This window comes from Pomacea canaliculata, linkage group LG8, assembly GCF_003073045.1.
Source record: "Pomacea canaliculata isolate SZHN2017 linkage group LG8, ASM307304v1, whole genome shotgun sequence".
Lineage (NCBI taxonomy): Eukaryota > Metazoa > Mollusca > Gastropoda > Architaenioglossa > Ampullariidae > Pomacea > Pomacea canaliculata.
Genome location: NC_037597.1, coordinates 13,771,092 through 13,843,180, shown reverse-complemented (window position 1 = coordinate 13,843,180; position 72,089 = coordinate 13,771,092). Strand labels below are relative to the sequence as shown.

The 72,089-nt window shown below is 41.3% G+C and overlaps 3 protein-coding genes across 3 annotated transcripts; 1 reads left to right on the top strand and 2 right to left on the bottom strand.

The window, feature by feature from the left end:
* The first annotated feature begins 27,840 nt into the window (after window positions 1–27,840).
* LOC112570846 lies at window positions 27,841–29,234 on the top strand. The gene is made up of 2 exons (XM_025249497.1): window positions 27,841–28,242; window positions 28,490–29,234. The coding sequence occupies exons 1-2, from the start codon at window positions 27,924–27,926 to the stop codon at window positions 28,648–28,650; spliced, it is 480 nt and encodes a 159-aa protein (XP_025105282.1). The 5' UTR covers window positions 27,841–27,923; the 3' UTR covers window positions 28,651–29,234.
* A 326-nt stretch (window positions 29,235–29,560) lies between these two features.
* On the bottom strand, window positions 29,561–32,899 carry LOC112570844. Its single transcript, XM_025249496.1, has 2 exons — window positions 31,429–32,899; window positions 29,561–30,090 (listed from the first exon to the last, which is right to left on the bottom strand). Exons 1-2 carry the CDS (start codon window positions 31,585–31,587, stop codon window positions 29,665–29,667), a joined length of 585 nt encoding a protein of 194 aa, XP_025105281.1. The 5' UTR covers window positions 31,588–32,899; the 3' UTR covers window positions 29,561–29,664.
* Window positions 32,900–45,305: 12,406 nt separating this feature from the next.
* Window positions 45,306–70,911, bottom strand: LOC112570915 (homeobox protein SIX6-like). The gene is made up of 2 exons (XM_025249632.1): window positions 69,719–70,911; window positions 45,306–46,986 (listed from the first exon to the last, which is right to left on the bottom strand). Exons 1-2 carry the CDS (start codon window positions 70,519–70,521, stop codon window positions 46,731–46,733), a joined length of 1,059 nt encoding a protein of 352 aa, XP_025105417.1. The 5' UTR covers window positions 70,522–70,911; the 3' UTR covers window positions 45,306–46,730.
* Between the last annotated feature and the right edge of the window lie 1,178 nt (window positions 70,912–72,089).

Here is a 72,089-nt window from a genome sequence, read left to right as displayed (position 1 = left end):
AATAATATAATTAATAATAATAATGACATGAGATTAAGTGCGTTAAACTTGTGCGCGCTCTCTAAACAAATTATTTAGTTTTAAAGCTCTCGTCTTGTCTCCTATGGCTTCTTATTAATTATGCATCAACGACATTGAATCATTCTGCAAAAATCGCCGAGAAGAGATTAATTCTTTAAAAAAAAAAAACCCCACTGAGTCACAAGAAGACTATGATTCAGCAGAGACTGCAGCCAATCCCAAATAATGATGTTCATCTCTTGAGGTCCAGTTACTTACCTCAGAACATGATATTCGTCTTGAGCCACCATCCAGTCTTTTGCTTTCCTTTGGCTTCTTTCTTTGTAGGTGCATTAGAATGGATCTTCTAGTTTATTGAAAGAACCAGTGGACTCTTCATTAAATACAATTCAAGAATAAAATGCATTTACACGAAGCTTTATCCGTCCGATGAGTCTAATGGACAGTTTGCTTGCTTATTATTTCTGGCTGCTCTACTCTTCTATCTATCTATGTGTGTATGTGTGTAAGAGAGGTGCTCGTTCTGTTCTCCTCCTTCATTTGCAGTATATCTTTAGTCTTCCGCTCTTCTCCAGAGTATTTATTTCTTTTCAGTTTCCTTAAACGGAAGCTGGAATCTGCCTGACCAGAATTTCCAAACAGACATAAGCCAAACATGGACACTCAATCTTAACAATCCTTGCCGGGTATCCATCCACCTTCGCGCCTTCACCCTGACAAAATATTTGTTTACTGTTTAGAGTAGGAGCTGCACCCTAGTGCCCATAGGTAAAACAGGAACCGTTTGCCAGAAGTGTCAAAGATGACAGTAGGTTGATGGGATAGAGTCGTTAACAGCTGTCAGAAGGTGTCACCTACCAGACTTATAGCCAGGAGACATCTAACACCCCATCCGGATGTTTGCCTTGTTCGCCTTCCTGCGTGCCGGTGACAAGAAGCATTGAGAAGCCATCTTTCTCCTGCTCACTCAAGCGCAGGAGCTTGAAGTCGAGATTATAAAGAAGTCTGCACTATGCTGAGATGTTTTGAAAGTGTGGCGTATTTGGTGTCATTTCTCCTTCTTCAACACCCCACATTACATTCAGTTTCAGGTTTCCTACCCTCACATCCCACTTTCACTTCCAAACGTGAAAAGGAAAATTATCCCCACTCTGGAGAAAAAAAAAAAACACATAAAAAGAGAAACCTACAGATTAGGTTTGGGCCTTCACTGCCTCTCACTTCTGACTAAGAAAGTGAGCTGAAAAAAAAAACAGCTGAAAAAGGAGATTTTTTTCTTTGGAAAGGATTTCGAGAGACAAATCACTCTACAGCTTTTGATATAAAAATTATAAAAAAAACTATATGATTTTAACTCATTAGTTTAATCAATCATAAAGAGAATGATTCAAGATTAATCGCTCTTCTTTAAATTAAAGTTGTAGAAACAAAAATTTAAACGATAAATTTTAGTTCGTGATTTATTTTTTATAAAGTGTTTTAAACTTCTAAAATTTATGCTTAATCTTGTTTTCAATCCAGTAAATTTCTTTGAATCCAGTAAATGTAAAGTATAACTGGCGTATTTTCTAGGTCTTTACACATGATAGCATGTGTGTGGGAGGAGGGGAAAGAATGAGAAAAAACACTTGCATATTGCTGCTTGTTATAAACATCTTATCAGACGATTTACAAATATTTACTACATTTCACAACAGACTGCCAAATATGTATATAATGTTGTTTGCGTATATGTATGCCGCTTAAAATTTGAATTATTCTAGTAATGTACATGTACGCATCGTTGAATAAAAATGCAAAATACCCCCAAAAATAAAAAAAAACACAAACACGTTTTGTTTGAGAACATAGAGAAATGAGGAAATGGTTCAACAGATGAATCACTCCTCTTCTGAGTAGATGAGTATTGTTGCAGTTGGTATTTTTTGATTTATAACATTTATTAATTGTCATTAGTATATATATATATTGACGTTCATTATGGTTTTTACATGGAAATGTAGACACTCGTTTGTTAGTTCAACAGCAAAACTGAGCAGACCATGAGACGGACCTGGAGGTCGGTGATGAAGTGACTGCGAGCAGGAGGCAATGTAGTCATCGTTGCCCTACAGACACGTAACACCCCGGCATCCAACCTTCAGTGCGACTCATTCAACTGTAATTTTCTTGAAGAGGCCCCGAAAAGGCGGAACAACTCTCCAGTCGTGTTGGTCTGGCTTCTGTCCCCTAAGGGCGTTTCTCTGGTCTTCACGGAAAATATCTCGCAAAGACCGATACAACATGGACAACACCAAATGAACATGAGCACGCGTTCAGCCGCTCTAAGGCAATAAAAAAAAACTTGAACATAGCAGACTTTTAGCATTTAGTAAGTTTCTTACCCAAAGAAACATTCTGTATATGCAGTTTGTCATGAGTTTGCAGCAAATGTCTCATGTGCTCACTGGAGATGGTTTAAAAAATAAAGTAAAACTGCAGAATCTCAAATAAATTCCCCAGTAATGACCTCAATAAGCTGGCTTTGATAACAGTTCACGCCTGTTAACTCTTTCCTTTATTACAACACAGGAGAGTATGACAAAATAACTCCAATACGAGCGTAATGAAAACTACTTCACCGCTGAGAAAAAAAAATTAAAAAAATTATTTATTTATTGAAAGTGCTTCGGATATAAACTATTTAAGCTGTCATTACAAGCAACAGATCGCTGAAATTCCTCCATGTTTATTTTTCAGGCCCAATACCTGCGATCATCTGAAATGCTTCTCATGAAGTGCACACAGATTGTGCGCATCCACCTTACCTTTGACTCCCCAGGTAAACATGGCGTGCGTTATCGACAACAACAACAGCAACATCACTGTTGTCACAGCTTACAGGCATGCAGTTGTCTGCTGATCGCTTTTCTCTGTCAAAATGTTTGCCTCGCCATTTATCCGCCCGAGGTCAGAAACCTCTCAGGACGAATGGACGTGTTGATGAGAACATGCTCGGCGAGCAGGCGGGGGCGGTGGCCACGCTCCATCGAGCACGTGCTCATCACAGACACACGCTCTCAAGGCGAACACACACACACAAACACACGCACACACACATATTTGCATTTGAAAGACGCCTTACCTATTTTACAGAAAACAAAAATATAGAGTTTAATAAATAAACACGTTTGTTTATTCAAAGGCGTGACTTTTTTTAACATCTATACAGATGTGAGTACATACAAGTCTTTTAAATGAATACACTTTGGACGTTACATATGTACATACAAGTAGAACAGAAAAAGTCTAGCTTATTCTCCCTGTCACATATAAAGCACACACGCACGCACGTACAAACACACGCAGAGAGAGTGAGAGCGGCGCGGAAGGCGGGAGATGTTTGCTAAACTCAAAACATTTCTCGCCAAGTGCCCGGGACGAGGAGTTCCAAACAAGGAGATGCCCTCCAAGAGCCTGCTCTTCAGCGAGACCCAAACACCGCGGCCTCCCCACAGCTGGAGGGCAGTGCGTGGCCGGGTGGTGTTTATACAGAAACCTCTCAGCGCCGGCACCACTAGCGCCGCCTGACTCGCAAGGACCAGAGTTCTCAAGAGCGAGCCTCATCACACCCACCACCACCACCGTCACCACCACCACCACCACCACCACCACCACCACCACCACCACCACCACCACCACCACCCAAAATCACCGCGACAACCCATGAAAACTGTCTCCCAACTTTTGAATAAAAATTCTTACCGACGTGTGGGAGGCGGTCATTTGGTCGTATGTTCGGCCGTTATGTTTGTCCATTATTATTTTTTTTTTTACTTGTGTTAGTATGGTGGTCAATCAGCCGTAAATATTTTTATAAAGGTTCGCTACTATGTGACTTAGTCATGAAATATGTATCGCATTTTCATTCGCTCCTATTTGATTTCTATTGCTGCTTTTAGCATTGTGCAGCTTCCATTGTTTGTGAAGCATCAGCACAGAATTGTTTAGCGAGTTTTCACTGGGTCGTTTTCTTTAGTCATTTATTCTCGAAATGAAAAGAAATAGTTTTATTGACAAAATATTTACCTTTCAACTTATTTTTTGATGGTTTCCTTCGGTATTCTTCTTCCTTGCACTTAACATTTTAGCTCTTATCTATTATCTATGATCTTTAATTTTCAAATTATTTCTCAGGCAGACCTGAAGTAGTCTCGCCTGCCGTTTGCTGGCAGTTCGTTTCTGATTTTTTTTTTTTTTTTTTTTTTTTGAAAAGCGTTCATGCAAAGTATTACTGATTTAGAGTTCGTGTGAACTGGGACCGATTTAGCACGCATGAAAAAAGACGGCCTCCTTAGGTTTGTAATAAAAAGTGTATTGTCTGTCCTGGCGTAGAAGCGAACCAGTAACACCAGGACCCCGTACACAGCTTCTTAAGTCTCTGACAAAAAAAGTGATATGTACCAACAGACATATTTCATGTCATGACATAGTCTTGATCGTCGAAGTATGCAGGTACCCGCCATCGTCAAAGCTTCAGATCCTCTTCGAAGCCACCCGAAAGTCTTCTGTGTTTTCCTTCTCCTTCTTGACCATCTCTCCATCGTCATTCCTACTGTACTAGAAATTTGTTGTCAAAGCCAAGGTCGGCACTGGTGAAATGTTGTCAAGGTCCCATAAGATGATTCACTAGTTATTTGTGAGCCGCCGGGTGCTGGACTTGACCTCTTTGCATAAACTCTGCTTGACTGGGGCTCGTGGGAACGGTGCCACGGCTCGGAAGGTTAACTCAATGGCAGAGAGTGTCGAGGGGGCGCTGCGATCCGATTAGACCGTCAGGGGACTAAGCTGTCGCTAGACCTTGTCCGTCACATGACATTTCGCGCCTGGCAATCATCAAATGAAGCACGACTACCTATCATGGAAGTTTACAGAGGAGTCCTGGCTACCCCCGCATTATCTCTCAAACTTTTATCGTCTGCGATATAACGAGTCTCATTTAGTACCCAGCACTTTGAGTGGTCATGGTGAAACGATAAAGCACTCATTCCGCCCACCTTTGTTATGTAATGAATGCTGGTGGGGGGTATACTGATGGTGGGGTCAGGGGGAACAATATTACAAAGATCTGGTATTTGTGGTTTGTGTTTGAGTACAATCATATTCGCTTGTGTGTATAAGTGTGTTTGAGTGTGTGTGCATTTGTCCTTGGGTTTTATATATATACCAATAATGATTTTATGTGTGTGGTGGTTAGAGTGGTGGTGGTGGTGTGTGTGTGTGGTAGGGGGATGCATTAATATCTTGTCAATACCTGTCTTCTGCCATTTGTAAAATACTATTTTTAAAAAGTGCGCTTTTGACTTTTTCTAACTTGCTCCCAAAGAGCCAGCAGACTTTTTCGAAAATTCCTATCAAGCTGGCGCACTAATCTGAACTGTCTTCTTCTCTCCACCGCGCTTAGCCAAGGGCTCTCCCTGGGTCGCTCGGAAGGGGAGAAAACTCAATCTTACGCTGGAGGCAACATTCCGCGGCGAATTATCGGCTTCAGCAAATAATATTTCGCCGCATTCATGAGAGATATGGATATAAAATGAATGATAATATGACAAGGAATGATTCGAGTTGACATATCCCTCTCCGGACACGCTAATTCGTTTTATCCAGTAAAGCCATTAGGTATATCAAGCAAATTGCCGGTCCGCCGGTAGTCACATCTCTCCAACCCGGGTGTCAAGCGTCTCAAGACAGTCCGGGGGTCTTCAGTAAAAATCTTTCCCCGGTAGGCTGATGTTCGCATCTTGCGGTTTGTCAACAATAAATAAAGGAGTTGAGCATACAAAGCGTGTGCCATTGAACTGTGGCAAGGGGTGAGATGGAAAAGCGTGTTCCGGTTGAGTTTTGACAGTTCAATGGTCGCCACGGTTGCTGTGTGGTGATGTCAGACACGTATGATGTCACGAGCTATATTTAACTGCATCAACTATGATGTCAGAATTTATATTTAATTGTAAACGCAATGACCGCACGATCTATGCCTAAATATAGGAGCTGTGACGTAAGAGCTATATTTAGTTTAAGAACGATGATGTAAGACCTATATTTACAGAGAATAGCTATAGGACTCCAAACTTAAGTTGATTCGCCTACCTGTAGTCTGTAAAATGTTCCTTTAGTCCTAAGTAAAGCGTTAAAGGGACTGTAATCTGGTAGTTCTGGTTTAAACCTTTAATCCCTTCGTCCTTCTTCATTCCTTCCCTCGCGTCTTCCATTTGTGCTATTATTATTTGTTCTTTTAGTATTTAATGGATGACTATTGTGACCATCTGTGTCTGAGAAATTAAAGAATTTCATTCATTCAATTATTTATTTGTTAATTCATATGTTTGTGTTTGTGTGCATGTCTCTGTATATGTACTTGTGTGTGTATGATGATGACGACGACGACGACGTCGACGATGATGATGATGATTAAGTTTTTGGCCTATATTAACATCACATGCTGCTGGTTACATGCGCGTGTACAGTGTACAGTGGGTGGCTGTGCATGAAAAATATTTTAGTTATGTTTGTGGTTTCAACTTAATAGTAAACAATTGACTGGCATTCAATACTTAGCGAGTATATGTCGTTGTGTCCTCATTTTCAGGCATTCTGTAATGTAGAGGGTAACATTAATAGCTACTTGTGTGTGTGAGAGAGAGAGAGCGCCTGTGTGTTAGTGCGTCCGTGTTCATTTCCGTTGTTCCTACAAGCATATTGTATTCAAATACGTGCTTGAGACTTGATCGAAAAAAACAACAAAAGATCGAACGAACGAGAAAACATGTGAACAAATGAAGGCATCAAAAAAATGATGAACGTATAAACCACTTTTCCCCATTTTCCGTTACCGCAGTGGATGAATAAAAACTAAAAGTTTAGTTAGAAAGCTGCCCGAGTTGTAGCCACGTCCTCCGCGTGTCTTTCTTGCGGTGTCGTGTATTCGACAAGACTTCCAAAACCGTCTCTGTAAGAGAAAAAGTGAGCATCGCTTGACCTCTAGTCTGCTAAGGCGCCCACAACTATTTAATCAGGTTCTTGTCTTTTACAGGCATGGTCTCACAATTGAGTTTGCTGCCATTGCCTTTCCGCTATTTTTATGTCCTCGTTCTCTCTTTTCTCTTCTCTCTCTCTCTCTTCCGATATATGCATACAATAATTAACATAATATGTAGTTGTTGTTTATTATTGTTTTTGTTTTGTTCAAGTTCTTTACTCTCACAACACGTCAACGTAGAAAACCACAAATACAGAGAGTAAGGTGAGGCGAAGGGCCATCGCTAATTGGTCAGAATGGACAAATAAATTAACCAAAAGCAAACACTAAAAAACAGAAATTCTCCATGAAAATGTTGAGTGGCGCGATGATGTTCTTTGTCTTCATCAGCAAGTGGAAACAATGTCTTCGATGAGAACGACGACAATACACAAACAGATGTAAGCCCGTCAAGTGATAGGTGTTTGCTGATGACTGGACCAAACTACACGTGTGGTAGAAGTACTATGAGCCAAGAATCACTGCTTAAATCTGAAAAGCTCCTAACTGGTAACTCATCTAGAACCTCTTTTAGATAAAAACAGTTTTAATTACCTAATCCTCAAGCGTTTATTTCCCAATCCACAACAACAATTCAGGAAAGAAAAATGCTGTAAAGGTCTTTCCCTGCCCCAAGAAGATGTTAGTGATGACAACGACATCGACAGGTGCTACACCATAGCAATGCTCCCCCTTGTGTGTTTTTCACAGAGTTAGAAAGGAAAAGCATTTAATTTCACCTCCAAACATCCAGACCAATTGTCTTCCCAACTTTCAATGACAGTCTTGTCATCTCGCCAGCTCGTCTTCTCGTCACACTTTGTGGCAGAACAAATCTCGCCCAGAGTTGTCCCTCGTTAAGTTCTCACTCTCGTATTTTGCTTATGGTGTTAAACAGATTCTGGAGAGATAACGAATGGATACCTCGACCCACAATGAACGTCCACATGACGACTATACCTGGAGATCCATCAATACACATACATATATATATATAACTAGGTGGATTTCCGGTCTATCAATTTTGCTGTTCACATGACAACTGTCTTGCTGAACGTGAACTCCACTTCCGAATCAAGGGTATGTGCCATCCTTGTGAGGGGGATGGAGAAAATGTTTATGCCTGTACGGGGTTAAACTCGACTCTAATATCCTATGCAAGTGTTGAAGTGACTGTAAGAAAACACACCTTTCCCTGAGCAAACCCCAACTATCATCATGTCATTAGAATGCTAAGTTCCGAGTCAGATGTACACAGCTCAGTACGACCTCAAGGGGAAAATAATCAAACTAAACCACAGAATGAGAGAGAACCATGCAATGTCACAAACCGAGCATCATTGCAGGTTATCTGTAAGCGGCACAGTCTGCGATGCAAGCAGCAAGATCCTCACCCAGCTGTGGTCACGCATGAAGTAGCCACACCCACCATCCTCCTAAACCTGCACGCAACATTTTCCGAAATCCATGCGTGCATTTGGGAAGTATCCATTCGTGATTATACTAACTCCTGCAAATAATCCTTCAGGCTCACTAAGCTACTTTTATTATTATTATTATTATTATTATTATTATTATTATTATTATTATTTACATTAAAAGTGCGGATCCAGCAGTGCGTCAGAACACACACACAGAGCACTCTTTTGTAAGTGCGAACTTAAACGGTCAATATCGTGACACGAGACAGGTTGGCGGCCATATTGATTCCGTACAGTGTCAGTTGAGGGCTTCGATGCTCGCACGGATAGCCCCCACACAAATTACTGGCTTCTTTCTCCTCGGTCAATACCCATTTCAACAGCCAATCGGTTCAGAAACCATACACGAGAATTATACACACATACCCACATAAAAGCTTGCGAGAAGCTGCTTGTCATCAAGTGCAAATAAACAAAGGGCGAATGTTATAGATCTGTACTCACCGACATGTGCGGGCCTGCTCTGTGATTGGCTGACGCTCTGTGGCTGGCAACGGTTACGTTTTTCAAAATGGAAGATTTTTCGAATTATTCAAATATGTCCACTTGGTCATTCGAAGTGCAGAAACACACAAAACCTTTCAATAATACTTACTTCTGTCGAAATCATAGTCCAGAAGCGACTGACATCACAGGTAAAAGAGAGGAAGAAAAGACAAGAAAAAAATACACACAGCTGCCTATCACTGGAGCGAAAAAGACCAGCCAACGGACACAAAGTTTTCGTACAGATAGGAATAACAAGAAGAAAGAAAAAAAAAACCCCGCGTCACCTAGTTCACAAATAACGATGAAAAATGGGAAGTTGTATCAAAGGGGAGTAGAAGAATCATGGCAGAGGGTGAGGTTGGGGGTGGGCGCTGAATAAGGTCTGAAAGACGGTGTTGTGTCGAGGGGTAATTTTGAGGGAAACATTTATATAGACACAATACGTGGAACGAGTAATGACCCTTGACGTCGGTAATTATCCGCACCGCAGTCGGAGCCAAGGAGGAGAAGCAGAGTCTCCCGTTCGCAGACTGCCTGCAACTCTTCCAAGCCTCGCTTTCGACTCAGAAATCAATTTCGTGCCAAGTACTCTGTAATGCGAGCGTGTCCTTGTGACTGCAATTCATTGTCACTAAAAGGAAGACTCTTTTGCAAAACTGTCAGCTTTTAAAAAAAAATAGACCTTTCCTTTCGTTTTGACTTCATAGCAGATGCGTCACTTGAATTCAGAGTGTGTCATCATCAGACGGAACAGACCTCAAATTTACAAAGTTTGTTTGTCCATGAATTTAAAAGCCACATATAAATACAGATTAAGGATTTTAGTTTTATAAAGTAAAAAGGTCGTTGCTTTGTTTGTTTGTTTTTTGTTTATTTACAAAAATGACAAATTAAGAGGATAATACTTGGTAAAGAAGTCAGACGAAGAACTCGTTAGCTATTGAAATGGATTCATCGAGTACCACTGCCGCCATCCTCTTCACGGCCAGTCACATTTTTTCTCATTACCACCCTTTTCTGGAATAGCTAAGACATTATAGCTGGCATGGGACACCATTTTCGAGTTAGGAAAATATAAGATAACTAGCAACCAACCATGGGAGTTGTACTTATTAATCTAATTTACATATAAAATGGACCGACTGACTGTGGAATCCGTTCTTTCTCAATGATTGTTATGCTGTCAGTAAAATAAGCTGAGCTGAGAATGTCTTAATAATCATTATTAAAAGATTTGAAAGATGTGAAATTCGTCAGTGCTAGTCGTAATTTCGAGGACTCAATGGTAGAATTAAGTAACACTTGGGTAAAGAAACACCGTTTAGGAAAAAAAGTGTCCGCAGTTATCAAAGAAACCTCTTCAACAAGTTGAGGAAAAAATTAAAAACATGCACGTTTTAGCATGTTCCTGTTTCCATAGCGATGACCAGAAAGTTAACTTACCTAACACATTGACAGTCTTAAAATCACATTTTCGCTTTTCACCTCGTGAAGTAGCTGATGTCAACGCGATTTTCGTCGCTCCGTGTTCGCAGTGCTCTCTCCCACTGCCGCGATCGTTCATTCCATTACCTTATTCTCTCCCAGGTTTTTTTTTCTCGACAGGAAAATATATATTAACCTGTGCCAAAGGCATAATACAGTTAGGTTAGTCGTTTAGGGTGTTTTTTAAGTTCCACATCTCGCCTCATCTATTTCTTTTTGTTCTTGTTGATCTTATTGTTCGTTTTTCTTGTCCTTATTTTCTTCTTCTGTTGCTGTTGTTACCTTCTTTTTGTCCTTCTTTTCTTCCTTCCACCTCTTCATCCCCCACCTCCCCTGAACCCTTTTCCGACCTGTCCTAGCTATCCAGTGGACTATCACAATCCTCTCCTGTCAGATACTGATTTCCAAGAGCTGCTGTCTAAACTAGGAAACAGAAGCTACAATGTTTTTTCATTCAGTTGTGTGTATGGGAGCACAATGACGACGACAGCAGAGCGTTGCTCGAGAGCTACACAAAGCCTCCGCCTCTTGACGTCACCCAGACGTCATCCTCCTTCAGACAGCCACTGCGCATGCCTGGCTGCCTCGTCCTTAGATCGTGTTCCTGGGGGTTTTTTTTTTTTTGTTGTTTTTTTCTTTTTTAAAGTCTGCCTGTTTCACGAGACTGAGACAAAAGTTTCGCATGACAGAGCACGTGCTTCCAACTACATCACAAGCTCTGCATCAGTAAGGTTTCTGATGTTTTAGAAAACAAAGAAAGAATTATATAAAGAAGCGGAAAAGTTATTCAAGAAACGCTCAGGTCATACTTTAATTCTGCCATTGTTCATCCTTTTGTCTCAAATAAATACAGTTAGTCATGTACATGACTGATTCTCGAGTCCGACTATCAGCCTCTTGTGTCTCTCTGGTGGTCAGTTGTATTGACATACACCTGTGTGACAGTGCCAGAACCTGATGCAGAATATGTAACTCAACCCGAATCACACACACTTTGCATCTTTAATGTTCATCAACCGTATGTGTAATACTTATAAGGTGGTAGCTTCATTCTTTGTTCTTTAAGAAGACAATGTTTAAGAATTCTATGGTAATTTCTACTCACATGTGAGCTGCGCGCTTTTGATTTTTTTTTTTTTTTTTATCGAGCCGAGACTTAAAACAATATTTGTTTTCACAGTTCACTCGCAGTCTTTGAATTCCGAATGCTAGTCGTGCATGGTTTGTATTGCTCAGTGCTGATCACACCTGTAGCCACTCCACTCACCGATCGCTGTCTCCTTGTCACGTGTCTTTCATGACTCTCGCCAAAGGCGCTCGACAATAAACATGATATCGGTAACACAAGCGAATATGTTTGCACAAAACTCGATACTTTTGGCTGCCACATCCTCATTAACGTCATCGGGAACAGCATCACCATCATCGTCGATCATTATTATGACCACAATTATCACTAACATTATCATGACCGTCATTGCTATCATCATCGTCGCGTTTATCATCGGGTGGCTACATCAGTCATCAGGCTGAATTAGGACTGAACAAGAACTCTATGTATTGGCCTCATCTTCAGGCGATTATTTTGCCGATCTATTTCTTATTTTTAGCATAAATCATATTTATTTATTCGTAACTTTACTATTTATTCTCCTAATAATGTGTGGTCTATGCGCTGGCTAAATTATTTACGCTGATTGCATTTATCGTCGGTGTGGTGTACGGTTCCTCCCAAAATTATTCGTCTGCTCGGTGTTTGTTGAGCACACCAAAGCTGGAAAAACCAAAACACGGAGGCGATTTTGAACCAGCAGTTATCTGGTCGCCGTTGAGCTGAAGGTGTTCTCACACATCTTTACGGGGAGAGAATTCGGTTCAACAGATAATAAAATATTTGTAGCTGTCGGCGCTTGAGAGTTAATCTACTGTGGTGCTCTTACATTTCCTGGTGTTCTGGGAGGTGAGATGGCGGAAAAAGAAGAAAAACACAACTTCCACCACGTCTCCCTCTCTGTGGGATGGTGTATGGAATACCGACAGGGGGAGACAATTGTTACAGTTGATTATGCAATAATGAGCATCCATGCGTGTACATACACACAAGTGCACACGCAAGAATGCAAACACACACACACACACAAAGAATGTGATAGACAGATAATCCTTGGTTTACTAGCAGATTTAAAGTTTTTTTTTTTGTATTATAATTTTGTTGTTGTAGTGTGGTTTCTATGTTTGTTTGTTTTGTTTTTTTTTGGTGTGGGTTTTTTGGTTGTTTTTTTTTGCCCTGTCTGACTCCTTAGAGGGTATAGCTTATCTGTTTTTAATAGTTTTTTGCCTCACCTGATTCATAGAGGATTTGGTTTGTATGTTTTCTTGCATTACCTGACTCGCAGAAGGTTTGGTTTTGTATGCTTGTTTTGTTTACATTACCTGACTCAGGTAGGATTTGGTTTTTAAGTTTATGTTTGCCTTACATGACTCATAGAGGCTTTGGTTTGTATATTTGTTTTGTTTGCCTTACCTGGCTCATAGAAGCTTTGATTTGTATATTGTTTTGTTTCACCCGACTCAGAGAGAGGCTGGGAAGGTAAGAAGAAAAAGTGGGCACACCCCGCACACAAACAAGCTGACCTATTCTCCCCCCACCACTTTCCAAGAAAAAGTATGATCTCTAACTCCAACGACCTGAAAAGAAAAGGTTAGGGGACCTTTAAGTTTATTTTTTGAAGGTAAGTCAGCGGCAAAGACCAGTGGTTTTCTATAATCGACATCGCACTTGAACACAGAGCTGAGGGTCCTTCAATGTTTGTAGTCGATGAATTTCAGAAGTCCTGTTCCGTGACATGACGATATGTAAGCCCCGTGTAGCCGGTTCCTTTCTCGTGAAGTAGGGCAATGGCCATCTCAGGCTCGCTACACCATCACGAGGACACGCTGGACACGTCAAGTGCTGTCCACGACATTCTCACTCCACCCGACAAGAGAAGCCGATCACACCTAGCCATTGTACCCCATCACTCTCCCGTCAGGCCTGCACGTTGCACTCTGCAACTTCGTTATCGAAGGAAAGTAGAGAGAAGAAGAAGAATTAGCGGGCGGAGATGTTGGGGGGTGAGGTGGATGTCGGTAGTGAGGGTAGAGAAGGGTGGGTAGGGGGAAATGTAACTTTATCGTCACTACCCAAGGTAGGACAGACACTATCAATGGCGGCAAGGAAAACACGCAGAGACACGGGCTGCGTGAGTTGATGGCACAGTCGCCTCGGACGGCGCGGGACGAGCACCACTCGAAACTCGAGGCTGGCAGCTCCCTCCCAAAAGCGGCCATTCTCCGGGCTTTGACAGTACAGATGGCGAGGGGACAAAAGGCTCATATTCTGCGCAGCAGGACGCAGGGTGAAATATCAGCCGCCATGACGGTATAATGTAGTTACGGTCCTCCCGTCTCTCTCTCCAGTCCCTCTCTCTCTCCTCCCTCTCTACGGCGCAGAGCTTGCGCGCCAGCTGAGTGCGGCAGTGCGCATGCGTGGAGATTTGAATGCTGGGAATCGGACGATGATTAGAGGGGCGGAGCCGCTGGGAAAAATTAAGTTGTAGCGTTGACAGGCGGCCATCTACAAAACAAACAGCGGAGCCGCTGGGCGCTACCCTCTAGCTCGTGGGGGATGCCTCCGAGCCCGGCCTGTCCCTCCCTTACCCTCCTTCCTTCAAACAGCAGCACCAAGGCGGCGCAAGTCTCCTCCTGGTCACGTGGCTCGCCTGCCTTGTTCTGTCAGCCGTGTCGATAATAGTGTGGCAAGTGGAGGACTTGGGGGGAGAGGCTGTGACCTTTTCTACCTAACTACTGCAAGGCCTGTTGTAACTACCGTTATGACAGTCATCATGACGGTGGACAGTTGTCAGACTGGGCGAGGAATTTAGAGGAATTTCAGAAACCGTCGCATCAGAAGACAAAATTTTTTTTTTGGAAATAGCAATCCAAGAAAATAAGAACAAGCTCTTGAACAAAATCTCGAAGTTTAAGGAAAACAAATAATTTTCCTAAAAAAGATTTTAAAAAGCAAACATTCAAGACTTAAAAGACTGATTTTCTAAATAAATAAATGATAGTTTCATGCACATGTACATGCATTGAAGAGAAAGATGCATTATTTAGATATTCTGCTCTGGGGTAAAAAAAAAATGTGTTTGTTTGTTTACCTGCTATAAAATATGTTTCATCCCAAAGCAAATTTTGTAAAAGATGTTGACGTCGCTGACATCGAAGGGTAGAGAGTAAATCGAAATAAATGATTAACACCAGAGGTTTAACGGGAGTTGTCTAAACCGTCTGAATGAGTCACGTGATGTTGGGGCACTAAGTGTCCTGATGCTTCAACATTATGTAGCTAATCGTTTACACATGTAGTATTGTAAAGTTCTACTTGTCAGCTGTCTTTGTTCCTTTAATAACAACGTCCACTGTGTAGGGTTCGCCATTGTTAAGTAAACTTTGGATCCCCTCTCCTTGCCCCCAGACCGCTCATGCTCAGCCTTTTGTTATTGTTGTAGTTACACATACACAACACGGCCATGACAGAAAAAAATCATAAACAATTTTTGAAAAAATATTCCTTTATGTTACCAGAAAAAACTGTTGAGAACCCAGACAACAATAAAATTCTTGGGAGGGATACGAAGGACGGAAAAGAATCAACAATGCAGACAAATAATAAAAGACAAACATACAAGACACAAAGAGACTATTGGAGACCCCGCCATGAAACTCTTCAAGAAGCGCACGTCACCGACACACCACCAGACGTATGATGTCAACATTGTTCACTCAAGTGAAGCGTCACATCCACAGCTGACAATCACGTCACAGCTGGAACCGTCCACGTGATACACCAATCAATCCCAGCAAAAACACTTTATGATGTGACCTTCATTGAAACAGTTGGTGGATTGATGAAGTTTTGATCAGGTATTTTTCTCCCGAGCAAGTCGGAAAGAATGAGAGACAAGAAGTCAACGTGGAGTGGCCGTCAACATGTGGACATGCGAGTCACTCCAAGTGGCAGGCCTCAATCAGGAGACCCAGTCCTCCCTCACCTGTATCGTCTACTCAAGTCGGAAACTCAAACAACCTCCTTGTCTATGCTGCAGAAGAAGAAGAAAAAAAATCAACCACCCAAAAACATCATTGACTTTTCTAAAACACTCTTGTAAATTTTTGACAGACAAAATGAAAAGCAACAACTCGATTATTTACTGTTTGTAAAACTTATCTTTAATAAGCTAAAAGAATTTATTTAATGTTCTTTGACTTTAACTCTCCTTTCATCAATTTCTTTCTTAATAAATATATCATTAAATCTACAGATTAAATTTATGTTTTACAGTTCATATCGACCATTGAATGATTGAGTAAGGTTTCAAGATTATTATAATTATCATTATTTAGGCCTTCAGTCAACTTCATACTAAGGTTCTTTTAAAAAATTCAGAAGAAGCCCACCTTTTCACTTCGGACAAAGATTTGTTGTTTCACTCTGAAAAGAGGAAAGTGTATAACTATGTTAATAATCTTTTATTAATCTAGTTTGAATTTTTTATTTTTTATTATTATTTTTATTATTATTATTATTATTATTATTAATATTATTATTATTATTATTATTATTATTATTATTATTATTATTATTATTATTATTATTATTATTATTATTATTATTATTCATTACTTCTAACATCAATTCCTTATTTCAATAAATTTTCTTTTTGGCATTGTTTTGGATTTTTCTTATGCAGTATGCTATGCAAAAGTACTTGTGTGCGTGCATATGTGTGTGTGTGTGTGTGCGTCGTGTGCATGCGGGCACGAGCATTGAGACAACCCCTATTGTTGACAAACCTGTTGTGAAGGCGACTTCTGCCACTGAAAATGGCGAGACTTGCCTTGCAGTCGAATTTGTCACCACACAGAACATGCACGGGTGACCCCACCCATATCCACCCGCCCAGCCGCTTGCGACTTTCCGTGGAAGGTGCGTGATACGGAGGATAATGATGGGGGAAGATTGTCGTGATACCGCCAGTGACAGGCAGGAAGGAGCGATTCACCATGCGAAATAGTTCCTTTTCTCTCGGCGATCGAGTAACGACTGGATGTCAAAACCATTGAAAGGCTTCCCCCTCCTTGTTTGATCCGTCCTAAAAGCATGCAGTGTGAGGATGTATTGATGCCAGAGGGAAGTCGGTGCATGTTGGGGGGGAGTTAACAACTCTTTGCAAGACATGCCTTTGCTTTAAGGACAGGAGTGAGCACGTGCGCGCACCCGCAGACACACATGCACGCGCACACAAGGGTCTCCCACCCGTACTGATGCAATCTCACTGATACATGTGCAGCTGTCAAGAAAACGATCAAGGTAGAAGTGATGTGCACACTAAACGGGAGTTAGAAACAACGAGTTCAAATCCCGTGGAAGCAACGAATTTAATTCCTCGCTACCCCGTGTAAGAAACTTTGTTTATTTGTTTGTTCTTGAGTGGTCAATGTATTTCTGATTTCTTGAACTATTGTCTATTGTTCTCTAATGTTTTATCTTCAAACAAACAAACTGAACATTGGATTAGTTGAATTCATACAAAAGTTATTAATGTGTAAGCAATTTCTTTCAAGGGTATTGTTGCACGAGGGTTACTGGTACAAGAATTTCGTTTTTAAATTTTCGAAAAGAGCCATATGCTGTGGAAAACTCCCCTCCTCAGATTCCCCATCCCCACCAAGTGTAGCTGAGGTTGGTCGATGCAGATAACGCACGGCTGTTGGGTAATGAGGGACACTTGCCCGCGAAGGCAATTACACTGCGAGGAAACAACATTCTAAGTCAGGTTTTGTCGTCATCCGGCTTGTCTTCCTTTGTCTTCTTTTCAACTACTTTCACCTCGTCGCCTTGCATTCTCTGATTAAAACGTAGACGGTGGATTTCAATGGCCGCGCGGCTATGGCCGCGGCAGGTAATCGGTCTTCGTGACAGGCCGGTTAAAAGGAAGAGCTTTGGATGGACGGATGAAAACTGTTCACTGCCTTCAAAACACCGGACGTTGCGTGTCATGCGACATCTTCAACCCGAAAGAGATGAAGCAAATCTCGCTTTCCACAAAGTTTGCTGAAGCCTTTAGCTTTAATATCAGGCGATTTTTTTCTCCGGTCTGTCGATGAAGGTCTGCATTGTGTACAGTAATGCCAAGTGTGCGGGGGTTGGGGTAGGGGAGAGATGTGGGTGTGGTAGTGGGAATGATTAGGTCATGGGTGAGGATAAAAATTGCAATTTTTTTTTATTTTTAAATGTAGTTAATTACCCGTTTTTCGCAATTTGTATTTTATTGTAGTGGCTACGGCATAGGACTTAGTTCGTGAGTGGACAAACACAGAGACATCTCGTTTTCATCGTGCTCCTCAAGAATAATAATAATAAAGTAGCTGGTGATATCATAAATGTCCGTTTCCAAGGTAAGCACTAATTTTTTTTTTTTATTACCGATGAAGTTGGCTTTGCGGCTGATTTGATCTGCAAAATGTTTGTGGTGGGCTGGGAGGACGGCTGGACAAGAGCTTCATTTGCTCCGGTTCCTTGCTGTCCACTGCTGGACTGTTTATTGACCTCGTCAAGCATGGTGCACAAACTTTTGAATCTCTCCATACACAAAATGGAAACAAATGGTGGCAGCGCGGCCTTATCACGCGCCTGATTACCTCCCCTCTCTCAACATGGCGAAATATTTTCTGCTCCGCGACGCAGAAACACAAACAAATTGTTTAAAAAACAACTCGTCACCACTGGGTCAGTCCCCTCCCCTACTCCCCCCAACCAATGCTAGCAGGACCTCTTCTTTTTTTGAATGGGCTCTGCGGAGCACACAATAACGTTTAGCTTCCTAGCGCGCCTGAGTTCCTAGGGGCTCGCTCCATCGAGGAGAGATAATGCCCAGTAACGAAATTTGCTCAGCTAAGAAGTAGTCCTTCGTCGAGGCTGGTTGACGGCAACTGAATGAGAGAAGGGTTTTGGAGCCAGATTCACCCAGAGATGGTGGGAGAAAATGACCGGGTCTGGGAAAGATGCGGAGAAAGAGAGTCGAGTCGACTTGGGGGGGTTGGTTGGATGGGTGGGGAAGGGGTGAAGGTTGAAGCTGAGGCTGAAACGCGGAAGATACAGAGCTCAAAGCTCTGTCTGAGATGGAAGAAGGAGGGAGGGGTCTTGGGAGGGAGATGGGAGGCAGTTGAGATGCAGGGGGTGGAGCTAAACGGGAAGGGGGGAGGAAGCACTCTCGCGGAAGACACGTTATTCCCTCCAGCTCTCTGCTCTTCTGTGTCAGGCCATCTGCTGAGGAAATTGCAAGGAAGGACTTTCTCTGTAACACCAATCTGTAACGTAGCTAGTTTGCGATACCCGGCCATTCCTGCAGAGATTGGAGAGGTGCTCCACCGACAATGACTGCGCCGTTTCCCTTTTGCTTTTGATCTCCTGAACTCACGATGTGGTAAATTCGCTTGTGTTCCTCCCTTTAACACCACGCTTCTCCACACCCCTGATCTGATAGCCAAAAGTCCTTCACGATGGTCGACCACGAAGACTAAAGATAATTTGGCCAATAAAATATCCGGCTGCGGCTAAGGATTGTTGTCATTGTGTAGATGGAGCAGATCGGGTGCTTCTGTCAATACGGGTGCATGAATCACAGAGAGGGTGTATGTTTGACACGATTAGTCAAAGCCAGGAGCCCTTTAGAAAGTTTTGTAAAGGGTAAAAGCGATATAGCAAAAGATGATTGGATAGCTGGTCTGTGATGCTGACGGCGTCCTTAATAAGAGAGAAGGGAAAAGGTTGAGATAATTGCCGGGAAAGACAAATTCCTTTACGAGGCATCGTTGCAAAAAGCAAATAATATTTAATGCTAAATTTAATGTTTGCGTATTTGTATATGACAGCTTCTTCAAACAGTTGCCTATTCCTTTTATATAGCGAACATCTTTTCATTTCTTGCTATTATGTTTCATGAAGGACAGACGTTTATCTTATTTCTTATTGAATTAATCATGAGAGGAGAAATTCTTCTGAATACAAGATGTTAATATATAAAATATAACATCAGTTTAATTACAGATCCATAAAAAAATTATTTATGTGACTAGCTGCTTTCTTATAAACTAACATTTTAGGTTGATGCTTTACTGCAATTATTTTTATAAATACATTATGTACGGGACACCGGTTCTTTAGCAGTGAAACAGTCAATTAGTTGCTTGAAGACGATGCTGTCGAGCGGTCTGCTACCTATGACGTCATTTCCGGGTCTTTTGTTTTGCTGTCTCGCTCCCTGCTCTTTGTGGGAAGATAAAGAGTGTCTGGCCCCACAGATTAGTGTTGTCTCCCAGACCTGCTTCTCAGACCTCCACTGAGCCTTCGTCGTGGATAGCGGGACACGAAAGCTGTGCTCCCTTTGTGACCAAGTCCTCTTCTTCTTGACGGATTTGCAGGGGCTGTTGTGGGAAATTGGAGGCTACGAACGCTTGTGTAGCCGGAGTCTCGACTCTAGGGCGAGGAACTGGCAGAAGCTTGATTAGAGCAGATTCATATGATAGGGAGGAAGCTGCCCCCTCTCCAGAGTTGGTGTTAGTTATCAACGCTTGCATCGAGAGACCCAAATCTGGTCTGGGTGTTTTAGTTACAAATCCGATACCTCTGAATCAGACTGCTTCTCGAGAGCCGAGCCCTTGCTATAATGATCCCTAATAGGGCAGCAGAGGAGCTCGCGTTTCAATTAAGACCATTGCAAGGCGACGGCTTAGAGGGGTCGCAGGCAGACGCTGAAAAGCAAACTGTTTACAGCTAGGCACTTTGTCGGCCATGTTTGCTGATGTCCTCCTGATGTCGTCCAGCTCCTCTCTCTCGCTTCCTTACCCTCCCTCTTCCCCCACCCCACGCCTTGCTGACTCCCTGGCACCAACTGGTAATTGGTGTATTGAGTCGTCTGCTTCCATTCGAAACCATCAATTTTGGCAGGCGACACCCAACAACCGCGGGGGCCAAACTCAAGGAAGGAACAAGTCAGAGAATTCAAGGGGCTCCGGCTAACAGAGTCCTTTTCGCCTCGAGACAGACGATGGCAAATTTGATTCCAACTTTATATGGCGCATGGAACGCTCAGCAAGGAGGAGGGGGATATTTTGTTTCGGATGAGGTTTCATCGCTAGTCCTGCTTGGTTTTGGAGATCAGGGAGGAAAGGAAAAGCGGTTTTCATGGGATAATCTAACAACTCGTTTTGTCTCAAATTGGACGTAATTTTCTGAGAGCCCACCCAAATTGGGCCCCATTTCCTATGGGCGATTACGGTGAATTTTTGCCCCATTATGTCCAGTCCCCCCTTCTACACACACACACCAACTCCTCGCTCAGCAACGGAGTAATTTGCCGCTTCTGCTCGGTTCCTTCTTTACTAAATCATTGGACAGTCGCAAGATGGCATTGACCAAGTCGCATATCACTTCCGCACACCCAGAAACCCAAACGAATATAATCTTCGGCGGCTAGTGGCAGCGATTAACTTTCAAATCACTGTGGTCAAATCCTTTGTCGGGTTCCGTGTACTTCTGCACTGTGACACTGGACTCCGGATAGCCACCCCCTAAAGAGCACCATGATTTGCCACAGTGTATTTTCTGTGGCCGACAGAGGTCATGATGTCAGAGGGCGTATTCTGAGGTCCATTTTTTATGTCATGACCATGATTTTTGTGTTTGTATGTTTATATGGGTACTTTTATTTTTATTTACATTTTAGTAATATTTATTTTTATGTTTTGTTTATATTTTATTTGTTTTTATTTCACTTAGTAAAAGGGTCTGATTGTCAGAGTGAATGGCCAGAATGTATCTTTCCCTTGAACAGTTTCCTTGGTTCTCTGCCTTGTCCTCATTACTTTGATCTTCCTTCCCTCTTATGTGTTTTCCTCCCCTTCTTCCCTTCCCATGTCATTCACCAGTCTCCTAACCCGCTGTGACCTCCAATACTCCTTGTCTAACCTCTATCTGCAAATGCAACCCATGGGCGATCTTACAGCTTTAAAAAAATGGAAAAAAGGCAAGAAAAAATGTCTCCCGTAAGAAGAGGCCGGTTGGTATTTTAGCGATCCCATCAAATCAGTTTTGGCCTAAACACATCAGATTGATCCTCGCGGCAACTTGCGCCTCCATCTTCTCCCTCCCTTCCCCACCAACCCCAAGCCCCCGCTCTCTTTTCTCCATGACACCGTAACCACGTGTTCGTCCACCCTGTTCCCGCACCCTCCCCAGAACCCTCTTCCAACCCACTTCCCTCCTATATCCGCACCGTTCCGTCCAAGAAATCGTCTCCGATGCAAGTGTCGAGTGGGTTGTTTCCGCTGTATGGGCAGCTAGTCGGAAAGAACAGTTTGCGCGCGGAAAGAGTTAATGAGCAGCGAACAGCACAATGGAGATGGAGACTTTTCGGGAAGCGCCGTGACTGGCCAGGCCTGCCTTTCCGACACCAACCGCCTCGACAATTTACGAAAAAAGAGGAGTGCAAACGAAACCAGTTTCGGTCGTTTTGCTGCACGTGACGACGACCATCGCTTTCATCGTCGTCAGAATATCAAGATTCATTTTCGCGAGTCGAGGATGGGTGAATGAAGAGCTTGGAATAGATAGAGCAATAGCTTCCGACCCTGAAACTGGGAATGGTAGTTGGTTCGATACCCGTGTAACGCAACATACTTTTCACTCTCCAACCCCACCTCCCTACAAACTGACCCAGTTGTGGAATGGGACATGACTCCTAAAAGGGTTGGGGAAGATAATACATAGATGAAGAAAGAGATGGGCACCGTCCTCACCAGAGAAAGCAGGGATCCAACACTTTCCTCCTCTCCAACCGTAGTCACGAGACCACCTTTAATTTTTTATTTCTCTTTTTCAAGCTTTCTCTGAGAACATTTTGAGAAAAAAAAAGAAGCATATAACCTGTTATAGCCTCACATGATGCGGGCTTGTATATGGAATATGTTGGGGGAGACAATTCTTGCGGTTGATTATAACGAGCATCCATGCGTGTACATACAGCTGCACGCGGAAAAATACATGCATACAGTAGATAAGCAATTAGGTAGACAGAGAGATAGATAGACAGACAAATAGACAGACAGAGAGATCACTAAGCAATAATTAGTGTCTGATCATTAACGCAAAGAGAGGGTGGACTAGTTCAAACTGATGTTCTAAATACTGCATCCCTCTCCTCTTCGGTCGCTAGGGCTCCAGAACTTTAACATTTTCTATACAACGGTGTTGTGTGAACAAGAAAAAGAATTCTTCAAAGATTCATTTAGTGCTGTTGTCCATGATTCAGAAGAATTGTTAGTTACTTCACTTCTTCGGAACATTTATTTCAATCGTTGCTCAGAGACCAGAAAGACCGTAGGACAACACAGGGTTAAACTTCTGCGCCCAGCCAAGCATTTTCTTGTTCACAATGAATTGAATATGAGACCAAGAGGTTAAAGTTCTTTGTCTCATGTGTGGCTAACCTGAAATATTAAACAGACCGAGTTCCTTAGACTGAGAACAAAATGTAACATACATCAGGCGCTGCTTGGTCGGTTATAGATCAACGAATAAGTACAGTAGGGTAAAAATATGTGCTGAACTATTGACCTTTCTAGAAACTGGAATCTTTGACATCAGCTTTTAAAGCTGAATTATTAACAGAAAGGTGCTCTCAAGAGTGAGGATGTAGCATAGGTTACTGATAGTAACATGGTTGGCTTTTGTTCCGTGAAAAAGTTCACACACACACACACACACACAGACTACTATTCACTGAAAATGAAAATATCAAATTGTCTGAAGAGACAGTCCATTATTATATAAAACTATCAAGTTGTTGCTGTGTGCTTCTGGGATCAGCGGTTCTCCTTCCCGTTTGTGTATGGCTGTCTGCCTGTCCGCATTTCTACATCTTATTCATTCTTCTCTTCCTGTCTTTATATTTTCCTCGGTTTCGTTACCTCTCGTACATCGCACATCCACTTTTTCGTCTCCTCAGTCAAGAGATATCACATTTACCAGCCGTTCTCACCAAGTTCTCGCCACAAGAGAGTTTATTTGTTTTACGGCGCTGTCGAGTTGAGGCCAGTATCAGTTCCGACACCAAAACCAACCGACCGTTTAAACTGCATCATAGAGCCGGAGAGGAAACCTCCCTCATCCCTTGCTGGAGCTGTTTGCAATGCTTTCCTTTCTCCTCCCATACCCCGATGCTTTTGTAACCAGTGCCAACAATTTTACCCAAATCTTTACAAGACAGAAAAAATTCTTTCAGAAGAAGAAGCAAATAAAGATGCAGAAAAGTAACCAAGCAAAGGCTTTTGATGATAAGTAACCAAACAAAATCTGTTGATGATATTACTTGTTGATGAAAGGTGTGTTTGAGTCTGCGTGAAGACCTGACGACCAGTCATCAAAGTACCCTCCTTGTCAACAGTCCTGTTTGATGAATGTTGATGACTACCAGTCTCTGTGAAAAACAGACAAACTGACAGTCAATAAAATCACAAACACATCGACAAACACATCGTCTCTTCCATTCCATCTTTTACCCGCCTTCCTTCCAGAAAAAAATTATTTAAACGAGAATCCAAACGTTTCACCCACCCGACCTTCTTTCATCCAGTGTGACATTAACTTCCTCGTCTGACAGGCACCGGACAATGTCAGGAAAGCGCAGAGACCGGAACAACGGTTGAAGATGCAAATCCCTTAAGCCTTCTTTTCATTTGATTTCATTTGTAGAAATGTAATAACTTAAATCAGCTTTACCTTCCAAAGGATGTGGAGCGTTCTGGACGCGTAATCTGTGTTTGGCGTGATGCGGCGGGTGGAGTGTTTTCCTTTTCCTCCCAAGGTAAGTCTGGTGCTATGTCTTCGGGATTTTCTGTTCTGTTTTATTTAAGTCAAGCTCGTCACACACATGAGGGGAAATTACCTGACATGTTCGGGTCATCGTCACTAATACAACGAGCGAAATTAAAAATCTTGGTTTGAATTTTCGACTTCTCGGCGAGGCCAGTAAAACAATGCTACTTAGATGGGTTGATCGTGGATTTGGGGATGCTATTTAGTAAGGTATTTGTCTTTCATTTTGTAAAACAAGTTCGTGACTTTGAAAATTGTGTTCTGTCCCTTGATTCAGTAATAATTACCACGGACTTTGCTGCGGAATAACCACTGAAGCAGAAGTTATGAGTCTGACGGTATGGTCTCCAGCCGACCGTGAACTTCAACCACGTGACCAGGGGAATGATCGAGCTTACACTCCTCCGAATGCTGGGAACCTTGAACAAGGCAGACCTTTTTGGAAAAGATGAAAAATTAATCATTATAGTTAATATAATAATTCTTAATTTTCATATTTAATTATTATAGTATGTTACTCAATGCCGTTCTTAGTTCTGGATTTTGTCTAATCACCTCTAGATGGAAGCACTTTCCTGCCAAACCAACAACCAGCCAAAAAAAATAAGGAATAAAAGGCAACTGGTGAAGTTTACTCACTCCAGCGAGATTTCAAGGTTCTGTATTCGTTTAGCCATCCTGTAGGAGAATTGAGAACATAGTAAGAAGTACATAAAGAGTACAGTCGTATATCAAGTATTCATAATCACAATATCTCTCTTTATTTCCTTAATTCCATCTCTCCCAATATGACCATTACTTATCCTTCCTCGCAGTTTCATACCTTATTTCATCTCGCTCTCATAAGTTGTCTCTTTCCATCCCATTTTTCTTCACATTCATTTCCAGCAATGGGTCTCATCATCCACATTCATCATTACTTATCATCTCATGATCAATCCTCTTTCTCTTTTCTTATTTTATTTCATGTCTTTCTTTACCCTTTGTTGTTATCATCAGCATAGGTAATACATATATAGATATATAAAATAAGAAAGGCTTACTTTTATGATATAGTTTAAGTAGAAATGAGAGAGTAGTAGTATTATTTAAGTAGTATTACTTATTTCCTACAATCCAAACAAGGCTTTGGCTGTTCTAAGGTATGGTGTTTTTTTTCTGCGCTAGACTGAATGTTATAAATAAATTTCAATCCTAAGTAACAAAATTCTGACTCTAATTCAGGTATCTTGTCATATACTAAAAAACTGGGTTTGTTCATTTTTCCTCTTGACACTACCACGACATTTGGTTATACCTATATTAATGGACAAGTTTCAATGACTTCAATATGTGTTCAAGGTAAGGCTTTCCGGGAATTAATTAGAGTTTTTCAGTGAATATCAGTATTACCTGCTTCTAATAATAAAGACATTTAAAAGAACACATCATGTTGTACATGTGTGTGTGTTGCGTGCGAACTAAAAAGAAAGAAAATGTGGGAAATTTCTAGCTTGTCTTTTTCAACAGTGCGTTTCAAACGGTCCTGTAGAAACTGGATTAACGGGAAAGATGGGAGTGAATGAGAAAAATTATCAAAAAATAGGAGTGAGAAATATTTTACTCTGGAATAAAGTTGAAAGCATGGGGCACTTTATTAATTCACGACACACACCACTTTATCAAGCTATGACAGACAATGCAATATAAAGCAGTGACACACGACTGGTGCTTTTTCATCTTCAATGCCAAAGTTCCTTCCCATTCTCTCCTCTACCCACTCTAGACTGACACCCTAAATCGTCAAATCTCTGCCGTCTGATACCCCACTTACATTTAAAAGGACTCGGCCTAACTGGAGGATGAGAAGGACAGCAGCGATTGTACCAGTGGCCGGCTGGTGAAGAAGCTAGGAGAGACCCTTCCTTATCGCCTGTCTTTTTTATTCCTCCGCCAGAGAGGGTTTGCTTTCATTTGGTTGGCACTTTACAAGTTTTTTTTTCGCCCCCCCTAGAATGTGTGGGTAATAGCTCCAACACTTACAGAGTGCTTTTTTTTCCTGTCGGGTCCTGGCACTGCCTGACGGGGGGGACAAAAGGATGTGATAGACACGAGGAGCCCAGGCTCCCCGCTAGGTCACGTATCGGTGTCTGAGAGCCTCGTTATGGGCAAGGATAAACTCACCCTCTATCTCATTACGCCCGCACTAGCAGATGGCCCATTTTGGACCTGTCACGTGTCTCCTTCTCTCTTGCAGCATGGGGCGACGTCCAGCGGAGAGTCCGTTGTCTTTTTCTTTGGTTTGTAAGGAGAATCGTCGGCGTTCACAAGAAGGGATGGATGGTTCCCTTGTGTGACGTGTGCATGATGAATCTGATTTTTCATCCTTGCAGAGTAGGTTCTTCTGTCTTTCTCTTTTCTATTTCTTGCTTCCTAATATTGCGTCATTGGGTTTCTCTATCTCGCTTCCTCCTTCTCTTTTTTTTTCTCTGTGTGTATGCTGCTGCTTGTTGTTGTTGTTGTTGTTGTTGTTGTTGTTGTTGTTGTTGTTGTTGTTGTTGTTGTTGTTGTTGTTGCCACTTCACCTTCTTAGTTTTTAGTGTTTACTTTCTCTCACATAATCGAGTCTCCCTCTCACTCACACACACACATACAGACGCACGCACGCACACTGTAGTCAAGGAACGAACTACCAACCACGCTAATCCGCTAATCCAGTTCTTTGTGGCAGTTTTGTGGCCATCAAGAGGACCTCTTGGTCCTTCAGATTGATCCAAATTAATTAAGTGTGTGTTGACCTGTGCACTGTCCAAGGTCTCTCCCTACCCTGTCTGCTGGCGATTGTGGAGACGGTCATTGTCCACTCTGCCGTGACTAGTGGTCTCACGTGGCGACTGGACAGCGTCTGTCCATTGCTGTCCATCGCTGGACAACTGGCATCGCTCTCTCCTAGTCCCCCTCTTTTTAAAGTTAAAAGCCATTTCAACAGCCTGGCGCGATGCCGTCACTGTCACGTGGACAGGCGAGATCTCCCGTGGATTGCCGCCATTAACCTCACCGGAAACACCGTTGTGAGCATCCCTTCTGTGCAAGGGCCACAACTCTGTTCACCGCCCAAAGACGATTGCCGTGCATCAACTGTCACCAGTGACATGTATTACTGCTTCCTCCCCACCCACGAAATCCACCCACACCCACGAAAGAAGTTGCCTACCTCACGTATTGTTGCACGCTTGGGTTTGCTAAAGGGCCGGGCACACGAGAAACAAAATCAGCCCGGCAAACTTGTTGCTCGCGAACAGCGGTATGCCGGGCATGCCCGCCAGCTGTCTCACAATCCGGTTTGTGGGGGACCGCTGGTCACACGGACGAACAATGTTTCAGACACGCTGTGTAAAAGTAGCAAGAGTAGCGTCCCTTGTTCACTACAATGTCGGACACAATGGATTTCGCTATGCTACTATTGTATTGTAAAATAAAGGAAAAGAAACGAAAGGCGAGACAAAGAAAGTGGTGGGTCAGACCTTGGATTGAGCGAAGGATGGAGCATGGTGCTTACCATGCTCTGATGCAGGAGATGGCCGCTGAAGACGGGGGATCATACCGCAATTTTGTGCGGATGGATCGTCATCATTTTGAATTGCTGCTCACACGAATTACACCGCACATCAAAAGGCAGGACAGCAATATGCGTGAATGCATATCGCCTGGAGAAAGGCTTGCTGTGACTTTAAGGTTTTTAGCCACAGGTGAGATATTTTCACCTAATATTTATCTAAAATATAGATTATATATCTGTCAGATGAAGTATTCCTGCATGTTTATATTGAACAGTACAAAGCCCTGACAAAAGATAGTAAGTAAATTTTGTGCTACATAGTGTATAATACATTATAATGAATTGACAACACATTACAAAAATATAGTTATAACACAATTATGTAATATTTTAGATGGAAATGTCCTAATGTTTGTGCTTTACCCACTTCTTTTCAGGAGACAGCTACCATTCCTTATCATTTTTATATCGGCTTGGACGAACAACAGTGGGAAAGATTATCCCTGAAACCTGCAAAGCGATAACTGCTGCTCTTAAAGATCAGTACTTGAAGGTAGGTAATGATTGCAACAGGTTTTTACTGAACAGCAGCAAGTGAACATGTTGATACAAATTTGACAGTTATACTTTCTTTCCTTCAATCTCACAAGTACTAATACTAGTTTTATCTGTAAAAGCAGTCCACAAGGGGCAAAATATAATATTATGCATAGCATGTTTAGGTATATTCTAGTCAGTCACTATTGGATGCTCCAGCAGGGAAAATAAGCCAAGAATATCATCAAGTTACGCTGCACTAGGAACCAGTCTGAATGACAAGCCACCACTTTTTCAAGTAACCACACATGCAGTTGCACCACATTTTGTACTACCTGCATACCTAACACAGAAAATCACTACCCATGTCACACCAATACTTGCATGCACCTGGAAACTTTTTATGCACTTAACACCTACTCTCACACAAATGCATAGAACTGCATACATTTAAACTCGATAGAGTAGGCCTGGTGACAGGAGCAACTCTAGTAATTATAGATTAATTTCACTGTGTGATGTTAGTAGTAAAGTGTATGGATTATAGTAAATAGTAGATTAAAAGAGTGGATAGAAAAAATATCGTCAGACAATATCAAGCGCGATTTAAAAAGTGGTATTGAACTGTTGATTTAGATGGTAGGGCTAAATCAAACTGAGTGTATTGTTAGCATCTACAGACAAAAAGTAACATAAAAAAGAATCTATCATATGTGTTTTATGCATTGAAAATTAGAAACAGTCTTGCTATAGAATTATATATGGTTACCGCATTACTTCTCCTAGTCAGCTAGCATGAGTGTCATTTTTTTTCTTTATATCAGTTTATATAAATAGCGTGAATTGTAATATTGTTGTCCCCTATTCCATAGGGCAATGGCCCTGGAATAAATAAATTGAATCCCATCATACAAACAGCTTTCTTTTGCAATACAACTACTTTTGCACAAAAAGTTTCAACAAGTAAAATGAACATGTAAACATATTAGTTTATTTTAAAATGTCAAGAAAAGTAAACAGAAAATAAAGATTGAAACAGAAAAGAGATCATTTTAGGAAGTCTCCTAGGAAATAATCACATATTGCTGTTGCTCTGGCTCATTAACTGTGCTCTCTGATACTTCTGAAGAAGTTCTTGCATTTCTATTTTAAGCAGCTCTCTTTGTGATTCATTTGATATCTTTGAGATGCCATGTACAAGATGCATTGCCCATACATGATCTGCGTTGTTAAATGACATTACATCTCTGTTGTCTTCTTGCTTTTTCTTTTGGAAATACTGTAGGACACAGTCAGTAAGGTCACCAGATGCATTTCGTTTTCTTTTTTTATTACTTTTTACAAAGTTTTGTTCTGGTGTCTCTGCAGTTTCTGCTATTGCATTTCCATCCTCCCATTCAATGGAAGTGTTCCCCACCCCTTCGGAACTTGTATGAATTTGAGCTTCATTTTGGTCCTCTTCAGTCACCATCTCCCCTTCAGCAACTGGTGTATCTGTATCCTGTAATGTAAACGAAAGGGAAATTAATAAAAGAATAATTACTTTACAAGTGATACACAAAATCATGACTTCACTTATTTAGTAACTGATCTTTTGTAATGTTTTCAGGTTCCCAACACTGAGGAAGAATGGCAAGCGATTGCAGTGGCTTTTGAAGAAAAGTGGAACTTTCCCAACTGCATTGGTGCCATTGATGGGAAACATGTTGCCCTTAAAGCACCACCAAAGAGTGGCTCCACGTTTTACAATTATAAAGACTTTTATTCAATTGTTCTTTTAGCTGTTGTTGATGCCCTATATCGGTTTGTATGGTACGATATAGGAGCTAATGGCCGAAATAATGATGCTGGCATATTTTCATGCTCATCACTGGCAAAAGCATTGGAAAGCAACAGTGTAAATATCCCAGCAGAACGAAACCTTCCCAACACAAATATAAGCCTTCCTTATATGCTTGTTGGTGATGAAGCTTTCCCTTTAAAAAAATATCTTATTAAGCCATACCCTCAAAGGGGACTGAAGGAGCCAGAAAAAGTTTTTAACTATCGGTTAAGCAGGGCGCGTCGTGTATCAGAGAATGCTTTTGGTATATTGGTTCACAGGTTCCGTGTGCTCTCCCACGCAATTAGCCTACAACCTGAAGTGGCATCTTGTGTTGTAGAATGCTGTGTAGCTCTGCACAATTTCCTAAGGTCAGAAAAGGATGTGGCCTATGCACAAGATATCAGACAGAGAGGTGTGAGATGGTGCAGAGATAGCCCCGAAGAAAGACAATCTTTCTTCACAAGTAACAACTCCAGTGTCTTTGCCAGACAGATACGGGATAAGTTATGTGATTACTTTTGTGGCCCAGGTCAAGTTCCCTGGCAATGGGACCAAATATAAAAATTTGATGATATTTGATATTAACTGGTCTCTTAACAGCTTTTTTGGTTAGAAATAGTCCCTATGTGTACCTCACTGTCTATTGGTTGTTATGTTTCTTTTTATTAAATTGTTCTGCGCAGAGTGTGCGATCCATCTTATTTGTGATTCTGCGCATTATAAGTTTGCATTATTATTATTAAATAAATTTGTGTAAAATGTATCATTTTATATACTTCTTTTTATCTGTGTATTGTAGTCGATTATTGTCAAATCTTTTGCCATTAACATAAAAAGTTCAGGGGAAAGTTTCAGTACATATTTTAAACGTTTTTTTCAGTAAATGACAGCAACATTATGTAGTTTCATGCTTCTTCACATGATAAATACAATGTTTAGTTCATTGCTGACCAACAAAAGGACTGGCTGTACTTTTTCTTAAATGCTTAATTATCAGAAGCCTGTTTAACTTACCAAGTTTGTCACTGTGGGTTTTGTGATGGACATTACAGGCAGCAAAAACTGCAGGTGCTGAAAATAGGGCCATGTAGACCGGTACAGATCTTCAGTGCCCGCCCCGCTTATTTTAGTTTGGTTCTTCTTGCGAAGTTCCCTCGCAAACATATTTCGCATACTGGCAAATTTTGCCTGCAGGTGTTCCACTGAAAGATATTGCAATAAAACATTATATCATGGCTGCATAGAAGTGTTGTGTTAAGATTTTAATGGTGGAAGGGTTCGCTACATAAATTGTTCTTTTAATATTTGGCATGAATCAAATAAAATAGACATTAATCATTTACACAAATTATTACTGCAGAATGACAGAGCGAAAGTGCATGTGAAGCTTTTAGTTCCAGATAATATTGTGTACGAAAAGGTAGCTTGCGTTCGAAAAACACTACATAACTATGGGCAAGTCTGTCACATGCAAACCAGTTATCATGGACAAATAATTATTTTACACATTTTGTTAACAAAAAGTATGCATAGGGAAAATTTTAATCTTTCTCAGCTATATGTTGACCATTATGTAGTATCTTGCAATCATATTATATACTGGACCAGCATTAAATTTGTATCATTGACGGTGGTAAAATATTTTTAAACATGATGTTCATAAAATATGTCTAATACATTTAATCTTGTACATATCCTTGCAACAAGTTTACAGCGAGTCTAGTTTTCATAATAATAATGAGTTGTTGACAGTCACTGTATTCTTTACAATGGCTTTTGTTCGCATGTGCATAGTGTAGCCCCAAATGTGCTTCTCTACATATGATCGTTTATACCATTCAAATAAGAATAAAAGCCTGAAAGCTGGGATCTGTTTACAAGACAGAAACTGCATTTAAAAACATGATCGTTTGACATTGATGAAAGGTTTCGACGACTTGAATAATGACATTACTAGTGAGCATTACAAATAAAAAGCCACAATTCCACACAGACGAAAATAGAAAGCACAATCAATGAAAGAAACGCAAAAATATCAACTATACATCATCAAACATTAGTGCAATTTTTTAATGACACGATCAACATCACAATTGGTACATACCTGTGCATTCAATGTTCATACTGGCCTCGAATGATAGCTTCAATGAGGTCCACAGACTGTTTTTAAAATGTTTATTCCTGTATTTTGGAAGTCGAGAGTCCCAAAGCTCGCTGTGCGAGTTCAGCAACTCGATGAGGCATAAAGTTTGTGCCTCATTTAAATTAGCCAGAGGCCCTGTTCCTTTCGCAGCCATGATGAACAGTCGAAACACGCGCTAAATTTTAGGACGGGTTTTAAAGCGGCGAACAGCTCGCGGACTAGAGCCGAACAAGTCTGCCGAACTGTTTGCGGACAGTCTGCAGCGCTGGTCACACGGCGAACAGGAAAAACAAGGCTGTTTGGGAACAGTTTCGCGGGCTTTTGTTTCTCGTGTGTCCGGGCCTTAAGACCAAGCAGGCACGACAGTCTGTGAAGCTGTTTTGTGTAGAGGGCGTGGTAGCTTCTGTTGCGTTTTACGGTCCAGTAACCGTAACTGCTCCAGTTATGTTTCCTAGCATGGTTCAGTAATCATGACAGCGCCTGCTGCCTTGTGTCCAGTAGCAGAACTCAATCTTCCGTTAAAAGTCAATGGCGAGGGCCAAAGACGCCTTCAACCGAGCTTTAGCATCCCCTAGGTATGCCATCTTTTTCGGAGCCCCGTTGGAAAAATAGTTGGAATATATATATATACAAACTTTGCTAAACTTGATCAAATGTTCGCTATATTTATGTGAAGAACGATTTTAATACCTATAAACCCTTTCGTTTAGATAAGGTCGAGTTTGACTAGGATACGCTTTGTTAAATACTGTGTGGCTGGGGAAGCGTTCGCATAATATTAATTTTAATGTTCACATCTCAGAAAATAAGCCTCGATCTGATTAATCCAGCCTGGGATTAGAACAAGGATGAAGATGTTTACTGTTGAAGAAACTTAAAACTTTTAAGATCTCCTTGTTACCTGGAGGTAAGCAATCTCTGACCGCAACACGTGAGTGTGTAAATAAGGAAGCAGTTAAAGAACGGTACTTGAAGACAAGAATAGAGATTTTATTCTGCCATCAGTCGATGGACATTCACTAGCCAAAGATGGAATGATAAATTTTAGACATCAAATTGCATTAAACAAAATTATTTATTTACAATTATTGCAGTAGTCAGAGCTTACACCATGCCTGGTTAATTTCTGAAACACCAATAGGATGATCGCATGCACACACGCACGCACGCGCACAGACGGAGGTTTAAGCTCACAAGGTGACGAAGAAGACCCAGAGGAGGGAAGTACCGTAATGATCTGCTTGGTCTCTGCTAATTGTGGGAGGTGTGAGGCGCTAAATGGGCCTACCCCCAGCGAGGGCCATTATGCGTCAGCGAAATCGCCTCTTCTGGCGAGCAAGCCGAGCGTCCAGCCTCGCTCCATGATGCCTCGCTCCCGATTGTACACGAGGCTGGAGCGAGAGGACTCCCCGAGGCCGGATATGTCAGGGCTATTTTTTTTTTTGTGGGGTAGGGGGATAAGGGGTAGCAGGATGGAGAGACTGTGTGTTGTGATAGGCGTGGGGCACGGGTCTTCGTCTGACATTTCCATGTCGCGCAGAGCGGAGGGCCCGAGGACTGTCAACGCCGTGCTGGCAGCATCATTAGTTTGGAGGACGGCGTGATGAAATGATCCGAGTCGCCGGCTATGGCTATTTAAGCATGGCGTCGTTTACACAAGCGCCTGGTAGGGGTAGCCAGACACACTGGGTCCCACCCATCCCAGCATCCCACCCCCCACACACACCACGTGCTTCACATGTTCAGTTATTGTAAAGGGTTTGAGACCTGAACAAAAGACTAAGTTAACACTGATCAAGTCGATTCTTGTGATACGACCATCAAGGCTGTTTCAGCTCTGCTTATAAAATACATTTCAAAAATAAAGTGCACCGTCATCCATTTTTATTATTACGAGTTCTGCAGCTGTCATGATGAAAGAGCTATTTATGATACTTGAGGTGTCTCGATCTATTGGTCAGTCTTCAAAATTCTACACTGTACAATTAGGGTAGGTAATATAAGATACACTGAACTGAAATTAGGTATTTGTTTTTATTATTGACATTTATGTAAATTGTTTTAAATATGATATATAAAAATTAACACAAATATAATGTGCTTGTATATTTGGAGGTGAATATGATTATACCATAAACTAAATAAACTTGTTTGAGATTCAAACTCAGTTTTGATCATCTTGATGATAGAAACTAGAAAAGCTGTCGAGGGTAGGATATTGTGACTAGGCGCAGTATCTGGATTTTCTCTTAGCTGTCACAGTCTCAGCATCTTGTCAATTGTGAGAGTTCGAAGAGCACGAGGCGAGAAACCTGTCTTGTGATTGGTGAGGACACGGACCCTCACCAGCAATGTCTCGTCTGACATTTCCAGGTTTTGGAGAACTAAGCATCTATGGCTGTCAACTCTAGGTGGCGCGATCGTTAGTTCCGACAGGAGGTGCGCTGGAATGGTTCGACCCTCTTGCAGGCAGGTGGCGCCTCGATCTGTATGACCGAAAGTGCGCGACCGTCTCAACATCTCGGTCCCTTGCTGGCAGCTGCCAGGAACAGGGGTGGGTATGGTGGTGATGAATCGCTACCCATGCTTCGTCAGGTCGATTCTTTGCCTTAATGATGGACCGACTTATCGTTTCAAGCACGCACGCAAACACACACACACACACACACACACGAACACACGCCAGAAAGACTCATTTTTACACAACTCCTGGTGCAAAAGAACTCGTCCTCGTAGGCACCGCCCTCATCTCTTCTCCTTTCTTCTTCATTCATCTCCTCCTCCCACGTCACCCTTCCAAACTTCATCCGGTTATGGGGGCTACTTGTCCACTTTCTATGCACACCCCATACAAGTTTAACTTTCATCCTGTTATTCCATTCTTTGAGCGTTCAGAAAACTTGATTTTGCACCGTTCATTAACCGCCAACGGTCAGCCACGGAAGTATTTTTCTTTTCGAAAGCATAACCCTCAAACCTTCATTTCAGCGACGGATTCAACTGAAGACTACCGTGTTATCTTCGTTTTACATTTTTTTCCCAATCATCATTGACGCTACCTTCAGCATTCACCGTTTTTGTAAGGAGAGGGGTGGGCGAGTGGGAGGCGCGCAGACACGCAGTTAAGCCATAAAGGGAGCTAATTAAGTGTGTCTAAGTTCATCGTCAGGTCACCTTCATGCGCAGGAGTTAGGCAGCTGTCGCTCACAAATCTGCTGTAGCAGAGGGGAGAGAGGGGGAGATGCGAACGGGGGCGACTTTCCGTCGCTTGTTTGCGAAATACCGTTCAGTACGATGAACTAGCTGTTGGAAAGAGACTGAGTGAACACTGATCAGCCAAACTGGAACGCTAAGCTTTTTTAAATTTTAATTTCACGTCCTTTTTTATTTATTTATTTATTTTTATTTTATTTTTTTTAACAAAAACATCTTAGGTGTGGATCAAGCTTAAAAGTTCGTTATAGAAAAAAGAAAATTTCAGAATAGTAGCTGGGGTTTGGGTGAACAATGGTAGTGAAGAAAAATGCTTTCTTGCACATCTCGGAGGTTCGAGCCCGATGCATGAAAGCAATGTTGACGGCGAAAGCGTGCAAACGTTTGGCTTCCGGTTGGCCATGAGCGAGGTTGCTGTAGATGAACTCCGGTCAGGTGAACTCTCGTCCCTTTTGATTGAAGAATTTTTTCGCCGCTTTCACCCGTGAAACAACTAATGTTCTCTAAATGCTGTAGTTGTTTGTTTGTTTGTTTGTTTGTTTGTTTGTTTCTTTCTTTCTTTCTTTCTTTCTTTCTTTGTGTTTAAATGAGTGAAACAACCAAAGCTATATGGATGCTATTGCTTTCTTAGTTTCCTGCATCATTTAGAAGAGTTCGCTTTTGTAGCAAGGTACAACAGACACGGCAGAGGTTCTTTGCTACACTTTGCTTGTACACTAAGGTGTACGACTAAATAAATCGCTGTCTTATCCAGAAAGAGGTTGCATGTTTATTTTAAAGATGAAATATTGAATTCGCATTTCAAGATTTTTTTTGGTCACTTTAAAAAAAAGCTTTTTAAGACGAGTAGCAACACAAAGCAGACCCGCAAACTGTAAGAGTAGTTAGAAAATAGACCCTGATGTAAATTCCTATTATTATGATTATTGATACAAAATTACATTGCGCGAAGAAAATATACGACAGTGACTTTAAAAAGAATCGTTTAATCACAATATTGATCATCATTTACATAACGACTATAGTAGAAAATCCGAAAGCGACTTCCCCTACCTGCTAAAGCTAATGAAGACAAAAAAAAAAAAAAAAACAAAAAAAAAAACAAAAAGGCTTCATACGATGATATTAAATTGCTATAACAGAGCATTTTCTTATATTCTAATCGTTCTTTTCTTTTTCTTGTCTCTTTTTTATTTGAATAATATCTACTTGTTCATCTGCACTTTATGTTAAGTTCAGTAGGTCATTCTGAGATATTTAGATAGACGTGAAGGATTTGAAGGATCAGTTTCAACACAATGTTGTTGTTGTTGTTGTTGTTGTTGTTGTTGTTGTTGTTGTTGTTGTTGTTGTTGTTGTTGTTGTTGTTGTTGTTGTTGTTGTTGTTGTTGTTGTTGTTGTTGTTATGTGTGCAAAGTATAAAAGCCAAGAACAACAGGTCAATGCAAAGGGGACGCATCTTTTTGAGTTTGAGCTGGCATCTGACGAATTGTGTATTCTTGTCTCGTCTTGAGAGAACTGAAAACATTTACCTCCTTAAATGACCTAATGCTGTTTACTGAAAACTATTAGAATTTGTTGAAATACTCTCCAGTGTGATTATTTTTAGAACGTCGATTACGTCCTCGAAGATTTATAGAACTTGCTGAACACTTGATCCCTGTTTAATTAAACTAGAGTTAAACGCGATGTTTTTTCCCACCCGGTTAATCTTTGTTTTTATTCCACATTTAATAACTTGATACCACAGATTAACATTATATTCAAGCTTATAAGGTATTATATTTGATGTCTGGATCGTCAGTCTGTCTTCCTCCACTTTTAGGGATTATTGCTTCGTAAAATATAATTTGTTTTTAAATATATATATTTCTGTTTTTCCTTCTCTAACTTGTTGACGCACATCCGCGTGCAAGGAAACGCACGCACGAATGCATCCACATAGACGAAAAGGCAGACACAAACATACAAGCCAACGCACACACACGTCACACGACAACACACACACACAAAGCGCTCGCACTCACACACAATGACTTCTGTGACGTATACGCAAATGTGCAAACGCACTCCACACCCCACACGTCACCAAGCAGTCTGCACGCACAATTAGCCGAATTGCCAGCAGTTTGAACCAAAGCTTCTTATGATCACTTTTCTCTTCTCCTTTCAACTGGTCAGCGCACGCGAGAAGAAAAAAAAGGGAGACACACTCGACGTCACTCAAATTCTCGGCTGATGGAGCGAACAAGGGACTGTCTAAACTCCACTAATCAGGTTTCTCATGTCATCCGTCACTCCGACGGGCGGAAAAGTTACCGAAGAAGGCATCGGGAGGAAAGCGATTGCCTTGCACCGAGTACACAAATAAAATTAAAATAACGGTCCAAACTCGTTTTGGTTTTGCTGTCAGATTTGTGTTCTCCTGTTGTAGATCGATGCTGCAAACGGGAACACCGAGGATGATGACAACATGTTTAGAGGAACACAGAGGATGATGACAACATGTTTAGAGGAACACAGAGGATGATGACAACATGTTTAGAGGAACACCGAGGATGATGACAACATGTTTAGAGGAACACAGAGGATGATGACAACATGTTTAGAGGACTCGATGTTGAACCCATCGACAAACAATACACACTCGTGACGCGTGCATGTAAAAAACACGTGCTTACGTACACGCAGGTGTAAGAACACATACTACAGTATAGATGCAACAACACATAGTTGCATAGCTATCAGAACACATACTTATGTTGAGGATAGATGTAAGAACGCATATTTAAGTGTGTAATAGATACAGACATATTAAGGAAGACGCAAAATAGCAAAGAGTGATAAGAGGCTATTAATAATTTATTAATAAAGAATCAATAATTTCAAAACAACATATTGTCTCCTCCGACACACATGCACATGTACATTAACACACACTCACATACATACTTAGATTAGAAAAATGTAATAAAACTGCTCAGCAAAAACGCAAACAAATGAGCACGCAAAATAACAGAGGTCGACCTTCGCTACAATGGGTAAAAGAGAAATGAACCCAATCCGATTTTTTTTTTAAACATAAGATACTAACTACATCAACTGCGACATTTTTTCTCTTTGTTACAATAAGGAAATATTTTGCATCTATTTAGATACCTTTATCTGCAATAATTACTCGCAGAAACTCTCATTTTCAACCTATAGCTTACATCAAAAACCGCAAATACAGCTTTCGCTAAGAATGGCGTCTAAGAAAATAACCCCGTCTAAGAATCGATTAGGCACGAACTGCCAATAAATAAACAAATAAAATAAAGAAACAGTGGAGATGTCTGCCTGCATGTGCTGATGTTTATTGCGACAAGTGTCCATACACCAGCCAGTCTGTGTACACTCTGTTGCAAGCTCGCGAGCTAGCTGCAATTACAAACCGGAAGCGACAAGCAAGTGAGTTTTCCCGGCATGCACCTAGACAAAGGTCCTGTGGCTTCAGGTCTAGATGCAGACTTTATTAGCGCGTGGAGCTGTCATTGTGACTTCCGGTGGAAAACATCTCTCCCGGAAACATCCTATCATGCTGTAGCAAGAACAATAGAAACACGAAGGGACGGTGTGCCAGCCTCCTTCTTTGCTGCAAACTGTGAGGCTGCTCGTCTGTGTCCGCCATACTTTTTTTATTTAGCTTTGGGTTTAGCTTAGCTTCTTGACCTTTTACAATAGAGATTTAAGGTCATGAAGAGCTGATGGCGGTTGGTGCAGGTCATGATAGGCTTGTCTGCCCACGACAGAAGGAGCATCAATGTTCTCGGAACACTGTTATGAGAACGTTGTCAGAGTTTTGTGTTTGGAAGTGTGAGAAAGATACATGTAGAATACAACTCAGATACCACGTGACCAACATGGGAAAAATGTATAATGGTAGTGAGCCCGAGTATAATGGCTATCTTGTAAACTATACGAGATTTAACTGAAAGAAGATACGGATATCACTCCTTTATTTTCGTTGGTAGAAATAAAATTAGAAATTTAAAATGGGGAAGTGTCTTTTGGCCATCCCCAGCTTCACGATTTTAAGTACTGGTAAGTTAGTTTGCTTAAAGGGCATTAGATCATTGAATGATCACCCGACTGCATTTCAATTACTATAGAATACTTACTTTGACTTAATCCTCTTCGTACCTAAGGTGGTACATAAGACACCCACTAGAGACCTCCATTTTTGTCTGTCAACAGCAAGTTTAGCCATGCTGTTCCAGGACAGTCTCTGGTCCTCTATTTCTCTCACTGGTATAGAATAGACGGTAGAAGACTAGAAAATAAAAAGTGGATAAAAAAATAAATTGATTGTATAAATGATGCACAAGGATGTAGTTGTTTAAACTCTATATTACTTGTCACTCTACCAGTTTTTTTGCTTGGTATGTATGTTTAATTTTGTTGGTCTTTATTCCCCCTTTTTTCAAGTTTCTAGTTGTAATCATTTTGCTGTTTCCTGTGTTATTTTATCACATAAAATCAATCATAATTTCGTGGAGAAGGAAAGACTGTTGGTGTTAAACTCTAGAAAACCGCTACAAAACAGACATCGTTTCGGTTGACTGCACTCTCCTCTGAAATCACGTACACCAGACGGCTCGCTCCACGTAAGCTCAACAGTTCGCCATGACACGGGTGGTCGATTCCTACCCCACCCACTCCCCCCAGTCGATACGACTGACCGATGACTCAGACAAGGATTAGCTCCCCTATCATGCACATATGGCGTATCCGGTTGCGCGGCCACGTTAAAACATATGTCCTTCAAGTGGGAGCCGGCGGAGGGCAGCCTCTCTGTGGATTTCACGCGTGCCGGCGTAAGTGGATAGATGCTGCACAGTGGAGCGGAAAATCAGGTAGTGGTGAAGCAGGAAGTCAGGATATCAGATAAAGCCGCCACATCTGTTCGCCAAGCCAAGGCACATGCAAGGGGCAGCCTGGCAAGGGTGCACGCTCCATGGAATCTTCTTTGCGCGCGCTCTGGGAAAGGGAGGCTACTCCACGGGCAGCTAGGGCGTGCCTTGTTCGGGACTGACTGACAGTCGTTTGTAATTTAAAGCAGGTCACGCAACAGCGCCAGCGAGTTTGGTAAATGTTTTGTACACTGACATCAAACGTGTCTTGCTTGCATGAATGAGCAGGGAAGAAAGAATAAGGACGAGATTGGAAATGGTTCACACACACACACACACACCTCTCTCTCTCTCTATCCGTTTAAATCTTTGCTCTCAGATCGCTCATTACTTGAAATACGTTTTCGTCGAGTTTCAATAACCTTTGTTTACCACTTTGGTTTTTAAACTTTAAGATAAATTCGTTTGGCTAAATTAACAACATACAAAACGTTTTTTGTTTTTTTTTTTTATCTTTCACTTTTGATGAAAGACGAAAGATCGTGTCATGTTAATGATAATAGAGGTAAGGGAAGATGAAGGTTCCATGGCGGATAAGATGAATGTCTTGAAGGAAAAAAGGATGAATGACATGGAGGAAGGAAAAAAATGAAAAGGAAGATGAAAACAAAGCTAACTAGGAGGCAAAGAAAGAAAGAGAATAAAAGAAGAACGAATAATTTGAAATATCAACATTACCCTCAGTCCTTTCTTCATTCCAATTATCAACCAGCACCTCATGTCCTTGCCTTTCGTCGATAACTAGACACGTTCTTGTGTAAAGTTGAAACCCTTCTTCACAAGCTAAGCGAATAGTTGGGAGAGAGAGAGAGGAGGAGGAGGAGAAGGAGAAGGAGGAGGTTTGGGGACAAGGTTAAATTGCTTTTGTCCCTAAGTCGCGAAATTTCTACGATTAATTCTAGTTATACACATCGTTCTCTCTCTCTCTCTCCTCCCCCCCTTACTCTCTCACTCCCTGTCGCAAGCCCCTAAGGCAGCTGTTTTCTAGCGTGCTAAGGGACAATTGCAAGCACCTAGCAAAGGCAGCCAATCACACTAGGAAAATGGAAACCTGCAATATGGCATTCAGGCAAATCAAAGCATGCAAACAGCCACGTATCGTTTGACTCATGATGCAATTATAGGCTTTTTTCTGACCAGACAGTCACTGTGGTGTTAAGCAAATTTGCCTTTTGTGCCAGGGTTGATGAGATCCTTTCACAGGGGCTATGTCTCGCCCCTGGCGTAAGGGTTCTCTGCAGTAACTTTCTCATTCACTAAATTTCTTAAATTTTACAACATTACAAAAAAGTTTTAATAGAAGGCAGCGTGTTTGTGTTTTCCTTCTGCCGAAAGTGGATCGCCGGATTCATTCCCAGAAAATCTTTTTCTAAATTGCTCGAGATGCTCATACGTCCTCCATTGTTGGTGTGTTTGATGGCGATTTTTATATGTTAATAATCTTTTAGGTCACGCTCAGGGATGGAAATGGGTTAATGTCCTGTGAAATGACGATTTTCGGCTACTTAAAATATCATTTATTTTTTAATTGTATGAAGATAATACAGGAACATAACGGGGAACTGCTGTATGGGATGTACTGTAGTCATCATGCCATGAAAGCTCGTTGAAGGAGCTCAGGCATCATGCTTGTTTCTTGTTTAAATATTTCTTTCTTTCTCCTTTCTTTTTTCCTTCTCTTTTTCACTCACACGCTCTCTCTCTCTCTCTTAATTTTATTTCGAAAACTGCTCCAACTTAAAAAAAAAAATTAAAGTATGTATCCTAAAAGTGTTTTTTAACTCATGATAGTAGGAGTTGTTCGAGGAAATAACAAAGGACCAAAATGATTTCTGCTGGTTCATCTGAACAAACTAAGGCTGCGAAGACAGAACAAAACTGTGAAACTGACGACGTGAAGGGGGAAAGGGGGATAGAGCGGAGAAGGGATGAAAATTAAAAATTTGATTGAAACATGAAGAGAAGGATACAAATAAAATAAAATAATGACCGAAATTTCAAACATTTTGCCTCAAGCTACATGATAGTGCGTAAATTCTACAGTTAGTTCATTTGGATGTTCCGTTCACCATCTGACTCATCTTTAAACAAAAGATAAATTTGCAACATTTTTTCCAGGAACCCAAGAAAACAGGAATGGTTTTGTTGATGTGTAGAAGAAGACTCTTGATTCTGAAGTTGTTTTTTTTTCCTCAGTACAAAGTTTTTCATTGTTTCCATCCACCACTCATTATGACGCCCAAAACGAGAAAAATTGAAAATAGTGAACAAATTAGTAATGCTACTTAGGAAGGTATCATCTAAGTTACCATAAAAAAGTTCATAAAAAACAAAGTACAGTGGATAAAACAAAATACATTACTTCTCACTAAGCAAGGGTCCGTTTCGTGTTTTTTTTTTTTTTAAAGAAAAGTGAAGTAAAAGAATTGGTAGATACAAAATCAAAGCATTTCCACTTAAATTATTGGGTTGTAAAACAATTGTTTACTTACAATTGCGTCTTTCAGCAGAATTTATCTTCAGTCATCACGTGCGGTAGTCGAAACACTGACATCGTGGCTCGTGGAGCGTGTCGTGTAGTGCAGCACCCGAGTATAGTAAAGAGGAATAGAACGAAGCTCAGGAACTCATGAAGAGTAACAGAAAATGTCTGATATGATGACGTCGCCGAAGAGAAAAATTGTTGTTGTACCAGCGGATCTCTCTTTCTCAAAATTGGATGAATTTCAGCGGCTAACAGAGCCCTCCACCCAAACTCCTTTAAAATTTACTTTCGTGGTGATATTAGAACAATGTGATCATAGTCAAAATGAATTAGAGGCAATACTAAATTGTTGAGGGCTTTTTTTTTTTCAATTATCTCGAAACAAGGTGACCATAGACCGGCTGAAGCAGTATTGTAACCCAATTGTATTGGGTTTTTGTTTGTTTGTTTGTTTGTTTGTTTGTTTTTGTTTGTTTGTTTGTTTGTTTGTTTGTTTGTTTGTTTGTCTCACTGGCTTAATGGCTGGTTGGTTGGTTTTTTTCAAATTGCAATGTTTAGAGCGGAAACATTCAGAACCCCGGTATCTATTATTATCCCGCAGTGTACGTCGGTTGCCTTTTCCTTTAAAGAAATTATGGATTACCAGAATTAACTTTAATGTCAACGAATCATTCTGATTCAAGTAACGTGGCTTGACAAGAAGAGGAAGATATTGAAAGTCAAATACTATTTACACATGCAGGCTTCATGCATTACACATAACAAAACACATTTAAACATTGCAGAACACATGTATAAAATCTTAATTCAAAGCGGACGAACATACAGGCAGTCGACATGCCGAGAAGACAAACAGCTAATGTCAGTTTGAACCCAAATGTGTTTAACAAACAATCCAACACGGATTCACGAGCATCTGTGGGCAAAGAGAGACAAGTCGGTCAGCAGAGAGGCAGGGCTGATCAGTTAGACATTTTATGCAGCGTTTGACATAAAATTATTTTTTAGCTGCTGTCATATAGTGTGGACAAGTGTTTACTCACAAAATCTGGTGATACCGTTTTTCAGTCGAACATGTTATTTTCTCCGCGTTTCAACGTATCCATAACTATTATTACAGCTATGATGAAGGTACTATTAACCTGTTGTTTAATGTTTATAATATGTGTGGAGAGCATATATCTCTTTATTTTGTAATACCGATGACGCTAATGTCACAGAGACGAAAAAACAATTTATTTCTGTTTTCTGTAGGTAAGAACATTGTAAATATTGACTGCATTGTCTGGCGCGATTAATAATTCTGTTATATCACTTTTAAAAAATCCAGGTAATATATAGAAAACTTGGTCTGATAATAGTTAAACAGCATCTGCAGTAAGGCGGTGCAGAAGATTGGAGGGTTAAGTGGTTTGTTCAGACGACACTATTGGAGAACATTCGCCTCGTTTTCCGGTGATTACCCACGGTTTCCTCCCGTTAACATCGTTTGGAAATAAGACATCCGCTTTCTTATTGCGTTCATAGACACAACATTGCTTCAGTCTTACTTCGCTGGACCAGTTGCATGTTCTGATTGCTAGTGTTAATGAAGTAAACAAATAAAAAAGTACTCCTAACGCCACGCCACCTGGCGGAAATCGGTAGTGCCCACAACTTTTCCAGAAGCGTTCATTCACGCAGACAATTAAAAACAAATTTAGCATGCTAGGGTGTGAAGGGAGGGGGAGGCTTCGAAGACTTTTCAGGCCATTATTAAAGTGGGAAAATGTCGTTGAATATTTCACCAAGTATGCCAAGGATGTGTGCGAAGGTCGCAGAAAACCAGAATTTTGGGAGACATTGATTAAGCTTTGGTTAAGCTAACCCCAACCTTGTTTACCAGAACAATGCCAATACATTGGCCAGTACAATATGATTTCTGGACTTTTTTGGATGTTAGAACATCCTTAAGGTCATTTTTAATGGACAAATTTGGATGAAGGCTGGATAAAGTTTATCAAAGATTTTTACGACTGCTATTTATCCCAATGTTTGACAATTGTTCCTTTACTTGTGTGAGGAGTTGCAAAACATCAAAAGACAACGCCAGTCAGGGTTTATTTCTCATTGTCGTCCTTTACTAAACACACAAAGCACGACCACGTCAGGGACTGGGCTAGTTGATCTTACATTGTAGGTCCGCACGTGTCCGCGGATTAAAGGCAAGAGTCCAACTGGATAGTAAATAACTCTAAACAGAACTCACACACGTATACACAATTAAACTCGCAAACATTCTCTCACACATGCACGTACACTCACGACGCACGCAGTCCACACATACATACACACATACAACATTGATGGATATACACATGATTGCATGTTCGCATAATCATACATTTCTTCAACCACGCATAACTAGAGAGAAAGAGGGAGAGAGAGAGAAAGAGAGAAGCAGACAGGGACGTACAAATAAAGTAATGAAAGACATAACAAATAGATAATCTTGCCATTTCGAGCTCATTCTTGACACAAACACATAAAGAGTGCAGAAATATGCACATTGACGATGTTACTACATCCTCAGTGTTACAAGCACAGACACAATTCTCTAGTGATAGTTCGAGATCTTTCTGATGTGATTTGTTTTGTGGAGAGACAGGGTCTGAGTGAGGAAAGGGTCAGAAAAGAGTGAGGGGTGGTTGGAAAAATATTTCAAAAATGTAACATAAATTTTCACCACGCAGAAATCAAGTCTCATTAAACACAGCTTTTCGATTTACAAGTTTGGCATATACTCACGGAACAATAATATACACAAATCAGTCATGCTTATCGACATTAGTGACTGGTTCGGACAAGAAAAGACTGGCTTAGGAAGTGATCCAGGGAAAAAAAATTGAGGGTAGGGGATGGGTGGTAGTTAAAAAAAAAAAAAAAAAACAAACAAACAAAACCATGTGTCACAATTCTATAGACTGGCGTGTCCAACGAGTGCTCAGTCGTACTTCTGTTCAAAACACTTTCGTGCAGGTTTCGAAACCAATAAAATGTTAAGCATGCTTCTTAAAGTGCGCTTTAACCATATTTTTCTTATTATTATATTATTCTGTCACATTCTTTACCGAGCTTGCCGTGCAAGATCAGATTGTTATAAAGACGTCTTGCAAACGAAAAAAGATGTCTTCTATATCACTCCTTCTGGCGACATATTGTCATATTTAGCCATCTTTAGCCATCTTTAGCCATATTTAGCCAAAGAAGCTTTCGGAGCTGTCTATGGTCGCCAAGAAAGCAGCGACAGCTGTCGAGCCTCGTTTGCATGACTCGGACGTTCGATGGATCCCTGCATTCTTGTCGCACCTGTCCTTCTGCACGTCACTGCGCGTCAGAACGCTGGCGTCCGCGAGAAAAGAAGTGTCGTGCCGACTGACGCTGTGGCACAAGCGCGCGTAAGGCGCTATTCCTTGTTCAACAACCCCCAGTTCGTGACGTCACCACGACGTCACCTGAGCCGGCATTGGTAACCCTGGCCCACTCACGATGTGGGCCGAGGCCCGTGGTGGGAAGAGTTGCTTGGAGTGGGACTCAACTGGACGCGGTCGTCGTCATGGTGACTGTCGTGAGGTGGCGGCGAGGACGTCAGCGAGTCGAGGTCGCTGAAGCTGTCGTCGTCCTCCAGGTCAATGTCGGGCTCGATGCGCCGGTCCGTGGCCGTGGAGGAGGGGGAGAGGGTGTCGGCCCGGCTGCCTTCTCCACCGGAGAGCTTGGACAGGTGGCCTTGTTGCTGCAGTCTGCAATGACAAACCACAGGAAACACATCAGAAATGTTTGTTGCCTCCCTGTCACAAGGAAACTGGAACCAGTCTATTGTTACAGGACACGAATTATGACAAACACAATAAGACACAAACCAATGTCCAAAATAAAAATATCCTCATCATTGCTTCTACCTCACAACGATAAATCTGAGTCATTTCAAGGTCCTGTGTATCCAGAAATATCTAAGTACAGAAGAGGAATAGTCAGCTCCATTAGTTCAGAATACGCTTATTTATTTTTTATTATTATTATTTATTTATTTAATTTCGGTAGGGAATTCATCTAAGATCGGGTTTGAATGGATTGTTGTTTTTTTCTTTACCAGATTTGGAATCACCATTCTTGGTTTTTCGCAGGATTAAGATTTGCGACCAGTCATAGTATTGAAATCACATTATTTGCGGTTTATTATTGGATTAAAATCATAAGATTTGCTGTCTATCTTTGGATTAAAATAATAAGATTTAAGGTTTATTGCAATGTTCAAATCACATCATTTGAGGTCTATCGTTGGATTAAAATGACAAGATTTTCTGTCTTTCACCTGACTCGGAAAGGTTGATATCTAAAGCACATGTTGGTACCCGGGTACTCAGGTTTTTTTGTATGTGTTGAGAATAATTACCATCTATTACTATTCTAACTAAAATCATATGTGGTTTGTTACAGGAGTAAAATAATAAAAAAGAAATCCAGAAAAGTATTGTGATCTTGTGGAGTATATAGCACACATCACTTTATTTAATTACTGTGACAGTAGCCAGCAGTCTGAGAGTATTTGTTGATCCTATTACTACAGTGGCTAATTACCAAAGCAGAAGTATAGCCACCCGGGAAATGGAATGCTGACTCCAGTTACATAACAATGCCATCTGTTTGTTGAAGCTGGTACGGCCATTGTGCTTACCAACTTGTTTAACAGACGGTGTATGTGGTTTACATGCGGATTTTTCATTGGCAGATACAATATAGAATCATCAGATCCAACGCGTGTTTTGAAAAAGTAGACGTGAAGATGAATCAATAGGGAAAACTGTTTAAATGTGTGTAATCATTTCCCTGATAAAATAGTCCCTGTATACAGGGTTTTTTTCCCACTTGACAAAATGTCATGAAGCCAGACTTTAGTCAGGTAAGTCGAAGTAGTCTGCTTGTTACAATCTAATCAGACTTTATTTCACTTTGCTGTTAAAAAAAAAATCTAAAATTTAACTATATGCTTATGCAAGTGGCAAGTGGTCTAACTCCCACCTTCTATAATTGTCCATCTGAAAATGCAGCTTCCTGAACTGCGGACAAAGAATCGTTTCGCACGGTTCGTTATCGTTATGCCTCTTCATTAACGGTCGATTTCAGAATTTATTCTTGTCTCGTGATCTGTCTTCCACGTGAACCCAACCCCATCCAGCCCCACTCTCTCCTCTATCCTCTCTTTACACCTATCCCTCTCTCCGTCTGTTGATTCCATGTTCATCATAAAAAAGAAATAGTACCAGTATCAAAGAAGAAGAAGAAGAAGAAAAAAGACAGAAAGAAAATAAATTTAAAAAATCAAGGACCGAAGTAAAGAATCAGAACCATAACTTCGACTTTTTATTTTTTAAGAATATGTTCACTGAGTTGTATTTTTCTGCTCATAACTTTCTTTTCACCGTCTTTTCTTCTACCCACGAGCTTGGGCATGCGCGCCTTGGCTTCATGGTCCACGTCCTTCCGGCAGGCATCTTCAGCACGGTGTGTCCTGCATATGGTTCGTGAGGTGTTTTACCTGAGCCAGGTGTTTGCTTTCGACCAGCCTTTTCTACATATCTTTATTATTCATTTCTTTGATGCAAGATTTTTATCAATACGTTCCAGTGTCAAACTTCCTGCTGGAAGGGAATTGAAGTGTTCTAAAAAATGTGTCTTTCTAAACGAACTTTGCAAAATCTCTTTGCAGACGTCAAAACAAACAAACAACATCTTGCCACCACTCAGATTCAGTGGATTAAGCCTTTCTTCTTTTCATAAACATGTCTTTCGGTCGCTTTTTTTCTAAAAGGTTTGTTTTGTCTTCAATGAATCATCTTGTCCTCATTCATTCGTTCGTCCGTCCATTCAATCTGCCTCTTACATTTTCTTCTATCCAAGTGGGCTGGGTATTTTATTAAAGCAAGTTTGTACGGACTCTGTAATGACTGCGTAAAGTATACGGCCTCCCTTAACTCCCTTGGTCTTTGGGGGGGTTGCTAGTCTGGTCTCCGGCACCGCGCCTGTCTGTCGCTCAAGCCTCTATTTACTTGCGCAATTTGCACTTCTGTTACAACTCCACTTGCCGAGCAGGCCCTAAACAAATTTGCCCTGGTATCGCCACTCGCCTAGAGTAAATTAATAAAGACTGTAATTATTACTGTCCTCTCTGCTGTGTGTCGAGCGTCGGCCGAGCGCGCATGCCGGCAAGGAAGCGAGGCTCTCACAAAAGACAGGTTCGCTTCCTTGTCCCCCACCAGCTAGCCACACCACGCGCCATTTTAATGCCAGCCACGTACGGCCAACAGAAAGCTTGCAAAAGTCGAGTCCGGGTGTTTGCGCTCTGCTACCAATCTCCGAATGGACCTGCCACACCAAGGTTTGGGGCGGCCATGAGAGGCAAGCAAAGCGTGACCAGGCCACAGTAAAGCAGGTTATCATTGATCAGCACGACGAGGAGAGCGAGCTGACAGCTGAAGCGCCTCAGACGGACGAGGCAGACAGGATGTCTCCAGAGACTGTGACAAAGATGAGATCCTCCGAGTTGTAGTGTTGTTGATGTTGATGATGATGATGATGATGTCGTCGTCGTCGTCGTCGTCGTCGTCGTCGTCGTCGTCGTCGTCGTCGAGGGTTAACGAGAATCAGCTCAGAAAGCTAGACAGGTAGTTGCAACTTTGAAGTAATGAACACAAACTTCAATGCTCAAGATAATTGCAATGAGAACAAAGTACATGATGAGTTGCAAACAAGATTCTGTCTTAATGTCATTCGACGAATGTTTGACAAAGCTGGAAAAGTTTTGATCTGATGGTTTTATAAAATCTTTGCCTGACTTGTTCGAACATGTGTCCGTCTTTGTCCATGTAAGTGGTTAAGAAGGGTCTTCAGCGCAATTCTCTGAGAAGAAATAAAATGTTTTTGGTGTTTAATACGGTTGTTCTCGTGATTAGCGATCTGTCATTTTCTGTCTTTCTTTCTTCCTTCTTTAATTTTCTTTCTTCAAAGCTTCTTTTGACCAATTTTTTCTCCCTTTTTACATGTTCTCTGTGACAATGATTATGACTACACTTAGTATAAGGGTTGATTTTATGATGCTATGCGATCTTTGGTACCAGTAAACTTCCCATCCTCCCGTTATCACTGAAAATATAAACCTTCATGGGATGCGGCAATTTTTAATATAAGTTTATGAACACATACGAGAAAACTCTAGACAGGTGGAATTTCGTAAAATAATACAGCTCGCTAAAAAACCATGGCCAAAAGTAGTCCAAGCACACCTAAGTTCACCTTTAACCTTTTCAGCTGTCCCACCCTTCGGCATGGAGTCATGACCTGCACGTGAAACTGAGTGCAGCATGTAAATCCTGCTTTTTCCTCCATCTCCCACCCCCACAGCATAGTTATTATCCTGACAAAGTCTATTATTTTACAATTATTTCCAGAGTGGGAAGACGTGGCTTGATCAGTGTCCCTGGCCTTCAATTTAGCGTCATCAAACGCATCCGTTACAGTTCGAACTGTGCATGATGTAACCTCCCTTGCAGTCAGCGAATGACGAACAGGCCTGAAACCAACACGATCAAATTGTGCAATGATCGATAAAACAGACAATGAAGGAGCCGAGGATAGCCCCACGGAAACTTTGCACCTTTGAGCGCCATTTGCAGAGAACGTCACAGAATACGTCACAGAAGCACCTGGAAGCGTCACTAAAATGTTATTACACCTGACGCCAGTCGGTACATTTTCTTCGCGAGCGTGATGCCCCGTGTTCCATCTCTGACGACTGGTTTCGAACCCAGAGTCGCAGAGCATCCAGGTTCCAGCCATCGAGGCCCGCCATTTTGTGCGCCATTCTCAGCAATCTGCGCGCAGGCCTGCGATTACGTGGCGCGGCCGGGCGCAAGAGATGGTAGTTAGGTTGCGACGACTTACAGTTCAAGATTGATTTTCATCGCACAATTATTGGAAGAGCTGTTCGAGAGCCTGCAGTCGTTATGAGGTCACCGTCTCTCTTGTTTTTAAGAGTCAATAAAATATTAACAGTCAGCATCCGACTAGACTGATCGAAGGAGCCAGTGCCCGGCTGGGGCCCGGTACCATACATTGATCACAAACGTCCACGGTTTGAAAGGTCGGCCTGGGAAGGACTGAGAAAGGTCCCGAAATACCTGCAATCGGAAGGGAACGAGCGACAATCTGAAGCCCTTCTTTGTTTAACAAAGGAGCCTTTATTTTTCTTTTATAAAAAAAAAATGTATATAAATACAACAAAAACTGCTACAAGAAAATTGTTTATATGAGTCTGAAAAGTTTGTTCACAGAGTTGCTTCCTTTAGTTCCAGCTTTAAAAAAAAAAAAAAAATTCGTAGGTCCTCACAAAACCACGAATTTCACGTCTATATTAAATTCAATGACTGGGTTTCATTCTTTTCGGCAAGACACTCAAATTCGCTTTTGCGAACATTGCCATGGTGGGGAAATTCTGGTGTGTCACTGAATCCGTTAGGAGGAGGAGAGAAGTGAACACTGATCAGTCTCTGAGCAGACAGCACGTAACGCAAATAGTCTTATCTGCGGAATAATTTATTGTGCAGGGTGTGTCCGGCCAAGTAGTTCGCTAGTTAACCGTGTCGAAGGTTATTCCCGCTGAGAAACACTGGGTTTAGCAAGTGCGATGTGAAATATTGAACAGTAATCCTGTTAAATTCAAGCAGTCATACTCTGATGCAGCCAGGAGGTTTTCGTGAGCAAGGACAGACAGACATCCACACAAACGTGTATAAGAGAAGTGGGGAAATAAATGAAAAAGTGAAAGAAAAGAAGTCACACAAAATCACCTTTGAAAATAAACGGCTCCTCCTGGCTTCTTAAGCCATGTTTTAACACAACTGGCAAGACGAAAATATTAAAAGACGAAAATAATTTTTATCCTCCATACACAATAAAAGATGCCAAATAGACATTTATCCAGTTTGGGTTTGCATGCACCCCAGATCTGTCGATCTTTCCATGCCTATTTCTTTGTTTCACTTCTGGAAACGAACTGTTCACAAACGGCAAACGGTAGTTCACTCGATCTACCTAAGAAATAACTAGAAAATTAAAGGTAGATAGCATATAAGGACAAAAATCATTACATGCTATTCCTCTAACAAAAAATAAAAATTCAGAGGAAAGGCATAAATACTAAAATAACTAAATTCAAATGTCACTTTTAGAAAATAATTTATTTTAGTTCGAGATTAAATGGTTAAAAAAAAAAAAAGATTACAGTCAAAGCGCACCTGTCAAATCTTACATACTGCTTTTGAAAACAGTTAACCCGGCGGTTACGAACGGCTAATAAAAACCAGTCAGAACGCACAATAATTTTAATATAAAGTCATATAGCACTGAACGTGGATTAAAGTGGATAGAAGGCAAAGTCGATACTGGAAAACGATAGGATTTTTCTTTATTTCAAAAGAGAACATTGAAAAAAAATTTCATGCCCGCGATAGCCTTCATATTTATGCGATCACATTTACTAATCCTCCGACTTCTCATCACCGTGATACCAAAGACTTTATATACTAGATCATCTTTGGTGACACAGTTGTAATAAAAGAACAGTCCCCTCCCTCATTCCATCAAACTCTTAAGGGCAAGAAAACATGCACATCATTGTTCAGTTATCAATGATAAGAACAAGTCAGATCCGACGTTGGATGAAGTTTTTATTGTCGTTACAGTAGCGACAGCACCCAAGGTAGGTCGAGTACGAAATGTACTCTCCGTTTTCGTCTCCATCGATCATGCTTCTTAAGATCAGAAAAATCTACCCCACGCCGCCTCCTATCTCAACGAGCTTATCATCCTCGAATCCTTAACAATGGAAATATTGCGCCACCGCTGTGAACATGTCAGAGTTATCGATGTAAAATATTAATATTCTTTATTTAATTTCCACAATTTTTTTTTGTACGTCGGATTAAGGTGCGATGATAGGCTGTCTCCGGCGGCTGCCGATGGAGAGAAGGCCTGGAAGATGTGACGTGTGAGGGTGTCACGTGGTGTCAACTCCTGTAGAGATGCCGCCAATTATTGGATTTTTCTGATTTATATCTTAACATTATGTCTCCAGCTGTTCATACTTATGTAAGTTCATCAGGAATACTCGCCGGCCACCTCTTTATCGCCGTTGATATCTCTATTTTTTTCCCTATGTCTGTCAAAATAGTTCAGCCCAATTTTAATTTTCAGATGGTCTACAGTTTTATCGTAATTGTTTTCGTAAAGCGCTTTGAGCCTGCCTTTAATGGTGGAAAAAAACTCTATACAAATTAAAAAATTATTATTATCATCATCATTATTATCATCATTACTATCATTATTATTAAAATGTCCTTAGAACTAATCACATTAAATTACCTAAGTGTTTTTTAGTGCTATCAACCAGTTGCAAAATATTTTCTTCGCGAAGAACGGCACGTGGCCTGTTACTTTGAATCCAAGTTTAGTGGAAAGCAAAAACAGAATCGTGTTATAGACCATAGTGTAAAGACACAAATTGTTTGGATAAAATGTTTACCAAATCTGCTGAACGACAGATCACAGAGCTAACGAGGAAATGTTTGTTTGGGTAAAAATGGAAATAGTCTTTGCAAAATATTTTTCATAAAGGGCTTTAGTTTTCCTTCAAACACTTAGCTCTTTCTGCTAAACTTTGGTCATGAGCAAATAACAAGATCGAGAAGGCAAGAAAATTGTCCAGTGGGCCCGTCTATAGAGTCTCGCTTTTGTCAAAACGCTTGCCTATAGGGCCGGCCCTGGAGGCTGGTCGGAGGGTTTCACGTGTTTCGCTTCCTCACGAAGTTTGCCGAAGATGGCCGAACTACGCGATACTTGAGAAATGCGAGGAGGCGTAACTTCACGACGTGATGACTACGTGAGAGGGTGGCCCATCCCACCAGCTTGTCTCCCTTTTGTCGAAATGTGTCACGCGGTACACCTCGGAGCCGTCTACTCGCTTGCTTTGAGACATATTGAACTTAACTCGTGTGCAGCTTAGCGTGACGATGAACAAATGTCTCCTCCGTGTCAACCCCTGTCGGAAACATGGGAGGAGAATGAGAATAACACACAGAAGGACCGGGAGAATGACAGGAGAAGAGAGGCGGGTTGTCACCGACAACGATAACGGTCACCTGTGATGGGGAGTGCAGGTGTTACAGGTACAGCCGAAACAATGGCTGGTATTTCCTCTTCTCTTCTCAGGCACTGCTCTGGGTGCAGTATTATTATTATTATTTTTCTGTCAATGGCGACAGCTCGAACTGTTTCAGAGGACGAGCTGCTCCCGCGAACTCGGGTACCACAATCTCATTGGCCACTGATAAGCTTTATGAACCCCTCCAACGATTTTAGTCAAAAACTTTCTCTCTCTCACTCACATCATCATCGCGACTTTCTATCCGTTTAGCTCTCTACGCCTTCGTTTATCAACCCCGATCTCAAAGTCTCTCCTTTCTCCTTCCTTCTTTCATGCACGTGCACGAAGGCATCCGTACTACACGCCATTACCTTCCCCTGATTTCGCACCAATCGACGACTGACGTAGTTTAAGGATTGTTTCGTTTGGGGTTTCTTCCATCTTCATCCGCGCCCCACAACTCGGCTGCTAATCAATGGTCTGTTCCTAGACGAGTACCATTCAAGAACGTGAGGAGATGATGGTGGAAACAAAAGTGCGACGCTATTGGTTGGAAATTAGACAGGCTTCTAGAGTGCTCGGGCCTAAATCGCATTGCGTCATTTCCTCTTCCGACGCGAGAGCAAGAAATTTTTTTTTCTCTTGTGCCTGACTTTCCAGAAATCTTGTCGACAGTTAAGTCCTTCCAGCCTTCTCGCCATCTGGTGGCCTTCATCTGCTTCAAACAGAAATCCAGGTTTTTAGAGTTCTGAACCAAAGCACTCAAACACCCGCTCTTCAGAATCTTGTGTAACCCAGTCCCACAGCTTGGCGTTGTCTAATTAAGGCCATTTTTCAAAGCAATCAACCTTACTGTTTCAGCGACTCTAGTAAAAACCGCGACTCCTGTACATCAGGTAACCACTTGAAAACTTTTTCGTATTGGAGATATCTATAATTTTATTATTAGGTGTAATTGGTATCAGAGTGAATCTAGAAGTACCTCCAACTAAACCAATGACTTTTATTCTAATGTCGGCATTCAGTTGAAATTTCACTACTTAGGTAACGGAAGTTTAAACTTTACCTATTTTGGTACCATTTGGTTGTTAGGTCCCCTTATCGTTTTTTTTTTCTGTAAATATTCGAAAACACCTGCTTTCATCTCACCTAGGGTTAGAAGTCGGTAACATTTGATTAAAAAAAGAATAAAGGCTTTTCTCAAACCTGAAAAATATGTACTCACATTAGCCAAGTTTGGCAAAGACTTTGCATGTCAATGATAAATTTATTTTATTTATTTTTTTTTTTAATTTAATTTTATTTTTTGCCAAACTTCGTCCAATGTCCATATTTGTCCGTTTAAGAAGAGCCTTAATCCGAATTTTTAAAACCCCCAAATCGTTCATTTCTTCTGTCACTGTGGTTTTTCTTTGTTATCCTTGCGCTATTTCTACCATAATTTTCTCTGTCGATGCCTACCCCGGGTCCTGCGTCCTCCAAGCGGACATTAAACAACAGCCGTTGTTGCACTGCAGCTGAAGCCCCGCACACGCACCACCACTCGAAGGAAAATCTGCTCGCCGGAGCCGTTTTCGATAGAAGAATCTCGTTTATTTTCTGCTATTGCCCCTCGAAACGCCACGTCTGCGAGTCAGGCACTTTCTCCGACTTTGTGGCGGTCTTAAAGCGCTCTCCTTAATCGCCGCCTGCGGCCCGCAAATTCCTCGTTCGTGCCATTACGATGTCCAGGCGGCCTAAGGCCCTCGTCCGGCAACCTGGCACCCTAGTCACGTGTGGTCTGGCATGTGAGACCTGCGCCAGCAATCGTTGCTGTTTGGATTATGATGCGGTTATCGGTATCACTGGGTGTTGGCAAAATTTATGAGACTTCTTTCGCCCTGCAAATGGGGCGGGAAGAGTGCAAAGGATCCTTAAATGCTACTTTGTTATGAGGCATCAGTGGGACAAGCACTGGGTGGATTTATGGGATCGTTGTTGCTGCTTGTGTTTTTTTTTTCCCCTTTCCTTTCCTTCCCCCTCCCACCGACAGCTCTTAATTTGCTTGCTTTCCAAACTGAAAAATCGCAACGGCTTCGTGAAAAAAAAAAACTTTCTTAGCTTTGCATAAGAGCCGCCACAATCTGCAGCCCAGCCTTTCAAACCTATGAGCGATGAAGGATGAAGGATCTAAACAAGTTTTATGAGCCTCGAAGTGAAGTAAGCCTCAGAACCTGACCAAATGAATGATCCCCAGATCAAACACAAAGAAAACTGAAAAGGTGAAATGAGGGGAGGTGGATGGAAACGAGTAAGGAGGGAAAAATAAAGAGAAAAAAAAAAGAATGAGGAATGTTCTTCCAAAGGGAAATTACCTATTGCCTCTTGTAAAATTTAATCGTACCCCCATTCCCCACCTACCTCGTGGAGCTTTCACTCGGGTAATTTTTTTGCATAACTATTTTCTGCATTTCACAAAATAACAGGTCATCATGGACTGGTGAAAAAGTCAAATTTTCAGGATGGAAGTATAATTTTGGTGGACATATTATTATATAACAAACTTCTCATCCGACGACAAGGAAAAAAAACTTTCGGGTTTAAATTAAAAATAATTCAGATTCTCATATTTTCAGGATACTTGATATTATTTCCGCTCGCGTGCGTGTGTGCGCGCGCACTCACAGGTGGAGGAGCCGTGCCCGTTACTTGCTACTTCGATTATTCAATCTGTTGACAGTGTTTGCTCACCGTGCATTTAGCAGTGACTTTGAGTCGTTCTCAGAGTGGCATCCTTGAGGACTTTCCTGACCCCAACCGGAAGCAGTCTACCTGTTTGTGACATTTAAGTTCGTGAGTGTCAGTCAGGATCTCCTCCATCAAGCGACAGTCGCCTGCCTGCGAGGTCGGGTAGATCGCTTACGGGTAGGTGTGGGCAGGTACTGAACTCACCTGCTGATTGATAAGTGTACGGCCTGATTGCAGATTAACAGCCAAAGGCACTCTAGTTACCTTTAAGAGAGGCTTGGCGGTAGCAAGGAAGGTGAGCATTAAACCAACGATTTGACTATTGGAGTGAAGGGTACAACACAGAGCCGTGTGTAATAGGTTATCTGATGGCAAGTTCACCTCGGTGTGTGACCTTTAATCCTCTCAGCCGATCTTGGGTAGAACTAAAGAAGGCTAATGTCACAGGTGTGGCAGCAGTTTGAAAAACTTTCGAATTTCAACTTTTGAACTATCGAATCCACGCACGAAAAGGGGAGAATCAACGATCCCTGGAGTCTCGGGTGTCCAAAATCCCAGTACCTGAGATTAAAGTCTTGTCATCTTCGGTAGTAACGGTACAGTGAATGAAGTATAAGTTAACCATCTCAAACTGTGACTATGATTTGTGTGTGTGTGTTTTTTCACTTGTGCATATTTTTTAACTGCCAGGGTACTTCCAATGAACTGTTTCTGGTAGTCGAGTCTGCTACAATGCTTCTGAAGAAGTGTGTTAGCCGAATTTTTCTAAATTACTTCTATGTTTATTCTGTATTTCTTCCTAGTCTGTCAGTCTTTATATCTAGAAAATGCCCTTCATTGCAATTAGATTGAAAGCGCCAGGGTACTTTCTCTGAGCTCAAAATCGCGCAAAGAAACAAAATATGCAACCTACATTTGATATACATACAAAAATATTAATTAAAAAAAAGGTAAACCTGTCTCTTACCCGTAATAAAAAAATAGTTTTGAGTTTTGTATAAACGTCGTTATCACCGATTATTGTTGCTGTGTATATTGCACTGATCTTCATATTATTGTTATTATTTATTATCATTTAAATTATTACAATAATAATACAGTTTATAAAGGGCATTTCTTCTTGTAGAGGCTGAGGCATTCCGCTCACCTGAACTCGGAGAAATACGCTTGATAAATTGTATTTTTCATTAATTATTGCAAACACTACTTACAAATAACCTTACGTTAAGCATCGTTGCATAGCGGATACATAGCATTTGAGCATAATCCCAACAAATTTCTTGTGAAGTTTAATTTCGGTTGAACCAAAGTAAGACTTCTGAACACATTTGACTAAAATTCCAGTTGAATGTGGCAAAGTCTTACAAACTATCTCTTTGTTCAGAAGACGTGCCCATAACACTTTTTATTTTTACAAAAATGTTCAGTTCTGACTTTTTTTAAACCAGAACACTTAAATTGTAAAAAAGGCGAAAAGATAAATGCTTACTAAAAAATAAATCATTTTGCAACTAGCTGTAATTTATTACCTCTTCCCCATTCTTCAAAGTCAGTGGAACAGTGAATAGTTGTAGTAGAAGTAATAATAATAATATCGTCCAGGATCACAACAATATTACAAAACACAGCAGAAAACTTAATATTTGAGAAACATTGGATCACTTTTGCGTTTTAAATGAAAAAGTGATTAATATGATATTTTGAAATTTAGTCAGTTTTGTTTTATAATAAGATTACAGAGAACGCAGTCAAGATGGCGTAGATAGTGATATAAAAATACCGAAGCTTACTCTATCTACACAACAGTTTAGTTCAGAATTTTGTGTTTTTTAAAAAAGTCAGATAAAGACTTTTAACAACAAAAAGCTCTTCTTCTTTAAATAAGACAACATTTACAACACACAATTATAACAAGTTGGATTTTTTGTTGTAGCTCGAACTTAAACGCAGCGATAATGGCGATATTTTATTTGTTTTGGGCTTTTTTTTATTCACGAAAAAAATACAGCGTTTTAAATCTCGTTTAATCGACCATGGATAATTTAGCTTTTAGAATTCCAACAGGAAAGTTGATATTTAGCATATGATGTGAACAATTAATATAAAATTAATTACAAAGTTTGCGCACGCACAACCACACGCGCCATAGAGAGAGAGAGAGAACGGGGACAGAGAAAGAAGAACGGGTGGAGAGAGAATGAGGAAAAGCAATCAATACCCGAAGCTAAAAAGGTGTAGCTACTACGTAAAAATAGTTTGAATACGGAGCTACCCGTACAGGCTGCGCCCATTTGCTACCAACAGTTTGCACCGACTGAAGCTTCCCTTCCCACTGAATAGGAAAACCTGATCAATATGGCGAGCCATAATAACGACACACAGATGCAGCAGCGACTGGCGAGGACGGGGCGAGGTTGGCGGTGGTGGTGGTGGTGGTGGGGAGGTTTAGTGGAGGGGGGAGCGATCTCGCTCAAGGGACGTAATTTTTCATTGTCGTGGCGCAGAATGAGATCATATTTAGATGTGACGTGAACCCAGCGACGTCACATGTTCCGAGATAAATGCGTCAAAAACAAACCGCGCATGCGCACAGCCAGGACAGTCAGAATGGCGGGGTAGAGTCAGTGAAAGAACTAATCCGATAACATCGCTTGGCGTTCGGTACTCTTTCCCCGCGGAACCAGGTTCGATGCTAGTAATGCCCTGGGTTTCACACTGGAACGCCATTAGCCATGAAGGAGGCTGCTGTCCATTTTTTTCCCTTCTGTATACACGTTTTCGGGCTAACGACGCAAAGATGATAATTCTGTCGATGTGTCCTCGGAACTCGGAAATTTACTAACAGTCGTTTTCCCATTCGAGATTTGGGCTTGTCATTTTTTCCACCAGACTACTGGACTGGAAGAGGATTGTTTCACCCTTTTTGCTGAATACAAAGATTTTTTTCACCTTTTGCCTGGTCCATCCGTCTGTATTTTCTTTGTCATCCATTTTTGTTTTACATAGCGTACTTTTTAAAACTGTGCCACACTTCACTTGTCGGGCACAAAATGCTTTACATCAGAATAGCATGTTCTACATTTCTAATGTGAAAAATGGCGGAGACCCGCTGTATGTGTGAGAGAGAGGAACGTGGGTAGGGGGATGATTGTCTAAAGCTCATAAGGAAATGTTTTCTCCTCTCTTTATTGTCCTTTTTTTCGGCGGGAGGGGGGAGGTAGACAACAGGCTTCCATGAAAAAGTTAAAAGAAAAATTCATTCAGCAATTATTATTTTTTTTTTTTGTGCGAAATAATCATAATTTTAAAAAAAATCTTCATACATCATTGTCTTCTGATGCTGTAAACATCACTAAATTCGTTTAATTATCTTTATACTTTGTTGTTAAATAGCTGGTGAATAGATTTTTTTATATCAATCAAAATTAATGTTTTTGTTTCTCTTTAAAAAAAAAACTTTTTAACTGTCATGGTGCAACACGCATGCATATTTGAGGTTTCATGAAAGACGACCTGGAAACTAGTTGATTTTGTTGGGTTGATGTTGTTAATCATTCTGTATCCTTGGAGACCCAGGAAAGTTTCCTTAAAGACATCTCATCCTGTCGAAGTTGAGTTATAGTGAGTTAAAGTAATATTTTTTAAAAAATAACTGCAAGTGCTTACTTCTTGCTTTTGTACTGATTCTAGCATTGTTTATCAGTAAAATATTTATACTTAAAATTCATCAAAATCAAAATTGCATGGTATTTTACAGACCTCTGAGCATATAACTATGAAAAGTCCGGTATACACCTATTATCACTTTAACGATTTTATATACCTTGACTGAACAGACCTCCAAAATAAACAAATAAATAAAACGCTAACATGTAACATTAAAGCCACTGTTGTCACCGTCTAGGATTGTTTTCCAAAAATATTTCTTGCGAAGAATATACTTTGGTGTGTGTGCCTAAGTAACTAACTTTTCCGGAATTCTCATACCGCTCGATTGAAAGAAAAAAGAAAATGAGAGGCGGCGAGAAGGATTTCCATCATCTAAGCGAGAGGAAAAGGTTAGAATTAGCGTTAGGGTTAGAAAATAAACTTGTTTTTAGAAATAATCTTTCTGTCAAAATTTCCAAGTTTTGTTTAAATTTGTCTTTATCCATGTATCCATGTGTGTTGCAATGGCGATTTCTCACGGTGATTTCTGATAAACACTATACGCCAGGGCAAAGGGTCTTGTACATTTATCACTCCGCAATTAAAGTTCGTTCCAATTACTATCAATCATGGCGGACTGGCTGTTGCCGGGTAGCTCCAAAATGTCACTGCTAGTCGAGCTCCGTCTTCGTGAAATACTTTCATCTGGCCTTTACAGCACTCCGCGCACCCAACAGTTGTAGACCTCATTATCCCTGGCACAGCCTCACTCTCACGACAGTGAGTATCTACTCACTACGTTTGTCGTTGGATTGTGACTTTACATCTGATCTTAGCGCCGGGCAATTCATAAAATGAAAAATAATTTGTATGTATCAGACGATGTAGTGTGCAAGTAGGTTGTACAGAGAGAATGAGACATGAACCTACTATTGAAGACGTTCACTGTGACGTTCACTGTGTGTGAATAAATTTCTTTTGTCGTAGCATCATACTTATCAAGATATAGTCTACATCTTCTGAACTACAACAACACACATTTTTTTCATGATCACACCAAATAAATAAATATAGGAAAGATCTGGAAGAGAAATAAAAGCCAGAAAAACTAGGACGGGGGTCCATAGCTCCAATCTTCGTCTGGTTACCTTCTGTTCCAAACGACAGAGAATCATTTGTACAGGAGCACAAAACCCTCTGCCGACTGCGAAGGAAGGAACCCACTGTGATTCGTAACCAGCCCAGCAGGGACGAGTGTCCCTTCTTTTATCCGAGATGTACAAGCGGTTAGAAGGGGAGCCAGGGGTGCAGGAGCTTGTTTGCAGGCCTGTGTTGACGCCTGGTTTGCTGTAACGACTGCCAGCCCTAACCTTGTGTGTGCCCAGACCCTTCAGGGGCTCACTCGTGTCGGCAAGGACTCGTATCGATGTCCGCCTTTGACGAGCCTGGCGAGGGGAGCTAGAGCTACAGCCAGCGGGGTGAGGAATAACAAAAATAAAGCCAGGACAAGACGGCTCAGTTCTCTTTCTCTTCCTCTCTCTCTCTCACTCAGCTGTGACTGTCGAGTGTTCGCAAGCGTGTTTGTTATTTTGCTGAGCCGCATTACAGACACGCTTGTGATAGCTCTATGTAGGCCACGGATGACAAGTGGCAGACACCTGCAGAATGCCCTCCCCTTGAAAGAAGGAAAGAAAAATTCTGACAACCAGAAGGTTGATGATGATCACTACCATTTATCGTTGTTTATATTATCAGTGCGTTTGATAAGTTGCAAGATTGTTGTTTTAACCATGTTGGCATTGGCAAATCTATTCACCAGTTCAAACAAATAAATTTATCCTTCACTTTAAATCTTATTTACCCAGCATGGCATCGCGACTTAGATGCCAACAACCCTTCGCGCTGTAAAATATTCTCTTTGAAATAATAGCAGGAAGCATTATATGCTTAATGTATATTCGATATCTGGAAAACCAGGTTTGTTTTAAATTATTTATATACTTTTTCCCACATGTGTGTGCGTGCGTGTTTGTGTTTGTGTACCCAGCTGTTTAATGGATACCTGACTCTCTGAAGGGGAGGGGAAGAAAAAGAAGCCAGGAAAAGTAGACGGGAACATTCCTTCTTTCGAAAAAAAAAAATACCAAAACAAACCAAGATAAGTTTCTAACATCTTCATTGAAAAACCAAGTGAGGTATCAACGACTGAGAGATCACGTGATTAGCTTCTCTAATGGAGTCGTACACAAATACTTGACTATGAAAAAACATTTTTTCTTGCATACTAGCATTACGGAAAGAGATTAGTTTTAGTACTAATACATGTATATACATATGTATATGTAAAAGCCAGTAAAGATTTTTATTTCCCGAAATGCCTCGCCATCAAAAGCTCACTTTGCCAGTCACCGTCCTTAAAACAATAAACTCTGACACATTAAACTATTATCAAGTAACTTCTTTTCTTTTAAAACAGACCTTCAAGTCCGCAACCAATGATAATGTGTAATCGGTTATCTAACCAATGAACCGGCAAAAAGCAAACTTCAGCAGTCAGTCTGCTTACTTACTGCAAACGAAAACACAAATTACCTGAACTAACAAGCATGAGCAAGTAATAATATTACCTCACCATGGATACATGGTATTTGAGAAAAAGAAGAGAATACAGCAAAGGGAAAAAACCAGTCAGGATAATCAGGACCGAGTGCGGACAAACACACTGACAACCCCATGTGCGTTGTAACATACAGTCTTCTCGGTGTTAACCAAGTAGCCAGGGACAAACTCTGCAGACCGCAAAAAATAGAAAAAAGAAACAGTGGGTTCTCGCTTGGCCGCATCCTGTCTCCCGTGAGATGACCGGCTTTTACAGCAACACGCTGCCTGGCTTCACTGGCTTCACTGCACTGCGCACGGGCCTGCTGGAGTGTCAAGCTGTGTGCCGCTAGAGCCCGCCTCTAGGACCTCTAGGTCACAATCAAGCACCAGCTGAATCAATAGATGAGTCGCATCTCCGGGTGGGAGAGGAGACTTTCCACTCGGCTGGCTGGAGGACTTTGTAGCGACTTTTCCGGCTGTGGGCAACGGTGTTGGTGAGGGTTTAATCTACCGAGTAACGGATTTTTCCTCGACCGACTCACTCATTCTACCAACACGCAAACCAAAACATATTCTTCCAAAAGATAAATTGTTTTAGGTGAGAGGAACGAGATAATCATATCTACAGGGTGGATGAGCTAAGAGTCGCAAGAATGACCGAGAAACCCAGTAAATGCAGCAACTACACTGGGTGTAAGGTGTTAGGGTGATCATAGATTTTAAAGGCTGAGCGGTACTGTTAATGCCCAGGTCTACAAGCAAGGAATAATTGAGAAAATGAGTCCGCGCATGCATCAAGAGACATTCAATATGAAATGCCCAACCACATTTTTTTATGCATACCCGTACATTTTATAGATGATTTTGTGAGGAGGAAAATGAGCAAAGGAGACAAAATATAGACATATATAGACAAAACTTTAGGGACTAAATCTGGCATAATCCAATCAGTTACAATGAAGGAACTATGAAGAAACCATCTCTTGCATCGTGTTCAGCTATGCCGCTACATGATGCAGCCGACCACAAGATGTTAAACGCGATTTTATTTTAATTTTTTTTCTTTGCATAAACAGACGGGAAGGAGGCCCTATTCATGTAAAAATATGAAAGCATCTCCGTTGTTTATGGGCCAGTGTATCTATTCTTGTCGAGGGCGCGGGATTGACGAAGGATAAATGATTAATGCCATTCAAATCCGCTGAGGGGAAGCATCGTGTTTTATAACCCGCGACAACGTCACTGCCCTTTGCGTGAGCTGTGCCATCCGGTGCTTGTAGTCCACCAGCATGGCGGACTAGGGAGGACTTAACGGTGACGTCAACCTGTGGACATTGTCAGGGTTAATGTTGTCTTCTTGTTTTTTCTTTTTTTTTTTTTTTTTTTTTTTTTTTGTTTGTTTGTTTTGTTTGTTTTTTTTTTTGTTTTTGGTTATTTTTTTGGTGGGAAAAAATTTAAAAGATTTCTAGTGACCCCGACTGTAATATATGAATTCATTATCAATAACGGATTTTTGTAGCTGCAAGTGAAATGCATCAGCGGGTGCTCTTTCAGGTGTGAGATTAATAGAAAAAGAAGACATTAACAAAAAAGGTTTGAGTTGGGGGAGTAAGGTGGGTTTAGGCCTCAATGGGAGGAGTGTTTTAGATGACCCGCTGCTCTACCTTCTTTCACTTAAAAGGATATTAAAGATTGCAAACCGCCTCATCTAATGACGTCCTTCCTCTGTTGCATCTTTGAATGCATTTTTGTATTTATTTTTTCAGCCACAACTCTTGTAGCTGCGGCTTTCTCCTTCTATATCCATAACCCCAACATTTTTTACCCCTTAAAAATTTCTAAACATTTCGCCGCCTAGTTCATCGAAAAATCCGAGGAAAATATTGAACGGGTATTTTCAGGATGTTTAGATACAGAATTGAATCCTCCAGACAACATTTTCGTCCAGAATCACTGACAATCATGTTCAGCGGTCCTCACAAAGCTACTTCTGCTTGATTCTATCCCAGGCTGCCTTGCGTTTGACCTGCCAGTCGACCTCTTGCCGTCTGCTTACTGTCACTGCCGTTGCCGCCTCGCGACATTCAGGGATTACCCATCGGCTCGACCACAACTGTTTTTATTATTAATTGTTTCTTTAACTACTTCTCACCTTCAGTTTACAGTCATGCAGATCTCGACCTGAGGAATGAAGCAGCTCTAAAGCCCTCGCCCTTCCCAACCTCCCTCGCGCCACGCACCTACACTCCTTCTTTTATGTTATACATGTGCGCCAGGTAACGGATCATTTGTAGTTGACACAGCAGTTCAGCCTGGTTTCGGGAATAACTATATTTCCAGAGATGATAATGATGATGATGACGACGACGATTGTTTAAACTGACTCGTCTATTAATGATCAAAGGGCACAGTTGATGTTATTTATTTATTGCTCTACGTCGGTCCATTTTCCTCGCAACATTTTTGCCGCTGTGGATGTACGTTAGAACTTGATTCCCTTATCTTTTGTCCACACACCTGCCTCCTCTTTCATCTACTTTTTCACTGCCACTGTGTTGATGCGACCTCCGTGACAGTCATATGTGCTCCAACAATGCATAGAATGATGTTGTTGGTACCACCACCTCCACAACTACTATTCCCACATGCTACAACTACAAATGACAGCTGCAGGTGGTAGTATAGCTTAGCTGTAGTGATTCCATCTATGCTGATGACATTCGCCTTCAAAACACAATAACTCTGTTTTGCGACCATTATTATTCTTATGTCTCTGAGCTTATATTTTTTCTGTAGGTAGGGTGATGTGCTATAAAAATTCGCATTATTAATTTTTTTTTTTTTTTTTTTTTTTTTTTGGCATAGCTGCAGTGTTTCAAGCCTTGTCCAAATAGCACATTTGAATTGCACAATCTTATTCCATACCTCTCCTCAGGCACCCACCTTTCTTTCCTTCCTCTCTCTATCGTGTTTTCTTCGTCAAATATCTTTTTTTCAAAGTGAAGACTACCTAATTCTGTTATCTATTGAAGTTAATGCAGCCTTTGAGATCCTTCCTATTATCTCCTTTGGCCTCAGCATCTTGTATCTAAATATTTCCATACATAACTGCACATTGCTTTTATATTCCTGTAGTTAAAGCGACCACGCGTGGCATGTCAGCTCACTGTTTAGCAAGGAGCCGGAGTCTACAATCTGTAAATAACATTCAGCATGCAGGAGGGAGGGCCGAAGTTTTAAAGATATGGTCATGACATTCCCCGCATCCCCTCCCCTATTGAAGAGTAATATAAAATCTTTATCGTCCTTGATGTGAGTCCATCATAACGAGCTTTCGTGGGAAGAGGAGGCGCATAGGGGTGTGTAGGTGAGTTTGTGTAGGTGACAGGGTGACAGGGTGACTAGGCGTGCACCCGTATATCTGTCAGAAACACAGTCAGAACACACACGCACGTGGGCATAGAAAATTGCACGAAGGAGAAAAGGAAGGAGAGAGTAGAGTGTGGAGGCAATTTTTTTTAACAGAGAGATTGAAGGTCTGTTTTGAACTGATTGTTACTATGATGCGATTAAATATTTCCGCCATCTTGTCAAGTACACACCAATCATCATCATCATCATCGCCAAAGTCTTTTATGACATATTTTTTAAATGATTTAATGACATGATTTAAAATGTCAGTAAGTGAATCAACACTCTGCTCGGTCATCACGAAATTCAAAGTTTTGTTAGACGAACCCAGATAATTTGTGAGGCTTGGGTAAATAATTGATTATCGCCTTTTTGTCAGAAAGTCATCAGCGTTTTCATAGAATTTTCGCTTGCTTCAATGACCAGACTTATTATCACCAACAATACAAATAAATATTAATTTTAAGGACAATCTGTTCTCTGGTAAACTTAAAACGGTGGCTGTAGCTTCACAACAACAGCACACACACACACAAAATAATAGCAAAGGAAATAGAAAAAGGAGGACAAAAATACAACTGGGAAGAGATTGTAGGAGATTACCATTCACACATGCTTGTGAAGTTAAAATAGCCAACAGAAAAACGAATAAAAATGAAGTTAATCATAACTTGTGTTCACATCTTTGCGTAACCTTTGTTGTAATATATTTTAACTTAAATAAGTTTTATTATTTTAAATATAAGTATATATTTTTAAATATTTAATGAATTGAATTTAAAATTTTAGCCTACTTATATTTCAAAGTTTAATCCTACTATTATTTCAAACTACGGGAATAATTTTATTTCAAAATTTTGGGGTATGTTTATTTTAAAATGTAACTACACTTTTTAATTTTCGTGTTTTTGCTTTCTCTTTCACTGTTATCATTTAAATCCACCAGTACATACATTTGTACTCATGATGTCAGCAACAAACAGACTGTAAACAGACAAACACACCTCTATAGAACTATTTACCTGGTTCCCGCATTTTTTTTTTCAAACTGTATAACTGCAATTACGGTGTGACTGGTCGAACGATATACCCGAGAGCTCACAGACATACCCATCACAGGTTTCAGGATTAAATGAACTGTTGCCTATTTATAAACTAAAGGATGGGGGTCAGCCTTGGATGCATAAATACAGCGAGACCGACATGGCACCCTCTCATGTGCAGTGCATGCCGGATCGAACCCGATAATGACGACACAAGAGAAAATAAATAGCTTTGCCGACCACTACGGACGCAGCAGCTCCATTAACAACAAGCCCCACATTAGGGCTCTGTGTGTGAAACATTCAGGGTGGCAGCCTATCTATATCATTGTGTTCGCCCGCCGATTATCCTCCCGTGCACTATGCTAGCTTTCATTATGCTTCGATCCCCGGCTTCTAACGAAAAACACGGCGACACGCTTGAATAAACACGGCTTTGCACGCTGTTGGGTTTCAATGGCGGCTGTCTTCCGAAGGGATCGAAGTCTTTGAGATGCTCATTACAGGAAGCTGTAACTGTAGATGGTGGCAAGCTTGTGTACATATTTGCTCGATATTTTTTTCTTAATCTGTCGACTTGTGCCATTGATACGAGTATGGAGACAGCTAGTTCAGTAGCCTGAGGCTGCTGAGCATCATTACACTCGTGAATTGGTTTACAAATTTTCGTTCTCTCCTCCACTCTCCCTCCCCTCTACCACCACACACACACACATTCTTTTTTTATGTTTACTCACTCGCCTGGGCTTTGCTGGATTAGCGATAGTGTTCACCCTACTACCTTCACTCATCTGACCCCTCCCTTTTCCTGCATTCATTAGTTCATTGTAAAAAAATATTTTTTTGTATCGCAAGATTTTATTTTCTCTATTTCAAAACTTCGTTCACTTTACTGAGAGGTACAGTAGCACCGTTGAAGTAATTGTTAGTAACGCGAATAATTAAAAATTTAGCAAAACAACTTTTATTTAGCACAAAATTAATACAGAACTTTACTTAAAGATAATTATATAATTATTCAGTAGTTTGTGCAATGCATGTATTTTTTAAGATTAAAGGAAATTTGCAATAAAGATAAAACTTTTATTCCTAAATAAGGTCAGCCTGTGCGTATAAATATTGCAAATGGCTGCTGGTGTGTGTAAAGTCTTATTTATTTGTTTGCTTAAACCTTGGTTAGAGAGAAACATAACTCTCTTGTCCCTGTTTTATGTGCCTTTTGCCTGTGCATGTGAGCCTCAACTTGAAATATAGTATTATCATATAGCTTGTTATTTACTCACAGTGTTTGTGTCATCTATATTCTTATATCACCTTAAATTTGTTGTTCTTCGCATAAACTATAATAAACGTGGTTTATAACTGCTCCACCTTTTATTTGTCATGTTATTATTATTTGTGTTTGTTACAGAAATATTCAAGAAATTCTTTTAAATACTAGACATATTGCATCTGTTATTAAAATTTTATAGGAAGTATCCACATGTTATATTGCCTTCTGTATTTTAATGTATCTCCAAAATTGCGATGAAGTTTGTATATCTTAAAATTAATATTTGTAAATAATAGAAGCATGGATTGTAATTTGAGAAAATGGAGAGAACTGAAAAGGAAAAATATCTATGACAAATAAAGCCACTCGCCAGAAAGAAAACAGATCATTCTGAAGCAAGTAACGGATATTCACAGCTAACATTCCTTACGAGTTATCGTAGATGATAAAGGTGCTGAAGGCCACCCACACCAACCCGAACACGACTCAAAGGACGAGGTCATGACGGACACTGTCACACACTCGTACAGCAAGCATGCATGCGCACGCACCCGCACGCGCTACCACGTTACCTGTTCTTGGCCGCGGCCGCCCTGTCGCGCTGTCGCCTGTTCTTGAACCAGTTGCCCACCTGGGTAGGTGTCAGCCCCGTGGCCTGGGCCAGTTCGCGCTTCTTGGTGGGATTGGGGTACGGGTCCTGCAGGTACCACTCCCGGAGCAGGTTCCTGGTCCGCTCCTTGAAGCAGTGAGTCTTCTGCTCGCCGTCCCAGATGGTCCTGGGTAGCGGGTACTTCTTCCTCACCCGATATTTGTCCACGGGTCCGAGCGGTCGGCCTCGCAGCTTCTCCGCCTCCTGGTAGTGTGCCTCCAGCCACATGGCCTGCAGCTTGGCATGCGACTCCTTGGTGAACTTGTGGTTCTCCAGGATGTGGTACAAGTCTCTGAAATTTCCGGTGTGGAAGGACACCAGAGCTCTCGCTCGCAACACGGACTCGTGCTTGTTGAGGGCTTCGCATGCCGACGGGTTGACGGGTATGGACCAGAGAAACCGCCCCAGTCGCTCAATATCGCCACTTTCCTCCAGGGTCTCGCACACCTTGGCCACCTGCGAGGGCGTGAAGTGCAGAGTCGGCAGTGGCAGCATGGGCAAAGCCGCCGCAGCCGCCGGAGACTCGAACCCACACAGTCCAAACATCAAGCCGGGTAGACCCGGGTACATGGCGGCGGCGGCAGCGGCAGCGGTGATGGCGGGTAGATGCGCGTGCGGTTGGGCCAGCACGGGTGGAGGAGGCGGTGGCGGTGGATGCTGTGGCTGCGAACCGACGAGGGTAGACAGGGCCACGGGCCCCAGCTTGCTAGTGCGGCTGAGATCCATCCATCTATCCCGCTAGAGTCCAGCCGTGCACTGATAGCCTCTCTCTTTCTGTCTTCCTCTTCTCGCGGCGCTCGTCCTGCGGTGGTGTAACTTGCCTGGCGTGCCTGTCCCTCTCTGTGTCCGGTTGCACTACAGGCGACTATCTTAGCTGTTAAAGACGCCAGTCGCGGGATCGGGGGAAGGAGGAGGGGTTGCAGGACACGGTGAGATGTGTCACTTTTTTTTGCTACCCGCCACTTTTCCGACGAGCAAACCGAGTGCACCCAGCCCACCAGACGCTCGCCAACTTACCGGTCCCGGCGATGGCAAATTGAGTGCCAAATGATTGGGCCTCGCCAGCTCTTTGTGTCGTCTCCTTGGCTACGCTGCCAATCACCGATCCCGACCCGCCAATCAACGCATGATACGCCGCGCGCGCCGGCGCCCATTTGCCGAGGGGGGCGGAGCGAGAGGAGTTGATGGCGAGAAGACGGAGGAAGTGTAAATACGGAGGCGGCCAACCAGACGGGGAGTAGATTGGCCGTGGGACTGCTAAGCACGGGGAGCTCGCAGGCGCTGGGTAAATGAGAGGTTTGTAGCCGTATGATTCATAGAGCCATACGTTATTTTATACTCGCCGTTGACTCGAGGAGATTTAAACCACAAATTCGCCCCTGGCATTTCAGGATACTCAAAGAATTCCGTTGATTTTGTAAACAGAGACTTTGCTCATCGAATCATGACAGCCATCTTGCCTTCAGCAGCATAGAAAAAAAAAAAAAAAGAGTATTTCAATCGTGCTAGCAATCACGGGGCTGTTGATGAAAGTGCCAGCAAGCAAACCATAGAAGAAGCAAATAACTGTAGCGTGAAACGCTCTGGCACAACTGAGAGAGAGAGAGAAAAAAAACGGCGGCGGGTCCGGACACCCTCATTTTACTAAACGGTTGGTAGATGGACAGTTGGAAGTGAGGGAGGAGGGGCTAGGCTAAAACTTGACTCGGGTCATTTTCCTCTGAAAAAAAAATAAATAAATAAAAGCTTTGTGCACGTAATTTTGCCGGAGTAATGATTGCCAGCTCGTGCAAGCATTCATACTTAGTGTCACGCGCATTTACCATTCATGCCAACTTCGAGAACCTGCTTACACGCGCGCGTACACGATACATAATATATAGTTTATGTATATAGAAATATAAACAAACATACAAGGGAGGAAGATATTCTGTGGCTATTCTTGCAGCTTTCATATGAGAGCGAAGACAAAGTAAGAAAGGGTCGATAATTTAAATAAATAAAATGTTCGGTTAAAGTCAATTAAACTCTTCATTTAATGCTACTTAAGTTAGAGTCTATTCATTATGTACGTTAATCTGTAATACATAAGTAAAATTTATTTCTGTCAATTCCTGATTCTTGTTTACGTCAACATCTAAAGTATTGACTACTTACTGCTGTACTCGTGTCAATGTCTGCTTGTTGTTTTCACTGGTATCTGTCACTAATACTACCTACATGAACATTTCCATGTTATGTTAAACACATCAAGCAACAAGATTTACCTACTATTCTGAAAATGGGTTCTGGAT

What these genes read in the sequence shown, in the direction of transcription:
- LOC112570844 (XM_025249496.1), bottom strand. Translation starts at nt 31,587, where the DNA reads ATGCGAAATATGTTTGCGAGGGAACTTCGCAAGAAGAACCAAACTAAA. An exon ending in AACCCACAGTGACAAACTTG is followed by an intron (nt 30,091 to 31,428) that starts GTAAGTTAAACA and finishes TTTACATTACAG; the next exon opens with GATACAGATACACCAGTTGC.
- LOC112570846 (XM_025249497.1), top strand. Translation starts at nt 27,924, where the DNA reads ATGTCGGACACAATGGATTTCGCTATGCTACTATTGTATTGTAAAATA. An exon ending in TTTAAGGTTTTTAGCCACAG is followed by an intron (nt 28,243 to 28,489) that starts GTGAGATATTTT and finishes ACTTCTTTTCAG; the next exon opens with GAGACAGCTACCATTCCTTA.
- LOC112570915 (XM_025249632.1), bottom strand. Translation starts at nt 70,521, where the DNA reads ATGGATCTCAGCCGCACTAGCAAGCTGGGGCCCGTGGCCCTGTCTACC. An exon ending in GCGGCCGCGGCCAAGAACAG is followed by an intron (nt 46,987 to 69,718) that starts GTAACGTGGTAG and finishes TTGTCATTGCAG; the next exon opens with ACTGCAGCAACAAGGCCACC.